Source organism: Scyliorhinus torazame, chromosome 22 (assembly GCF_047496885.1).
Source record: "Scyliorhinus torazame isolate Kashiwa2021f chromosome 22, sScyTor2.1, whole genome shotgun sequence".
Lineage (NCBI taxonomy): Eukaryota > Metazoa > Chordata > Chondrichthyes > Carcharhiniformes > Scyliorhinidae > Scyliorhinus > Scyliorhinus torazame.
In genome coordinates this window covers 13,119,912-13,191,192 of record NC_092728.1, presented here as the reverse complement: position 1 = coordinate 13,191,192, position 71,281 = coordinate 13,119,912, and the positions used below count along the sequence as shown (strand labels likewise).

The window sequence follows — 71,281 nt, the reverse complement described above, 5'->3', positions numbered from 1 at the left end:
CAGAGAAGGAAGGCCGGGATTACTGTTGGGTGACGTGCGCATGGCGGGGTGTGTTCCAGGGCCTCCCGCCTCAAGGATCCCCTCGTGCGAGCTGCGGTTTGGTTTGCTTGGTCCCACTTCCACACAGCGCTCCCCGAGACACAGCACCAAGTTCGGAGCACAGGCTCCCAGCAGACTTATCGCTCCATCAGCCCGGCTTCAAGGCTGCTGAAAACAGAAGAGATCAGAAGAGGTTTGTCACAGCTCGAAATGGGATGTTTCAGTAACAAATCCGAACCGCCTGCAGCTCCTACAGCCCTCCCATAACCTGCTCCAGCCCCGACTCCCCTCCCCATAACCTGCTCCAGCCCCGACTCCCCTCCCCATAACCTGCTCCAGCCCCTACTCCCCTCCCCATAAACTGCTCCAGCTCCTACAACCCTCCCCATAACCTGCTCCAGCCCCTACAACCCTCCCCATAACCTGCTCCAGCCCCTACTCCCCTCCCCATAACCTGCTCCAGCCCCTACTCCCCTCCCCATAACCTGCTCCAGCCCCTATTCCCCTCCCCAGAACCTGCTCCAGCCCCGACTCCCCTCCCCATAACCTGCTCCAGCCCCGACTCCCCTCCCCATAACCTGCTCCAGCCCCGACTCCCCTCCCCATAACCTGCTCCAGCCCCTATTCCCCTCCCCAGAACCTGCTCCAGCCCCTACTCCCCTCCCCAGAACCTGCTCCAGCCCCGACTCCCCTCCCCATAACCTGCTCCAGCCCCGACTCCCCTCCCCATAACCTGCTCCAGCCCCGACTCCCCTCCCCATAACCTGCTCCAGCCTACTCCCCTCCCCATAACCTGCTCCAGCCCCGACTCCCCTCCCCATAACCTGCTCCAACCCCGACTCCCCTCCCCATAACCTGCTCCAGCCCCTACTCCCCTCCCCATAACCTGCTCCAGCCCCTACTCCCCTCCGCATAACCTGCTCCAGCCTCGACTCCCCTCCCCATAACCTGCTCCAGCCCCGACTCCCCTCTCCATAACCTGCTCCAGCCCCGACTCCTCTCCCCATAACCTGCTCCAGCCCCGACTCCCCTCCCCATAACCTGCTCCAGCTCCTACAGCCCTCCCCATAACCTGCTCCAGCCCCTACAACCCTCCCCATAACGTGCTCCAGCCCCTACAACCCTCCCCATAACCTGCTCCAGCCCCTACTCCCCTCCCCACAACCTGCTCCAGCCCCGACTCCCTTCCCCATAACCTGCTCCAGCCCCTACTACCCTTCCTATCTCTGTAACCTCCTCCAGCCCCTACTCCCCTCCCTATCCCCATAACCTACTCCAGCCCCTACTACCCTCCCTATCTCTGTAACCTGCTCCAGCCCCTAAACCCCTCCCCATAACCCGCTCCAGCCCCACAACCCTCCCCATAACCTGCTCCAGCCCCTACAACCCTCCCTATCTCTGTAACCTCCTCCAGCCCCTACTCCCCTCCCTATCTCCATAACCTACTCCAGCCCCTACTACCCTCCCTATCTCTGTAACATGCTCCAGCCCCTAAACCCCTCCCCATATCCCGCTCCAGCCGAACAACCCTCCCCATAACCTCCTCCAGCCCCACAACCCTCCCCATAACCTGCTCCAGCCCCTACTCCCCTCCCCATAACCTGCTCCAGCCCCTACTCCCCTCCCCATAACCTGCTCCAGCCCCTACTCCCCTCCCCATAACCTGCTCCAGCCCCTACTCCCCTCCCCATAAGCTGCTCCAGCCCCTACTCACCCCCCCATAACCTGCTCCAGCCCCTACTCCCCTCCCCATAACCTGCTCCAGCCCCTACTCCCCTCCCCATAACCTGCTCCAGCCCCTACAACCCTCCCCATAACCTGCTCCAGCCCCTACTCCCCCCCATAACCTGCTCCAGCCCCACCATCTCCCCTCCCCATAACCTGCTCCAGCCCCACAACCCTCCCCATAACCTGCTCCAGCCCCTACAACCCTCCCCATAACCTGCTCCAGCTCCTACAACCCTCCCCATAACCTGCTCCAGCCCCTACTCCCCCCCACATAACCTGCTCCAGCCCCTACAACCCTCCCCATAACCTGCTCCAGCCACTACTCCCCTCCCCATAACGTGCTCCAGCCCCTACTCCCCTCCCCATAACCTGCTCCAGCCCCGACTCCCCTCCCCATAACCTGCTCCAGCCCCTACTCCCCTCCCCATAACCTGCTCCAGCCCCACCTCCCCTCCCCATAACCTGCTCCAGCCCCTACAACCCGCCCCATAACCTGCTCCAGCTCCTACAACCCTCCCCATAACCTGCCCCAGCCACTACTCCCCTCCCCATAACGTGCTCCTGCCCCTACTCCCCTCCCCATAACCTGCTCCAGCCCCACAACCCTCCCCATAACCTGCTCCAGCCCCGACTCCCCTCCCCATAACCTGCTCCAGCCCCACAACCCTCCCCATAACCTGCTCCAGCCCCTACCCTCCCCATAACCTGCTCCAGCCCCTACTCCCCTCCCCATAACCTGCTCCAGCCCCTACTCCCCTCCCCATAACCTGCTCCATCCCCTACTCCCCTCCCCATAACATCCTCCACCCGTACAACCCTCCCCATAACCTGCTCCAGCACCTACAACCCTCCCCATAACCTGCTCCAGCACCTACAACCCTCCCCATAACCTGCTCTAGCTCCTACAACCCTCCCCATAACCTACTCCAGCCCCGACTCCCCTCCCCATAACCTCCTCCACCCGTACAACCCTCCCCATAACCTGCTCCAGCACCTACAACCCTATCCATAACCTACTCCAGCTCCTACAACCCTCCCCATAACCTGCTCCAGCCCCTACAACCCTCCCCATAACCTGCTCCGGCCCCTACAACCCTCCCCATAACCTGCTCCAGCTCCTACAACCCTCCCCATAACCTCCTCCAGCCCCTACAACCCTCCCCATAACCTGCTCCAGCCCCTACAACCCTCCCCATAACCTGCTCCAGCCCCTACAACCCTCCCCATAACCTGCTCCAGCCCCTACAACCCTCCCCATAACCTGCTCCAGCTCCTACAACCCTCCCCATAACCTGCTCCAGTCCCTACAACCCTCCCCATAACCTGCTCCAGCCCCTACTCCCCTCCCCATAACCTGATCCAGCCCCTACAACCCTCCCCATAACCTGCTCCAGCCCCTACAACCCTCCCCATAACCTGCTCCAGCCCCTACAACCCTCCCCATAACCTGCTCCAGCTCCTACAACCCTCCCCATAACCTCCTCCAGCCCCTACAACCCTCCCCATAACCTGCTCCAGCCCCTACAACCCTCCCCATAACCTGCTCCAGCCCCTACTCCCCTCCCCATAACCTGCTCCAGCTCCTACAACCCTCCCCATAACCTGCTCCAGCCCCTACAACCCTCCCCATAACATGCTCCAGCTCCTACAACCCTCCCCATAACCTGCTCCAGCCGCTACAAACCTCCCCATAACCTGCTCCAGCCCCTACAGCCCTCCCCATAACCTGCTCCAGCCCCTACAACCCTCCCCATAACATGCTCCAGCTCCGACAACCCTCCCCATAACCTGCTCCAGCCCCTACAACCCTCCCCATAACATGCTCCAGCTCCTACAACCCTCCCCATAACCTGCTCCAGCCCCTACAACACTCCCCATAACATGCTCCAGCTCCTACAACCCTCCCCATAACCTGCTCCAGCCCCTACAACCCTCCCCATAACCTGCTCCAGCCCCTACAACCCTCCCCATAACCTGCACCAGCCCCTACAACCCTCCATATCTCTGTAACCTCCCCCATTCCCTACAACCCTCCCTATCTCTGCAACCTCCCCCATTCCCTACAACCCTCCCTATCTCTGTAACCTTCTCCAGCCCCTACTCTCCTCCCTATCTCTGTAACCTCCTCCAGCCTCTACACCCCTCCCTATCTCTGTAACATCCCCCAGTCCCTACTACCCTCCCTATCTCTGTAACCTCCCCCAGCCCCTACATCCCTCCCTATCTCTGTAACCTCCACCCAGTCCCTACACCCTCCCTATCTCTGCAACCTCCCCCAGTCGCTACAACCCTCCCTATCTCTATAACCTCCACCCAGTCCCTACACCCCTCCCTATCTCTGTAACCTCCTCCAGACCCTACAACCCTCCCTATCTCTGTAACCTCCTCCAGCCCCGACAACCCTCCCTATCTCTGTAACCTCCTCCAGCCCCTACTCCCCTCCCCATAACCTGCTCCAGCCCCTACAACCCTCCATATCTCTGGAACCTCCCCCATTCCCTACAACCCTCCCTATCTCTGTAACCTCCCCCATTCCCTACAACCCTCCCTATCTCTGTAACGTCCTCCAGCCACTACTCCCCTCCCTATCTCTGTAACCTCCTCCAGCCCCTACACCCCTCCCTATCTCTGTAACCTCCTCCAGCCCCTACACACCTCCCTATCTCTGTAACCTCCCCCAGTCCCTACTACCGTCCCTATCTCTGTAACCTCCCCCAGCCCCCACAACCCTCCCTATCTCTGTAACCTCCCCCAGTCCCTACTACCCTCCCTAGCTCTGTAACCTCCACCCAGTCCCTACACCCTCCCTATCTCTGTAACCTCCCCCAGTCCCTACAACCCTCCCTATCACTGTAACCTCCCCCAGCCCCTACACCACTCCCTATCTCTGTAACCTCCACCCAGTCCCTACACCCTCCCTATCTCTGTAACCTCCCCCAGTCCCTCCAACCCTCCCCATCTCTGTAACCTCCACCCAGTCCCTACACCGCTCCCTATCTCTGTAAACTCCCCCATTCCCTCCAACACTCCCTATCTCTGTAACGTCCTCCAGCCTCTCCAACCGTCCCTATCCCCATAACCTCCCCCCGCCCCTCCAACCCTCCCTATCTCTGCAACCTCCCCCATTCCCTCCAACCCTCCCTATCTCTGTAACCTCCTCCAGCCCGTACAACCCTCCCTATCTCTGTAACCTCCTCCATTCCCTACAACACTCCCTATCTCTGTAACCTCCTCCAGCCGCTACAACCCTCCCTATCTCTGTAACCCCCTCCAGCCCCTACAACCCTCCCTATCTCTGTAACCTCCCCCAGTCCCTACAACCCTCCCTATCTCTGTAACCTCCCCCATTCCCTACAACCCTCCCTATAACCTCCTCCAGCCCCTACTACCCTCCCTATCTCTGTAACCTCCCCCATTCCCTACAACCCTCCCTAGCTCTGTAACCTCCCCCATTCCCTACAACCCTCCCTATAACCTCCTCCAGTCCCTACTACCCTCCCTATCTCTGTAACCTCCCCATTCCCTACAACCCTCCCCATAACCTCCTCCAGCCCCTACTACCCTCCCTATCTCTGTAACCTCCCCGATTCCCTACAACTCTCCCTATCTCTGTAACCTCCCCCATTCCCTACAACCCTCCCTATAACCTCGAGCGCCTACAATCCTCCCTATCTCTGTAACCTCCCCCATTCCCTACTACCCTCCCTATCTCTGTAACCTCCCCATTCCCTACAACCCTCCCTATAACCTCCTCCAGTCCCTTCTACCCTTCCTATCTCTGTAACCTCCCCCATTCCCTACAACCCTCCCGATAACCTCCTCCAGCCCCTACTAACCTCCTATCTCTGTAACCTCCCCCATTCCCTCCAACCCTCCCTATAGCCTCCTCCAGCCCCGAAAACTCTCCCTATCTCTGTAACCTCCCCCATTCCCTACAACCCTCCCTATAACCTCCTCCAGTCCCAACAACCCTCCCTATCTCTGTAACCTCCCCCAGTCCCTACAACCCTCCCTATCTCTGTAACCTCCCCCATTCCCTACAACCCTCCCTATAACCTCCTCCAGCCCCCACAACCCTCCCTATCTCTGTAACCTTCCCCAGTCCCTACAACCCTCCCTATCTCTGTAACCTCCCCCATTCCCTACAGCCCTCCCCATAACCTGCTCCAGCCCCTACAACTCTCCCTATCTCTGTAACCTCCCCCATTCCCTACAACCCTCCCTATCACTGTAACCTCCCCCATTCCCTACAACCCTCCCCATAACCTCCTCCAGTCCCTACAGCCCTCCCTATCTCTGTAACCTCCCCCAGTCCCTACAACCCTCCCTATCTCTGTAACCTCCTCCAGCCCCGATAAACCATCCCCATCTCTCTAACCTTCTCCAGCCCTGACAACCCTCCCCACCTCTGTAACCTCCTCCAGCCCCTACAACTCTCCCTATCTCTGTAACCTCCACCCAGTCCCAACAACCCTCCCTATCTCTGTAACCTCCTCCAGACCCGACACCCCTCCATATCTCTGCAACCTCCTCCAGCCGCCACAACCCTCCCCATCTATGTACCTTCCTCCAGCCCCCACAACCCTCCCTATCTCTGTAACCTCCTCCAGCACCTACACCCCTCCCTATCTCTGTAACCTCCTGCAGCACCTACACCCCTCCCTATCTCTGCAACCTCCTAGAACTCTACGAAAACTCTGCTTTCGTGTTGCTGTCTTTCCCTGTTTCTCTGCCTGCCCGCGTGTCAGTCTCTCTGCTCCTCTCTCTGTCCCAGCCTCTCTCTCTGCGCCCCTCCCCCCCCAGGCACCCCTCCCCGCTCAATCGGCGCACCCCCCTCTCTCTCGGCGCCCCTCTCCCTCTCTCTGCGCCCCTCTCCCTCCCTCTGCGCCCCTCTCCCTCTCTCTCTGCGCCCCTCTCCCTCTCTCTCTGCGCCCCTCTCGCTCTCTCTCTGCGCCCCTCTCGCTCTCTCTCTGAGCCCCTCTCGCTCTCTCTCTGCGCCCCTCTCGCTCTCTCTCTGCGCCCCTCTCGCTCTCTCTGCGCCCCTCTCGCTCTCTCTGCGCCCCTCTCGCTCTCTCTGCGCCCCTCTCGCTCTCTCTGCGCCCCTCTCGCTCTCTCTGCGCCCCTCTCGCTCTCTCTGCGCCCCTCTCGCTCTCTCTGCGCCTCTCTCTCTCTCTCTGAGCCCCGCTCTCTCTCTGTCTCACCCACGCGCGCGCACATGCACGAGCGCACAGTGGTTAGCACAGTTGCTTCACAGCACCAGGGTCCCAGGTTCGATTCCCGGCTTGGGTCACTGTCTGTGCGGAGTCTGCACGTTCACCCCGTGTGTTTCCTCCGGGTGCTCCGGTTTCCTCCCACAGTCCAAAGATGTGCGGGTTAGGTGGATTGGCCATGATAAGTTGTCCCGTAGTGTCCCAATGTTAGGTGGGGTTGCTGGGAAACGGTGGAGGTGTGAGCTTATGTGGGGTGCTCTTCCAGGGGCCGGTGTGGACCCGAAGGGCCTCCTTCTGCACTGCAAATTCCAGGCACAGATGCTGTTTTCCCATGGTTTATTTGAGAACCGTGTTCTTGACAGAATAAACAAGGTCAGAGGCTGGACAAATAAGTCAGTGAATGTGCAACCTGGTCCCACTTCACCCAAGGTCCCTGTACAGCAGCTGCTTTTAGTCTCAGGGGACATGCTCCCAGGCACCCCCTGTCGCTCAGTATCAGGAGGAGGCCCATTCAGCTCCTCTCGAGCCTGTTACACAGGAACAGGAGGAGGCCTATTCAGCCCCTCTCGAGCCTGTTACACAGGAACAGGAGGAGGCCCATTCAGCCCCTCTCGAGCCTGTTACACAGGAACAGGAAGAGGCCCATTCAGCTCCTCTCGAGCCTGTTACAGAAGAACAGGAGGAAGCCCATTCAGCCCCTCTCGAGCCTGTTACATAGGAACAGGAGGAGGCCCATTCAGCCCCTCTCGATTCTGTTACATAGGAACAGGAGAAGGCCCATTCAGCCCCTCTCGAGCCTGTTACACAGGAACAGGAGGAGGCCCCATTCAGCCCCTCTCGAGCCTGTTACATAGGAACAGGAGGAGGCCCATTCAGCCCCTCTCGATTCTGTTACATAGGAACAGGAGGAGGCCCATTCAGCCCCTCTCGAGTCTGTTACACAGGAACAGGAGGAGGCCCATTCAGCCCCTCTCGAGTCTGTTACACAGGAACAGGAGGAGGCCCATTCAGCCCTTCTCGAGCCTGTTACATAGCAACAGGTGGGGGCCCATTCAGCCCCTCTCGAGCCTGTTACACAGGAACAGGAGGAGGCCCTTTCAGCCCCTCTCCAGCCTGTTACACAGGAACAGGTGGGGGCCCATTCAGCCCGTCTCGAGCCTGTTACACAGGAACAGGAGGAGGCCCATTCAGCCTGTCTCGAGCCTGTTACACAGGAACAGGAGGAGGCCCATTCAGCCCCTCTCCAGCCTGTTACACAGGAACAGGAGGAAGCCCATTCAGCCCCTCTCGAGTCTGTTACACAGGAACAGGAGGAGGCCCATTCAGCCCCTCTCGAGTCTGTTACACAGGAACAGGAGGAGGCCCATTCAGCCCTTCTCGAGCCTGTTACATAGCAACAGGTGGGGGCCCATTCAGCCCCTCTCGAGCCTGTTACACAGGAACAGGAGGAGGCCCTTTCAGCCCCTCTCCAGCCTGTTACACAGGAACAGGTGGGGGCCCATTCAGCCCGTCTCGAGCCTGTTACACAGGAACAGGAGGAGGCCCATTCAGCCCGTCTCGAGCCTGTTACACAGGAACAGGAGGAGGCCCATTCAGCCCCTCTCCAGCCTGTTACACAGGAACAGGAGGAAGCCCATTCAGCCCCTCTCTCGAGCCTGTTACACAGGAACAGGAGGAGGCCCATTCAGCCCCTCTCGAGCCTGTTACACAGGAACAGGAGGGGGCCATTCAGCCCCTCTCGAGTTTGTACCACCAGTCAGTCAGATCACGCCTGATCTGAATCTTGACTCCGTCTACCCGGCTTGGTTCCGGAGCCTTAATAGCTCCCCCACCATACCCAACAACAATCGATCAACCTCGGGATTGTTTTGACATCTTTCAGACTGCACCCTCCAGATCACAACTTGCCGCTAAAATAAAATTCTCCTCCTCCCCCTCCTCCCGCCCTCTGGTATTTACCGATTCCCTTCAATCGGTGTCTCTCCCCTCGCTGGTTACCAACCCCCGACTAGGAAATGGTTTCTCCTGGCTTACACGATCGAAACGCCTCCTCGCGACAAAGGGGGCGTGTCCGATGGGGAAAGGGTTGAGCAGGTCGGGGTCCTGTACCCATCGGGGTTTAGGAGAACGAGAGGTGATCGCATTGAAACATGTCAGATTCTGAGGGGGGTGGGGATGACGGAGAGGATGCATTTCCCCCTCGTGGGGAGAATGTAGAACTGGGGACGGGGGACACAGTTTAAGAATAAGGGGGGGGGGTCTCCTATTGAAGACGGAGATGAGGAGGAGTTTCTTCTCTCAGAGGGGGGTCAGTCTGTGGAATCCCCCCCCCCTCCCCCCAGACGCCAGTGGGAGCTGCGGCCCATTGAATATATTCAAGGCCGAGATAGAGAGGTTTTTGACCGACGAGGGGATCGTGGGCCATGGAAAGTGGTCACGGGCAGGAACATAGAACATACAGTGCAGAAGGAGGCCACTCGGCCCATCGAGTCTTCACCGACCTACTTAAGCCCTCACTCCCACCCTATCCCTGTAACCCAATAACCCCTCCCAACCTTTTTGGTCACTAAGGGCAATTTAGCGTGGCCAATCCACCTAACCTGCACGTCTTTGGACTGTGGGAGGAAACCGGAGCACCCGGAGGAAACCCACGCAGACACGGGGAGAACGTGCAGACTCCGCACAGACAGTGACCCAGCGGGAAATTGAACCTGGGACCCTGGCGCTGTGAAGCCACAGTGCTATCCACTTATGCTACCGTGCTGGAAAGTGGAGTTGAGGCGGCCATTGGCTCAGACACGATCTTGTCGAATGGGGAGCAGGTTTGAGGGGCTTAATGGCTGGCTCCTGGCATCTAACTCGTACGACGAACCCAGTACACTGCGCACCGCGGCACATTCCCTCTCCGAGAACATGGCGAGTGACTTTTTTTCTCTCGCTCCAACCATTCCATCCGCCTTCCCGCCTCGTTCCCCGGGTGACCTCCTACATCTCTTTCCAATCGGAGGCACCCTCTCTCTCTCGGAAGCCAATTGCCCCCGTACCATGGCGACAGGGTCAGTTATGCAGTGCACTGTTGTCCCGACATGGAAATGTGGTCTTACCTTCCCAGGATGTACAGGAGCCGCCCTGGTTCCTCCTCGGGGACCCTGGGAAGTAGGAGAGAATTGCGTCAGCATTGGAACACTGCGAACAGTGAATATTGTCAGCACACTGGCCGAACACTCATGATCATACTTGGTTCAGGCTCTATGACAATTCCAAGGATCCCGCTATATTCCGAGCCCAGCCCAACTTTCAATTGCGGCCTTGCTTCAGTGGGTCAGAGTTCTCTGAGATCAACCCAATCGCTGGAGATGCAACAGACAGTGCTGAGGGAGTGCCGCACTGTCCGAGGGTCGGTGCTGAGGGAGCGCCGCACTATCCGAGGGTCGCTGCAGAGGGAGCACTGCACTGTCCGAGGGTCGGTGCTGAGGGAGCGCTGCACTGTCCGAGGGTCAGTGCTGAGGGAGCACCGCACTGTCCGAGGGTCGGTGCTGAGGGAGCGCCGCACTGTCCGAGGGTCGCTGCTGAGGGAGCACTGCACTGTCCGAGGGTCGGTGCTGAGGGAGCGCTGCACTGTCCGAGGGTCAGTGCTGAGGGAGCGTTGCACTGTCCGAGGGTCGGTGCTGAGGGAGCGTTGCACTGTCCGAGGGTCGGTGCTGAGGGAGTGCCGCACTGTCCGAGGGTCGGTGCTGAGGGAGTGCCGCACTGTCCGAGAGTCGGTGCTGAGGGAGCGCTGCACTGTCGGAGGGTCAGTGCTGAGGGAGCGCCGCACTGTGGGAGGGTCAGTGCTGAGGGAGCGCCGCACTGTCGGAGGGTCGGTGCTGAGGGAGCGCCGCACTGTCCGAGGGTCGGTGCGGAGGGAGCGCTGCACTGTCCGAGGGTCGGTGCTGAGGGAGCGCTGCACTGTCCGAGGGTCGGTGCTGAGGGAACGATTCACTGTGGGAGGGTCAATACTGAGGGAGCGCCGCACTGTTGGAGGGTCAGTACTGACGGAGCGCCGCACTGTGGGAGGGTCAGTACTGACGGAGCGCTGCACTGTGGGAGGGTCAGTGCTGAGGGAGCGCCGCACTGTGGGAGGGTCAGTGCTAAGGGAGCGCCGCACTGTCGGAGGGTCAGTGCTGAGGGAGTGCCGCACTGTCGGAGGGTCAGTGCTGAGGGAGCGCCGCACTGTCGACCGGTCAGTGCTGAGGGACGATTCACTGTGGGAGGGTCAATACTAAGGGAGCGCCGCACTGTGGGAGGGTCAATACTGAGGGAGCGCCGCACTGTGGGAGGGTCAATACTGAGGGAGCGCCGCACTGTGGGAGGGTCAGTACTGACGGAGCGCCGTACTGTCGGAGGGTCAGTGCTGAGGGAGCTCCGCACTGTCGGATGATCAGTGCTGAGGGAGCCGCACTGTCGGAGGATCAGTGCTGAGGGAGAGTCGCACTGTGGGAGGGTCAGTGCTGAGGGAGCGCCGCACTGTGGGAGGGTCAGTGCTGACAGAGCGCCGCACTGTCGGAGGATCAGTGCTGAGGGAGCGCCGCACTGTCGGAGGGTCAGTGCTGAGAGAGCGCCGCACTGTCAGAGGGTCAGTGCTGAGGGAGCGCCGCACTGTCGGAGGGTCAGTGCTGAGGGAGCGCCGCACTGTCGGAGGGTCAGTGCTGAGGAAGTGCACCCTGTAGCCTACTATCTGGCAGGCCCAGTCATTCCCTGTGGCTCACTATCTGGCAGCCCCAGGCATTCCCTGTGGCCCACTATCCGACAGTCCCAGTCATTCCCCATCGTTCACTATCCAGCAACTCCTTTCATTCACTATAACCCACTATTTAGCAGCTCCAGACATTCTCTAGAACCCACTATCTGGCAGCCCCAATGTTCCTATTGCCCACTATCTGGCAGATCCAATTTCTCTGTGGCCCACTATCTGGCAGTCCCAGTCATTACCTGTGGCCCACTATCGGCAGCTGCCGCTATCCCATATAGCCTGACAGCCCCAGTCATTCTCTATGGCCCGCAATCTGGCAGCCCCAGTCATTCCCAATAGTTCACCATCTGGCAGCTCCTGTCATTCACTATAACCCACTATCTGGCAGGCCCAGTCATTATTATTATTCACTATGGCCCTCTGTCTGACAGCCCGTCATTCTCGATGTCCCACTATTTGACAGTCCGTCTTTCTCTATGGCCCACTATCTGGCAGTTCCAGTCATTCGCTATGGCCCACTATCTGGCAGTTCGTCATTCGCTATGGCCCACTATCTGGCAGTTCGTCATTCACTATGGCCCACTATCTGGCAGTTCCAGTCATTCACTATGACCCACTATCTGGCAGTTCCAGTCATTCGCTATGGCCCACTATCTGGCAGTTCCAGTCATTCGCTATGGCCCACTATCTGGCAGTTCCAGTCATTCGCTGTGGCCCACTATCTGGCAGTTCCAGTCATTCGCTATGGCCCACTATCTGGCAGTTCCAGTCATTCGCTATGGCCCACTATCTGGCAGTTCCAGTCATTCGCTATGGCCCACTATCTGGCAGTTCCAGTCATTCGCTATGGCTCACTATCTGGCAGTTCCAGTCATTCGCTATGGCTCACTATCTGGCAGTTCCAGTCATTCGCTATGGCTCACTATCTGGCAGTTCCAGTCATTCACTATGGCCCACTATCTGGCAGTTCCAGTCATTCACTATGGTCCACTATCTGGCAGTTCCAGTCATTCGCTATGGCTCACTATCTGGCAGTTCTAGTCATTCGCTATGGCTCACTATCTGGCAGTTCGTCATTCGCTATGGCCCACTATCTGGCAGTTCGTCATTCACTATGGCCCACTATCTGGCAGTTCGTCATTCACTATGGCCCACTATCTGGCAGTTCGTCATTCGCTATGGCCCACTATCTGGCAGTTCGTCATTCACTATGGCCCACTATCTGGCAGTTCGTCATTCGCTATGGCCCACTATCTGGCAGTTCGTCATTCGCTATGGCCCACTATCTGGCAGTTCCAGTCATTCGCTATGGCTCACTATCTGGCAGTTCGTCATTCGCTATGGCCCACTATCTGGCAGTTCCAGTCATTCGCTATGGCTCACTATCTGGCAGTTCATCATTCGCTATGGCCCACTATCTGGCAGTTCCAGTCATTCGCTATGGCCCACTATCTGGCAGTTCCAGTCATTCGCTATGGCCCACTATCTGGCAGTTCCAGTCATTCGCTATGGCCCACTATCTGGCAGTTCCAGTCATTCGCTATGGCCCACTATCTGGCAGTTCCAGTCATTCGCTATGGCCCACTATCTGGCAGTTCCAGTCATTCGCTATGGCCCACTATCTGGCAGTTCCAGTCATTCGCTATGGCCCACTATCTGGCAGTTCCAGTCATTCGCTATGGCCCACTATCTGGCAGTTCCAGTCATTCACTATGGCCCACTATCTGGCAGTTCCAGTCATTCGCTATGGCCCACTATCTGGCAGTTCCAGTCATTCACTATGGCCCACTATCTGGCAGTTCCAGTCATTCGCTATGGCCCACTATCTGGCAGTTCCAGTCATTCACTATGGCCCACTATCTGGCAGTTCCAGTCATTCGCTATGGCCCACTATCTGGCAGTTCCAGTCATTCACTATGGCCCACTATCTGGCAGTTCCAGTCATTCGCTATGGCCCACTATCTGGCAGCCACAGTACCCCGGATGTTGCCTTGCCGGAGTTGCTGACCTGGTGATGGCGGCTCCAGTCGCTCCGCCCTCGGGCCCCGCCGCTGCCCAGCTCCTCTGGGGGTATAAGCCGCCCCGGTCCTGGTAGAAGTCGCAGAGGAAGACCCAGACGCTCACCGTCTCCAGCCAGAAGGCGACGAAGAGGAACCAGACGGCCGACAGCAACAGCAGCTCGCACACCATAATGGCGAACGTCGTCTTCGCCCGGTCAGAAGGCCAGGAGCGCATGCGCCGCGCCGTGTTCGCAACTGCGCAAATGTCGGGGAGAGCAGCCGGCCGTCTGCGCCTGCGCGCTTGGCGGGCACACGACTGTCTGCTCGCTGGACCCGGCCGGCTGGGCATGCGTAGTCTCACCGCGCAGTCCTGCGCCAAACGCATGCGCACTATCGGCAGTTCAGATCCCCGTGTGTTCGGCGAGGGTACGCATGCGCAGTAGCTGAGGCAGCACATGTCTGAACTGGACACATGCTCCGAAGCAGGCGAATGGGTAATAGGCCTGGCCCTGCCCCCATCAACAGCAGTTACTGTGGGAAAAGGCGCCACTTAAACACCGGCGATGACCATCTCCTACAAGAGAGGATCTAACCACCGCCCCTTGACATTCACTGACATTACCATCGCTGAATCCCCCACACTCAACATCCTGGGGGTTACCATTGATCAGAAACTGAACTGGACCCAGCCGTATAAATACTGTGGCTACCGGAGCAGGTCAGAGGCTGGGAATCCTGCGGAGAGTAACTCACCTCCTGACCCCCCCCAAAGCCTGTCCACCATCTACACAACACAATAATAATGATAATCTTCATTAGCGTCACAAGTAGGTTGGTATTAACACTGCAGTGAAGTTACTGTGAAAATCTAAAAAGTCAGGGGTGTGCTGGACTGGATGAGCGCGGCTCCGACAACACTCGAGAAGCTCAACACCATCCAGGACAAAGCAGCCCCCCCCCTCCCCCCCCCCCGCTCGATCGACACACTAACCCCCACCTTCAACACCCACTCCCTCCAGCCACCGATGCACAGCAGCAGCCGTGTGTACCGTCAACAAGATGCACTGCGGCCACTTGACAAGCGCCGCCCAAACCCACCACATTATTACTGCCTCCATCAAACACTCCCAGGACAGGTACAGCACGGGGTTAGATACAGAGTAAAGCTCCCTCTGCACTGTCCCCATCAAACACTCCCAGGACAGGTACAGCACGGGGTTAGATACAGAGTAAAGCTCCCTCTACACTGTCCCCATTAAACACTCCCAGGACAGGTACAGCACGGGGTTAGATACAGAGCAAAGCTCCCTCTACACTGTCCCCATCAAACACTCCCAGGACAGGTACAGCACGGGGTTAGATACAGAGTAAAGCTCCCTCTACACTGACCCCATCAAACACTCCCAGGACAGGTACTGCACGGGGTTAGATACAGAGTAAAGCTCCCTCTACACTGTCCCCATCAAACACTCCCAGGACAGGTACAGCACGGGGTTAGATACAGAGTAAAGCTCCCTCTACACTGTACCCATCAAACACTGCCAGGACAGGTACAGCACGGGGTTAGATACAGAGTAAAGCTCCCTCTACACTGTCCCCATCAAACACTCCCAGGACAGGTACAGCACGGGGTTAGATACAGAGTAAAGCTCCCTCTACACTGTCCCCATCAAACACTCCCAGGACAGGTACAGCACGGGGTTAGATACAGAGTAAAGCTCCCTCTACACAGTCCCCATCAAACACTCCCAGGCAGGTACAGCACGGGGTTAGATACAGAGTAAAGCTCCCTCTACACTGTCCCCATCAAACACTCCCAGGACAGGTACAGCACGGGGTTAGATACAGAGTAAAGCTCCCTCTACACTGTCCCCATCAAACACTCCCAGGACAGGCACAGCACGGGGATAGATACAGAGTAAAGCTCCCTCTACACTGTCCCCATCAAACACTCCCAGGACAGGTACAGCACGGGGTTAGATACAGAGTAAAGCCCCCTCTACACTGTCCCCGTTGTGGGAGCTGAGCTATGTGGTTGCAGCCGGTCTCCTGACAACCTTGAAACCTGCTTCTTATCACCATCCATGAATCCAGGAGCAGCTGCTGCTTTGAATCAGTTCCCCGGCTGCAGATTGGTGAGTAGTGTGGGCCCTCAGCCAATCGGGTGATCCGCTGCGGCATCAATCACTTGATGATGGTTAAGCCGGCGAGCGGGTGACGGGTGGGAGCGATACGGCTCGGCTATATAAGTAGGATGGTTCCCAAACGCCTCAATCAGCTTCCCCGGCAGCCTGAAGCATGGGAGGATCCCGGGCATTGGTGGCGGCGCTCCTGTCGATGGTGCTGGTGTCGGGCGCCCTGGCCCTGTGCCCGGAGCCCGCCGTACTGCGCGATGTTAACGGGGTGAGGGTCTGCGCCCGCCTCTTCGAGGACAGCGACGTGCTCTACGACCGCTGCTGCGGTGGAGGCTTCGTGGACATCCTGAGTCCGGCTGACGTGCCCTCCATCGAGCGTTTCTGGAACGACCGTGCCTCGTCTCTTGTGGTGGGGCCCCGCTGCGAGCTCACCGTCTGGAACAAGATCAACAAGCGAGGGTACCGCCGTAAGTTCCGCACCGGCATCCAATACCGCCTGGAGGAACTCGGCAAGGGGCTCTTCGGAAACTGGGACAACTCCATCACCTCGTACTACTGCAGTTGCAGCTAAGAGCCAGGGGCAAGACACCCCGCGGCCCCCATTCACCGCTCATTTTGAGCAACATCGCTTCTACCTGACTGGGTGCCATGCAAAGGAGTGGCACGGTTACTTCGATCAACCCGCCTCTCCCCCCTTCCCTCTTCGGCGGCGACCTGTAGCCGCGCCCCCTCCCACCCCCGCATACGCCCTCCCCACCTCCGGCTACGCCTTGGCAGCGCCATCTGTGGCGCCGTGGCAGGGACGCCAACTAGACACCGCCATCGCCTCCCTCTTAGCTTCCTCCTACTTTGAACCTTCGCCCACGGATCCATCCCGCGAAGAGCGATCGTCTGCCCGCCAAACGTTCTGACCTCCCCATCCGGGGGTGGGGGGGGGGCCACTTGCTATCCACAGCAGCACGGGGTGGGGGGGGCTCCCCCTGCTCAGGATACGGTGAGCACAAGGGCCAGTGGAGGATGACGACCACCATCAGTGGCCCTGGCGTCGCCAACTCCCGGCGGTTGAGGAAGATCATGCCAGTCAACCCCCCCCCCCCCCCCGCTCCCCTTCCTCCGCTCACCCCGGGGTTGGGGGGGAATCGGGGTCCGTCAGGCGGAGGTCCCTTTCCCGCCCTGCCTCCCGAGTCTTCAAGGCCGGGTCCCCGTGGGAAGATGCTGCGGGAGGGAGTTTGTGCCCCCCCCCCCTTACCCGCCCAATCATCGAAAGCAAACTGCGAGTCAAGACGGGACTACCCTGCCCCCAGCCGACCGACCACGCCCATCCTGCGATCGAGGATCCCAGAGGCTCGTCAGTGAACCGTTCGAAGAACAACTTCCCCCACCCCCAAATATCCCCCGTTGGTGCGATCGCCCCCCCCCCCCCCCCCCCCCGCGGATGGTCGTTTGAAAGATTCCGACCCCTCTCTCTCACTCTATCTCACTGTACACCTGACAAAGGCTTTGAATAAAATATCCTACTGCTCCAGCTCCTGTGTGTGTTGTGATGGTGTGTTGTCCATTAATGTGGGGATTTCCGAGCTCGGACTGGGTGTTAGTAAATCCATCCCAAACATTCCCCTCCCCCTCCCGTACTTTTTCCAGAGCCCAGGCCTCCCCTCTCGAGCCGGTTACACAGGAACAGGAGGAGGCCCATTCAGCCCCTCTCGAGCCGGTTACACAGGAACAGGAGGAGGCCCCATTCAGCCCCTCTCGAGCCGGTTACACGGGAACAGGAGGAGTCCCATTCAGCCCCTCTCGAGCCGGTTACACAGGAACAGGAGGAGGCCCCATTCAGCCTCTCTCGAGCCGGTTACACAGGAACAGGAGGAGCCCCATTCAGCCCCTCTCGAGCCGGTCACACAGGAACAGGAGGAGGCCCCATTCAGCCCCTCTCGAGCGGTTACACAGGAACAGGAGGAGGCCCCATTCAGCCCCTCTCGAGCCGGTTACACAGGAACAGGAGGAGGCCCCATTCAGCCCCTCTCGAGCCGGTTACACAGGAACAGGAGGAGGCCCATTCAGCCCCTCTCGAGCCGGTTTCACAGGAACAGGAGGAGGCCCATTCAGCCCCTCTCGAGCCGGTTACACAGGAACAGGAGGAGACCCATTCAGCCCCTCTCTCGAGCCTGTTACACAGGAACAGGAGGAGGCCCCATTCAGCCCCTTTCAAACGTGTTCCCCATTCAATGAGATCATCCCTGATCTGTGACCGAACTCCACATCCCCCCACCCCCTTCTCCCAGACTCTCCCCAATCAGTGGAAAATAACTTTTCTCTCTCCACCTGATCTGACCATCTCAAAATCGTCCATTAAATATCCCCCCAAACCTTCTAAATTTCTGGGAGTGCAAACCCCACCTAGTGTTTAATCTCCTCGTCATTTAACCCTTGGAGTTCATGGCTAAATCGCTGGCTTTGAAAGCAGACCAAGGCAGGCCAGCAGCACGGTTCAATTCCCGTACCAGCCTCCCCGAACAGGCGCCGGAATGTGGCGACTAGGGGCTTTTCACAGTAACTTCATTTGAAGCCTACATCGCTTGACAATAAGCGATTTACATTTTTCATTTCAATCTACACTGAGCTCCTCTTTCCATCATCAGGATATTCCTTCCTGAGGTGTGAGGCCCGGAACATTCTACACTGAGCTCCTCTCTCCCCGAGGTCAATATCCCCCTTCCTGAGGTGATAGGCCCGGAACATTCTACACTGAGCTCCTCTCTCTCCGAGACCAATATCTCCCTTCCTGAGGTGTGGGGCCCGGAACATTCTACACTGAGCTCCTCTCTCCGAGTCAATATCTCCCTTCCTGAGGTGATGGGCCCGGAACATTCTACACTGAGCTCCTCTCTATCCCAGGTGAATCTAACTTTTTTTTTTAAATATGTTTTATTGAAATTTTTTTCCCAAACAACAATTTCCCCTCTTACAAAGCAAACGCAACAATAACAATACAGAAATTTTTAACAATACACAAGTAACAAAACCCCTTTATCTTTGACCTAAACTAAACTAAACCCCCTCCCCCCCCACTTCCCCCTGGGTTGCTGCTGCTGGTCATCTGTCTTCCCTCTAACGTTCCCCTAGGTAGTCCCCGGGGCAACTTATACTTTTCCTCCAATGCTCCCAAGCTCGCAAAAGTCCCGTCTATAAATAAATCTCCCACCCTCCTAATTCCCAACTGGTACCAGCTCTGAAATCCTCCATCCATTCTTCCTGGGGCAAACCTATGGTTGTTCCTGATAGGGGACCCCACCAGGGCTCCCCGCACCCCTCTCTGTCGCCTCCACTGTCCCCAGATATTCAATGTTGCCGCCACCACCGGGTTCGTGGTAAACTTTTTAGGTGAGATCGGTAGCGGTGCCGTCACCAGCGCCTCTAAACTCGTCCCTTTACAGGACTTTCTCTCCAGTCTTTTCCACGCCGCTCCCTCACCCTCCATCATCCATTTACGTATCATTGCCACATTGGCGGCCCAATAGTAATCGCCCAAGTTCGGTAGTGCCAATCCTCCTCTGTCCCTACTACGCTGAAGGAACCCCCTCCTTACTCTCGGAACTTTCCCTGCCCACACGAAGCTCGTGATGCTCCTGTCTATTTTATTAAAAAAGGTCTTGGTGATTAGTATAGGGAGACATTGAAATACAAATAAGAACCTCGGGAGGACCATCATCTTAATTGCTTGCACCCTGCCCGCCAGCGATAGAGGCTGCATGTCCCACCTCTTGAAGTCCTCCTCCATTTGTTCTACCAACCGTGTCAGATTAAGTCTGTGCAAGGTTCCCCAGCTCCTAGTGATCTGAATCCCCAGATATCGGAAGTTTCTTTCCACTTTCCTTAGAGGCAAGCCTTCTATCTCTCTACTCTGGTCCCCTGGATGTATCACAAATAATTCACTCTTCCCCATGTTTAGCCTATACCCCGAGAATTCCCCGAACCTCCTCAAAATTCGCATAACCTCTATCATCCCCCCCCCCGCTGGGTCCGACACGTATAACAATAGGTCATCCGCGTATAACGAGACTCGGTGTTCTTCTCCCCCTCTAATCACCCCTCTCCATTTCCTGGAGTCTCAACGCCATGGCCAGAGGTTCAATTGCCAACGCGAACAACAATGGAGACAGCGGGCATCCCTGTCTTGTTCCCCTATATAGTCGGAAATACTCCGATCTATGTCGACCTGTAACTACGCTTGCCGTTGGAGCCCCATAAAGAAGTCTAACCCAGCTAATAAACCCGTTCCCAAACCCAAACCTCCTTAACACTTCCCATAAATACTCCCACTCCACCCTATCAAATGCCTTCTCTGCGTCCATTGCCGCCACTATCTCTGCCTCCCCCTCCACTGGGGGCATCATTATCACCCCTAATAGCCGTCGCACGTTGACATTCAGTTGTCTCCCCTTTACGAACCCTGTCTGGTCTTCGTGCACCACCCCCGGGACACAGTCCTCTATCCTCGATGCCAGTACCTTTGCCAACAATTTGGCGTCCACGTTCAATAATGAAATGGGTCTATAGGACCCGCACTGCAACGGATCTTTATCCCTCTTCAAAATTAACGATATCGTCGCCTCCGACATCGTCGGGGGTAGAGTCCCCCCTTTCCTGGCCTCATTGAACGTCCTCACCATCAACGGGGCCAACAAATCCACATATTTTCTGTAATACTCCACCGGGAACCCGTCTGGTCCTGGGGCCTTCCCTGCTTGCATGCTTCCCAGTCCCTTAATAACCTCGTCCACCCCAATCGGTGCCCCCAGGCCTACCACCCCCCGCTCCTCCACTTTCGGGAACCTCAATTGGTCCAGGAACTGCCGCATCCCCTCCTCTCCCTCTGGGGGTTGAGACCTATACAGTTCCTCATAGAAGGTCTTGAACACCTCATTTATCTTTCCTGCCCTTCGCACCGTGTCTCCCCTTTCGTCTCTAATTCCTCCTATCTCCCTCGCTGCTGCCCTCTTTCGCAATTGATGAGCCAACAGGCGACTAGCCTTTTCCCCATATTCATACCGCCTCCCCTGTGCCTTCCTCCACAGTACCTCCGCCTTTCTGGTGGTCAGAAGGTCAAATTCCGTCTGGAGTCGTCTCCTCTCCCTGTACAATTCCTCCTCCGGGGTCTCTGCAAATTTCCTATCCACCCTTAAAATCTCCCCCAGTAACCTTTCCCTTTCCTTGGCCTCTGTTTGTGAATCTAACTTTTTGAGTGTCATTTTGATTACAGAGTGTTCTTCTCAACCTTTCTCCTATGGAAGGTTTTATTGGTATCTGTTGAGGGTTCTGAGCATGTGCGAGTTTGGGGTGGGCTTTGAGCGAGACCTGTTTTACTGGAGATCCTCTTTATATCGTAATTACAGTTACTCGTGTTCTGCAGAATTACAGTTATTGTTGAACTTCGCTATTTCTTTATACAAAGAAGTTTCTTCTTTTAAACAATGCATACTTTGTGGTCTGAAGTTACCACAATATCCCTTCCTGAGGTGTGGGGCCCGGAACATTCTACACTGAGCTCCTCTCTCCCCGAGGTCAATATATTCCTTCCTGAGGTGTGGGGCCCGGAACATTCTACACTGAGCTCCTCTCTCTCCGAGGCCAATATCTCCCTTCCTGAGGTGTGGGGCCCGGAACATTCTACACTGAGCTCCTCTCTCTCCGAGTCAATATCTCCCTTCCTGAGGTGTGGGGCCCGGAACATTCTACACTGAGCTCCTCTCCCCCAGAGACCAATATCCCCCTTCCTGAGGTGTGGGGCCCGGAACATTCTACACTGAGCTCCTCTCTCCCCGAGGTCAATGTCTCCCTTCCTGAGATGTGGGGCCCGGAACATTCTACACTGAGCTCCTCTCCCCCCGAGGTCAGTATCTCCCTTCCTGAGGTGTAGGGCCCGGAACATTCTACACTGAGCTCCTCTCTCTCCGAGTCAATATCTCCCTTCCTGAGGTGTGGGGCCCGGAACATTCTACACTGAGCTCCTCTCTCTCCGAGGTCAGTACCCCCCTTCCTGAGGTGTGGGGCCCGGAACATTCTACACTGAGCTCCTCTCTCTCCGAGTCAATATCTCCCTTCCTGAGGGGTGGGGCCCGGAACATTCTACACTGAGCTCCTCTCTCTCCGAGTCAATATCTCCCTTCCTGAGGTGTGGGGCCCGGAACATTCTACACTGAGCTCCTCTCCGAGTCAATATCTCCCTTCCTGAGGTGTGGGGCCCGGAACATTCTACACTGAGCTCCTCTCTCTCCGAGGTCAATATCTCCCTTCCTGAGGTGTAGGGCCCGGAACATTCTACACTGAGCTCCTCTCCCCGAGGTCAATATCTCCCTTCCTGAGGTGTGGGGCCCGGAACATTCTACACTGAGCTCCTCTCTCCCCGAGTCAATATCTCCCTTCCTGAGGTGTGGGGCCCGGAACATTCTACACTGAGCTCCTCTCTCTCCGAGGCCAATATCTCCCTTCCTGAGGTGTGGGGCCCGGAACATTCTACACTGAGCTCCTCTCTCTCCGAGTCAATATCTCCCTTCCTGAGGTGTGGGGCCCGGAACATTCTACACTGAGCTCCTCTCTCTCCGAGTCAATATCTCCCTTCCTGAGGTGTGGGGCCCGGAACATTCTACACTGAGCTCCTCTCCCCCCGAGGTCAATATCTACCTTCCTGAGGTGTGGGGCCCGGAACATTCTACACTGAGCTCCTCTCTCCCCGAGACCAATATCTCCCTTCCTGAGGTGTGGGGCCCGGAACATTCTACACTGAGCTCCTCTCTCCCCGAGACCAATATCTCCCTTCCTGAGGTGTGGGGCCCGGAACATTCTACACTGAGCTCCTCTCTCCCCGAGGTCAATATCCCCCTTCCTGAGGTGTGGGGCCCGGAACATTGTACACTGAGCTCCTCTCTCTCCGAGTCAATATCTCCCTTCCTGAGGTGTGGGGCCCGGAACATTCTACACTGAGCTCCTCTCTCTCCGAGTCAATATCTCCCTTCCTGAGGTGTGGGGCCCGGAACATTCTACACTGAGCTCCTCTCTCCCCGAGACCAATATCTCCCTTCCTGAGGTGTGGGGCCCGGAACATTCTACACTGAGCTCCTCTCTCTCCGAGGTCAGTATCACCCTTCCTGAGATGTGGGGCCCGGAACATTCTACACTGAGCTCCTCTCTCTCCGAGTCAATATCTCCCTTCCTGAGGTGTGGGGCCCGGAACATTCTACACTGAGCTCCTCTCTCCCCGAGACCAATATCTCCCTTCCTGAGGTGTGGGGCCCGGAACATTCTACACTGAGCTCCTCTCTCTCCGAGGTCAGTATCACCCTTCCTGAGATGTGGGGCCCGGAACATTCTACACTGAGCTCCTGTTCCTTCCTCCCCCACTCCCCATCCCCACCTGCGTAACCCCCGGAGTTTAATTCCCCGAGTTCCCCATCCAATTTCTTTGGGAATCGTCCATTGTCTCCCCTCACCCCCCACCCCCTCTCTCGCTCCCCAGCCCTTGTACCATCAGCCAATGGGAACATCTTTTTTGGTCCGTCTTACCTCAACGTGTCCTAATCTTGGCCCCCCTCGATCGAAGCTCCCCTCGATCTCCCTTCGCTCCAAGGAGAAACTAACCTGCTTCTCCTCCAGCCGATCTCCCCCTTATCCCTCATGCATTCTGGTGACGCTCCAACAACACGGTTTCACAGTGGTTAGCACAGTTGCTTCACAGCTCCAGGGTCCCGGGTTCGATTCCCGGCTTGGGTCACTGTCTGTGCGGAGTCTGCACGTCCTCCCCGTGTGTGCGTGGGTTTCCTCCGGGTGCTCCGGTTTCCTCCCACAGTCCAAAGATGTGCAGGTTAGGTGGATGGCCATGATAAATTGCCCTTTGTGTCCAAAAAAAAGGTTAGGTGGGGTTACTGGGTTATGGGGATAGGGTGGAAGTGTGGACTTAAATGGGGTGCTCTTTCCAAGAGACTTGGTGGGCAGAATGGCCTCCTTCTGCACTGTAAATTCTATGAACACTCGAGGAACTTCGATACCATCCAGGACAAAACAGCCCCCACTGCTCGAGCGTCACGCCAGCCATCGCCTTCGACACCCACTCCCCCCACCCCCCGACGCACAGCGGCAGCCGTGTGCACCGTCTACAAGATGCACGGCGGCCACTCGCCAAGGCTCCTTCGACAAGCCCAAACCCGCCACCTCTATCCCCATGAAAGATAAGGGCAGCAGACGCCGTGGCAAACACCCACCGCCTGCAAGTTCCCCCTTCGAGCCGCCCCCCCCCCCCGACACACACACCACCCCCCCCCCCCCGACACACACACCACCACGATTTGGAAATATCTCGGCTGTTCCTTCACTGTCGCCGGGTCAGAATCCTGGAACTCCCTAACAGCACTGTGGGTGTACCTACACCACACGTGAACCACATGTGGTCCACGGTGCCGGCTCACCCACCACCTTCTCGAGGGGCAATTAAGGATGGAGAATTAATCCTGGGTCCGGCCAAAGATTCCCACTTCCCGGATATGATTTTAAAAAAATCTCCCTCTGTGCCAGCTCAAGGACGCTCCCACCCTGCCAACCAATCGGGACAGGACCCGATACTCATGTTGTGGAGTTGGTGTGTCGCTGTTCACTCAGGGAGTGCGGGGTTGCTGTGGCAACGGGCAGTCCGGAGAAATTGAGAGTGACAGCGGAGGCCGCCGGGGTCCTCGGGCGGGGGGGGGGGGGGGGATCTGGACCCGGGCGGTGCCCCCACGGTGGCCTGGCCCGCGATCGGGGCCCGCCGATCCGCGGGCGGGCCTGTGCCGTAGGGGGCACTCCATTCCTCCGCGTCGGCTGCTGTGGTCCTCCGCCATGGCCGGCACGGAGAAGATCCCCCCCCCCCCCCCCCTGCGCATGCACTGGGATGATGCCAGCACACGCTGGCGCTCCCGCACATGCGCCAACTCGCGCCGGCCGGCGGAGGCCCTCCTGCGCCGGTTGGCGTGGCGCCAGGCCCCTTCCTCGCCGGCAGGCGCGGGGCAAACCACTCCGGTAGGCCGCCTAGCCCCTGAAGGTGCGGAGGATTCTGCACCTATGGGGCGGCCCAACGCCAGAGTGCTTCATGCCACTCCTCGGCACCGGGACCCCCCGCCCCGCCGGGTAGAGGAGAATCCCGCCCCAGATTTCTGAATTTAATACACAAATAACCTTTTATCATTTGACAGTAGTAACTTACTAAACTAATACTCCTTTCCTAACATCCACTTTCCTACTCGTCCCACTCTACGCACACACACACACACACACGCTGAGGGAAAGGGAAGTGAATAATGTCAAAATAAAAAGGATAAACGATCTCCGATGCATGATAATGATTTTCAGTTCAAGTCTTTCAGGGGTTCAAGGTCTCATTTCGGTACTTCTTCATTTTAGACTTGAGGTGGTTTTCTCTGGTTGTCCGCTTTCCCTGCAGATTATCCTTTTTCCAATGAAGGGACGATTTAGCGCGGCCAATCTACCTCCCCTGCACATCTTTGGGTTGTGGGGGTGAGACCCACACAAACACGGGAAGAATGTACAAACTCCGCACGGACAGTGACCCAGGGCCGGAATCAAACCCGGGTGTTCGGCGCTGTGAGGCAGCAGTGCTAACCACAGCGACACAGTGCGCCCCCTTTCTCTGTAGATTCAAGATCATTTCACCGACAGAGTGAAGACGTGCCAGGCACTCTGGTTTTCGAACAATAAATAAGTACTTTACTTCAAGGTCTGATCACCTCTGCCCATCTCTCTCAGAAGCATCCTGCAGGAACTAGTCACTGGCTGTTGTCAGGTAGAACACTGTCCCTGGCCAACCCACAAGTTGACAGCTAACCAGCCAATCAAACTGACTTCTTCCAAAGATGGGGCGCGATTCTCCGACCCCCCACCGGGCAATTTTGGACACTGAGGGCAATTTAGCGCGGCCAATCCACCTAACCTGCACATCTTTGGACTGTGGGGCACCCGGAGGAAACCCACGCAGACACGGGGAGGACGTGCAGACTCCGCACAGACAGTGACCCAAGCCGGAATCGAACCCGGGACCCTGGAGCTGCGAAGCAACTGTGCTATCCACAATGCTGGTTTCCTGAATGTCCCCCCTCGTTCTGGTTGGGTCTTTGATGTGGAGGCAGCATTCCCATCTCTAATGGGGCAGCACTGTCCTGCCCGCCAGTATCCCTCGTGCGAGGGGCTACAGTGCTAATGGTGGGTTCCCTCGGGCATTCCTCCTTTGGGAGTTGGGTGTGCGGCGGCGGGGGAGTGGGTTCTTCTCTTCAGCCAGGTGAGCAGCATGCTGTTATCAGCCCTGTTCCGGTCAGTGAGGTTGGTGCGCTTGGGGGGTGGGGGGCCTAGTGTCTCCTTTGCCTCCTCAGGGTGTGCTGGACTAGGCCAAGCCCGGTGCTGTGAAAAATATTCGAATATACGAGAGAACGGTCGAGAGGAAACGCACAGTTTAAAACATAGCAAAAACGGGAGAACGAAATGACCCCCCCCCCCCGATCCTCTATCTATCTGGGTAACATTTGTACCGATTTGAGGCCTGTTGGCCATAAGCCCCCAGCAGTTGGCTATCCCTGCCACTTTACATGTGGCCCCATGGTACTAGAATATAGGGGCTTGTTCGGGGTCACCTAGGCGCGCCCTCTTGTTGCTGTGGCACCCCTCCTGGGGACTCTCTCCCCCCCCCCCCCTCCGCTTTGGGCCCTTTGTACCCTCTGTCCTGTTTCCCCTGTGCTCTCGGTGGTGTTTCTCCACCTCCCTTCTCTTGGTCTCCCCCCACCCCCACATCATCCCTCTCCCTTCTCTTCCCTCTCCCCACTCCCTAATTGATCGCCCAGGTCACGAACAGGTCCTCGAACAGTTTGGCGATTTGCCTCCCACGTTGTCGCGGAAACCCTCCCCCCCCCCCCCCCCCCCCGCCCCCCCCCCCCCCCCCCCCCCCCCCCCGATCCTCTGCTGGCGAATTTGATCGTTTGCCGATTTGGGGAGTCCCGCCAGGCCCAGACGGCCGCTCCGCTGCCTTGGGGGGGCGGGGGGGGGGGGGGGCACAGCCGATCGCCAGCCGAGCAGGTGGAGGCTGGGGCGTCGGCCCCGCTCCCCGTGAAGAGCTCTGGCTGTTCCGCTACCCCGAAGACCGCCAACTTGTGGGCGAGGCGCCACCCTCGCCACCCACAACCCTGGGCATGGCCTCGGAAAAAGGCTGTCTGGGACAAGTCTGGGATAGGACCAGAACATGTGGGTGTGGTTGGCCAGGCCTCCCTGGCACCATACACGTTTGCAGTTTTTCCTTCATTCTTGAGGGGGATGGCCCGGCGCTGGAGGGATGCGGACGTACAGTTGTACCTCGGTCCTCTTTCACCTTGAGAACATTTGTGTAAAAGTGTGGATTGACTATCGTTGGGACGCTGTGGCGTTGTAGAATCATAGAATCCCAACAGTGCAGAAGGAGGCCATTCGGCCCATTGAGTCTGCATCAACCCCCTTAAAGAGCATCCTACCTATGCACTCACCCCGCCCTAGCTCTGTAACCCCACCTAACCATTTGGACACTAAGGGCAATTTAGCACGGCCAATCCACCTAACCCACTCACCTTTGGACTGTGGGAGGAAACCGGAGCACCCGGAGGAAACCCAGGCACACACGGGGGGGGGAACGTGCAGACTCCGCACAGACAGTGACCCAGCGGGGAATCGAACCCGGGACCCTGGTACCGTGAGGCCGCGGTGCTAACCACTGTGCCACCCTGCCGGCCATGTTTGATGGATGTCAAACATCCTTCCAGAACGCATTATTATACTTGGTATTTTCCAGTTTTTGGTATGGTCTGGCTTAAGAATCCGTGAACGGCTCCTGCAGGGGGTACAGGTGAGGCCGGCATCCGGGTTTGTCGTATGAAGAGAGATTGAGCACTAGGCCGATACTCAAGAGTTTAGAAGAATGATGGGAGATCAAATTGAGGTATACGAGATGATAAAAGGTCCGGATAAAGTAGACATGGAACAGATGCTTCCTCTTGTGAGGCTTTCTAAAACGAGAGGTCATAGTCTCTGTTGTGTTACGTACTCTGGGGTAACCCAGGCTGCAAATCGATGCAGCTTTGACCAAAAGGTACTCCAGACTTTGAAGTAAGTTCAATGTGATTTATTGAACCATTAGCGCAGTTCTCTATGAGTTCGACTCTCCTGCTAATCTTGCTACAGTAACTCAGTCTAACTAACCAGTCTGCTCTAAGCCACGTGCTGGGTGTGATGCTTCCTGATCTGCCCCTGTCCTTCTCTCGAAGTGTCGCCTGTGGAAAGAGACAGATCATGTGTGCCCTGTCCTTATATATGGGTTGTGTAATGCCCCCTTGTGGTAGTGGGGGGGGGTTACGGCGCGTCATCAGTGTCGCTGGAGTTGAGGGAGATGTTCTGCTGGCACGCGGGCCCGAAGATGGCGGGAAAACTATATCCTGAACGCTGGTGTTGCGAGCAATGGCTGCATTGCAGGGTGTGCGCCACTTCACCCTGTTTTCATAGCCTTATCCTTCTCTCCCTTGTTCTCTCGCGGTGCATACGGGGCCACCAAGTTAAGCCGAATGATTGTACTGAGCCAATTGTATCACTGTTCTCCAATTCCCCACGTTTGCTGCAGTTCGTTGAAGGGGCGAAATTCTCAAGAAACGGCGCGATGTCCGCCGACCGGCGCCCAAAACGGCGCAAATCAGTCGGGCATCGCGCCGCCCCAAAGGTGCGGAATGCTCCGCATCTTTGGGGGCTGAGCCCCCAACCTTAAAGGGCTAGGCCGGCGGCGGACAAAGTTCCGCCCCGCCAGCTGGCGCGGAAATGACATCTCCGGGCGGCACACGCGCGGGAGCGTTAGCGGCTGCTCACGGCATCCCCGCGCATGCGCTGTGGAGGGGGTCTCTTCCGCCTCCGCCATGGTGGAGACCGTGGCGGAGGCGGAAGGGAAAGAGTGCCCCCAGGCCCGCCCGCGGATCGGTGGGCCCCGATCGCGGGCCAGGCCACCGTGGGGGCACCCCCCGGGGCCAGATCGCCCCCCCCCCCGCCCAGGACCCCGGAGCCCGCCCGCGCTGCCTTGTCCCGCTGGTAAGGTAGGTGGTTTAATCTACGCCTGCGGGACAGGCATTTTAGCGGCGGGTCTTCGGCCCATCCGGGCCGGAGAATCGCGGAGGGGGGGGGGGCCGCCAACCGGCGCGCCGCGATTCCCGCCCCCGCTGAATATCCGGTGGTGGAGAATTCGGCAACCGGCGGGGGCGGGATTCACGCCAGCCCCCGGCGATTCTCCGACCCGGCGGGTGGTCGCTGAATCTCGCCCCTGATGTAACAGGCCAAGTGGATAATGGGGGTCTTGTCGATGTAGTGTATCTGGACTTCCGGAAGGTGTTTGATGAGGTGCCACCCAGGAGGTGAATACACAAGGTTAGAGCAATTGGGATTTAGGATAATTTAATGGGGACTGCACGGTGGCGCAGTGGTTAGCACTGCTGCCTCGCGGCACTGAGGACCCGGGTTCAATCCCGGCTCTGGGTCACTGTCTGTGTGGAGTTTGCACATTCTCCTTGTGTCTGCGTGGGTCTCGCCCCCACAACCCAAAGATGTACAGGGTAGGATGCTTGGCCACGCTAAATTGCCCCTTAACTGGAAAAGAGATGAATTGGGTTCTTTAAATTTATTTTAAATAAAGAATTGGTCATTTATTAACTTGGCTGACGGACAGAAGGCAGAGAGTCGGGGTGGGTCTTTTTCTGGATGGCGAGATGTAACTAGTGGGGTGCCACAGGGTCCTTGGGCCCCAACTATTTACAATCTATATTAACGACTTGGATACAGGGATAGAAGGGTCGACAGCCAAATTTGCTGATGGCGCAAAAATAGGTGGGACAGTAAGTTGCAATGAGGAAATAAGACAGTGACCCAAGCCGGGAATCAAACCTGGGACCCTGGAGCTGTGAAGCAACTGTGCTAACCACTGTGCTACCGTGTTGCCCACTGCTGTAGTATTGTTTTTAAGGGGGGGGGTAATGATTGTAGGAATTTCAGATATATTGGGCTGGATTCTCCGTTTCGGAGATTAAGTGCATTGTATATGTTGTGTTGCCCTATTATGTATTTTCTTTTATTCCCTTTTCTTCTCATGTACTTAATGATCTGTTGAGCTGCTCGCAGAAAAATACTTTTCACTGTACCTCGGTACACGTGACAATAAACAAATCCAATCCGATCCAAGCCAGGTCCCCATGCCGGTGTGAAAACGGCCACCGGTTCACCATTTTGCTGGGGGCTAGCAGGGAGGCAGCCTAGAGCTCGCAGCCCGAGCTGCCGATACGGCCCTGAGCACGTCCGGTTCCGTGGCCGCGCATTCACGGGCCGATCCTCATGCAATGGCCTGAGGCCGTGGATAATCGGCACAACGCCGCATTTGAGGGTGCGGAGAATACAAAAACCGCCGCCGCTCCCGATATTGGCGTCAAAACGGATTCTCCGCTCTGTCGCCGAATGCAATCTTGGCTTCGGGGAGCAGAGAATCCAGCCCACTGTCTTATATGTATTTGGTGCAGTATTGGTTAAAAGCTTGGACTAGTGTGTGTGTGTGTGTGTGACTGCTGTGTTTCTAAATATCCTACTTTGCAAGACAGCTAGGCTTTATGGGAGCCAGGGTGCAATTAAAGCATCATAAAAGTTGGGCGAATGGATCTTTGTGTGGATTAAGAGGATTACCTGTGGAGTAGGTCATTAGAGACATGGGACTGGATTCGCCGCTGCCGGAATTCTCCATTTCGCCGGCAGCCTTGGGATTTCCCGACAGCCTGGGGCTGCCCCACAATGGGAAACCCCATTGGCCAGCTGGCGAGACGGAGAATCCCGCCCACTGTGTTTCAGCTTGGTAACATGATGTAACTAATGGGAGGAGCTAGAGGACCAGGCATTTTATCAGAGAAGCATAGATTGTCCGGGTGGATCTTGGCAATCAAACCATGAAGACAGTCTCTGCTAGAGATCCTGCATGGTTCTGGCAGGATTCAGATCTATCTCTTAAAACAGTGTCAAAGAACATCTCTTAAACAAGTTTGCCTGGGTCTGCTGACTGCATTTAAAAGTGGATTGAGATCGGAGATGGTTCTGTTGTTTGAGTGGAAGTAAAGATAGCAGTTAAGGGTTGTAGTGTCACTGTATTGATTAGCATTGTTTAAGGGGTAATTGTGAGATATTCTCTGGTGTAATCTTAAAGATATTTTAATACTGTGGGCGAGATTCTCCGACCCCCGCCGGGTCGGAGAATCGCCGGGGGCTGGCGTGAATCCCGCCCCCGCCGGTTGCGTAATTCTCCGGCACCGGATATTCGGCGGGGGCCGGAATCGCGCCGCGCCGGTTGGCGGGCCTTCCCGCGCGATTCTCCGGCCCGGATGGGTTGAAGTCCCGCTGCTAGAATGCCTGTCCCGCCAGCGTGGATTAAACCACCTACCTTACCGGCGGGACAAGGCAGTGTGGGCGGGCTCCGGGGTCCTGGGGGGGGGCGCGGGGCGATCTGGCCCCGGGGGGTGCCCCCACGGTGGCCTGGCCCGCGATCGGGGCCCACCGATCCACGGGCGGGCCTGTGCCATGGGGGCATTCTTTTCCTTCCGCCTTCGCCACGGTCTCCACTATGGCGGAGGCGGCAGAGACTCCCTCCACTGCGCATGCGCGGGAATGCCGTGAGCGGGCGCTAACGCTCCCGCGCATGCGCGCCCGGCAATGTCATTTCCGCGCCAGCTGGCGGGGCGGAAATCAGTCCGGCGCGGGCCTAGCCCCTCAAGGTTAGGGCTCGGCCCCCCGAGATGTGGAGGATTCCGCACCTTTGGGGCGGCGCGATGCCCGACTGATTTGCGCCGTTTTTGGCGCCAGTCGGCGGACATCGCGCCGATACCGGAGAATTTCACCCCGTGTTAGTAATAAAGGGCGCGATTCTCCGACCTCCCACCAGGCCGGAGAATCGCCGGGGGGGCAGCGTGAATCCTGCCCCCGCCGGCTGCCGAATTCTCTGGCGCCAGGGTTTTGGCGGGGGGCGGGTATCGCGCCGGTCGGCGGCCGCTAGCAGCCCCCCCCCCCCGGCGATTCTCCAGCCTGCAATGGGCCGAGCGGCCACCCGTTTTATGTCGGTCCCTCCGGCGTAAATTAGACCAGGTATTAGACCTGGCTCTGCAGGCGGCCTCTGGGGTCCTCTGAGGGGGGTGGGGGGGGGGGGGGGGCGCGGAGGGATCTGCCCCCATGGCGGCCTGGCCCGCGATCGGGGCCCAGCGGGCGGGCCTGTGCCGTGGGGGCGCTCTTTCCCTCCGCACCGGCTGCTGTGGACCCCCCCCCGCGCATGCGCTGGGATGACGCCAGCACACACGCTGGCGCTCCCGCGCTTGCGCCAACTCGCATCGGCCGCGGAGGCCCTTTGACGCCGGCTGGCACGGCGCCAACCCCACCCCCGCCGGCCTAGCCCCTGAAGGGGCGGAGGGTCCCGCTCCTTCCGGGCGGCCCCACGCCGGAGTGGTTGACGCCGCTCCTCGGCGCCGGGACCGCCCACCCCGCCGGGTAGGGGAGAACCCCGCCCAATGTTTGTTTTAATTTTTCAGATCTGTATTTCGGGATCACTCCTGGGCGAGGAGTCCTTTCCGCACAGTCCCACTGGTGGGGTCTGGTCCGGGATCGTAATGGTAAATCGGGTTTGCGCTCTCTCGAGTTTGGAAGATTGAGGGATGATCCCGTCACACCGTACAGGACCGCGAGGGGGGGTTTGACAGGGTGGCCTCTTAGATGTTATCTCTGCTGGGCAGGGAATCAAATCCGGAGGGGATGGGAGTGGGGGCACAGTCCCAGGGTAAGGTGTCGGGGGGGGGGGGTGGCTTGAGATGAGGGGTCATTAACACAAGGAAGGGGAGCGATCATTTAGGACTGAGGAAACGGGGAGCGGGCAGGGAAGATGGATCCTTGGCCAGAACCCAAAATGTGCAGGAGGCACGGGAAGGGGGATTATGAAATAAAACCAACAAGAAAACCACAAGTTTTGACCACACTATTATAAACTTTACTGTACAACTTCAGAAAGATAAAGCGATTTACAGTATGTATCGTATATTCGAAGGCACGCGGGAATTAATGGACGGACAAGCTGTAGTCACACGACATAGGAGAGTAATTGACAGAGGCGGCCGAGACTGAGTCCCTGGATCTCTGAAGGGCCCATCCAGATGTTAGCCCCACCCTGTGCATCCACCAATCTCATTGGAACTTTGCCTATCCCATGAGAGCTTCCAATCACCGCCTTTGACGATCCTTCCCCCTACCGATGCTCCCGCTCGGACGGCTGGTACAGTGGACCACCTCGCGGGGTTCCAGTCCCACCTTCCGAGATCCCTTCTCCCTGGATTCCAGGCACACGTTTGCAAGCGCACTGCTGGATCTCTGGCTACGCCAAGTGCCAACGGCACTGGGCCAGAGGGCTGGTACCCTTGCTCCTGCAGATCTTTCTTGAACTTAACCGGGAGGGTTGTCTGTCCCTTCGTTCCTCGACGATACCTCCAGGCTGCTGCAAAGGGGGAAGCATCCTCTCAGCATCCACCCTGTCAACCCCCCTCCCCCCACCCCCCCCGATCCTCCTGCCAAGGGGGACAGTTTCTCCCTCTCTGCTCTGTCCCAGACCCTCCCACAAGCCTCGATCAAATCTCTTCTCGACCTTCTCTTCTCCCAAGTGAATAGTCCCAATCTGTCCACGGTGTAGAAGCCCTTTCATCTCTGGAACTGACCTCGTCAATCTTTTCCACGCTCGCGCTCTCTCTCTCTCTCATACTCTCTCCCCACCTCTCTCTCTCTCCGCCTCTCTCTCTCCGCCTCTCTCTCTGCACTTCTCTCTCTGTTTCTCTCACTGTTTCTCTCCCTCTGGCTCCCTCACTCCACCTCTCTGTCACTCTCCCTCCACCTCTCTCTCTCTCTGCCTCTCTCCCTCTGCTCCCTGTTTCTCTCTGTCTCTGCCTTTCTCCACCTCACTCTGTCTCTCTCTCAGCCTCTGTCTCTCTCTCTCTGCCCCACTCTCTCTGCCTCTCTCTCTCCGCCTCTCTGTCCCTCCCTCCACCCCTCTCTCTCTCTGCCTCTCTCCCTCTCTCCCTCTGCTCCCTGTTTCTCTCTGTCTCTGCCTTTCTCCACCTCACTCTGTCTCTCTCTCTGCCTCTGTCTCTCTCTCTCTGCCCCACTCTCTCTGCCTCTCTCTCTCCGCCTCTCTGTCCCTCCCTCCACCTCTCTCTCTCTCTGCCTCTCTCCCTCTGCTCCCTGTTTCTCTCTGTCTCTGCCTTTCTCCACCTCACTCTGTCTCTCTCTCTGCCTCTGTCTCTCTCTCTCTGCCCCACTCTCTCTGCCTCTCTCTCTCCGCCTCTCTATCCCTCCCTGTGCCTCTCTCTCTGTGCCTCTCTCTCTCTCTGCCTCTCTTTCTGCCTTTCTCTCTCCCCGCCTCTCTCTCTCTCTCTCTCTGCCCCTCCCTGTGCCTCTCTCTCTGTGCCTCTCTCTCTCTCCCCCCCCGGCTCTCTCCCTCTCTCTCTCTGTGCCTCTCTCTCTCTCTCTCTCTGCCTCTCTCTCTCTCTCTCTCCCCAGCTCTCTCTCTCGCTCTCTCTCTGCCCCTCTCTCTCTGCCTCTCTCTCTCTCCCCAGCTCTCTCTCTCGCTCTCTCTCTGCCTCTCTCTCTCTCTCTCTGCCTCTCTCTCTCTCTCCCCAGCTCTCTCTCTCGCTCTCTCTGCCTCTCTCTCTCTCTCTGCCTCTCTTTCTGCCTTTCTCTCTCCCCGCCTCTCTCTCTCGCTCTCTCTCTGCCTCTCTCTCTCTCTCTCTCTGCCTCTCTCTCTCCGCCTCTCTGTCCCTCCCTGTGCCTCTCTCTCTGTGCCTCTCTCTCTCTCCCCCCGGCTCTCTCCCTCTCTCTCTCTCTGTGCCTCTCTCTCTCTCTCTCTCTGCCTCTCTCTCTCTCTCTCTCCCCAGCTCTCTCTCTGCCTCTCTCTCTCTCTCTCTCTCTCCCCAGCTCTCTCTCTCGCTCTCTCTCTGCCTCTCTCTCTCTCTCTGCCTCTCTTTCTGCCTTTCTCTCTCCCCGCCTCTCTCTCGCTCTCTCTCTGCCTCTCTCTCTCTCTCTCTCTCTGCCTCTCTCTCTCTCTCTCCCCAGCTCTCTCTCTCTCTCTCTCTCTGCCTCTCTCTCTCTCTCTCTCTCCCCAGCTCTCTCTCTCGCTCTCTCTCTGCCTCTCTCTCTCTCTCTGCCTCTCTTTCTGCCTTTCTCTCTCCCCGCCTCTCTCTCTCTCTGCCTCTCTCTCTCTCTCTCGCTCTCTCTCTGCATCTGTCTCTCTGATTCTCTCTCTGCCCCACTTGTGGGCCACCACCGCTATTGGTGCCACCTCCACCACCGCCATCAGTGCCACCTCCACCACCGCCAGCACCGACTTCGCCGCCACCGTTACGCCGCTCCCAACGAAGCACCAAAGCACTGGACCGGCTGAACCTTTGACGGACTCCGGACCGTCAACATGAACTTTTCTTTCCCGACCACTGTACATAATTGCACTAATTGTATATAGTTTCACGTCACTCACGCAGGACTCATTTTTAACAGGGGGTGAATGTGGTGAACCGCTGTAATAGGAGATGTAAGGTAGGACCTGCACTACAGGTTCGCCGGTAGCTCCTGCCGGCTGGCTCCGCCCACGGAGAACTGTATAAATATGCATGACCTCCAGTGCCCTGCCATTTCGCCAGCTGCAGCAGGAGGCCTCGCATCTGACTGTAATAAAGCCACAGTTGTACCCAACTTTAGTCTTTGTGCAATCGATCGTGCATCACCTCTCTCGCTCCGCCTCTCTGTGTCTCCCTGTGCCTCTCTCTCGGCCTCTCTCTCTCTGCCTCTCTCTCTTTATGCCTCTCTCTCCCCGGCTCTCTCTCTGTCTCTCTTTCTGCCGTTCTCTCTCCCCACCTCTCTCTCTGCCTCTCTCTCTCCCTCTCTGACTCTGCCTCTCTCTCTTTCTGCCTCTCTCTCTGTAAAGCCTTCACACAATTCCTAAAGTGTGGGCCCCCAACTGGACGTGTGGGGCTGAGCTGGTGTTTTATACAAGTTCAGCATAACACTGCGTCCCTGTTAATAAAGCCCAGAATACTGTGTCTTTATTGATTACTCTCTCAGCCTGTCCTGCTGTACTTGTTAACCGATATCCTACCCTACCCCGTGGACACCACTGGGCCTGCAAACTCATCATCGCCACCGATAATTACATTTCAGTCTAATTATCTACAAGTTTGCTGACGACACGACCATAGTGGGCCGGATCTCGAATAACGATGAGTCAGAATACAGGCGGGAGATAGAGAACCTAGTGGAGTGGTGCAGCGACGACAATCTCTCCCTCAATGCCAGCAAAACTAAAGAGCTGGTCATTGACTTCAGGAAGCAAAGTACTGTCCACACCCCTGTCAGCATCAACGGGGCCGAGGTGGCGATGGTTAGCAGTTTCAAATTCCTAGGGGTGCACATCTCCAAAAATCTGTCCTGGTCCACCCACGTCGTCGATACCACCAAGAAAGCACAGGAGCGCCTATACTTCCTCAGGAAACTAAGGAAATTCGGCATGTCCACATTAACCCTTACCAACTTTTACAGATGCACCATAGAAAGCATCCTATCGGGCTGCATCACAGCCTGGTACGGCAACTGCTCGGCCCAGGACCGCAAGAAACTTCAGAGAGCCGTGAACACCGCCCAGTCCATCACACGAACCCGCCTCCCATCCATTGACTCCATCTACACCTCCCGCTGCCTGGGGAAAATGGGCAGCATCATCAAAGACCCCTCCCACCCGGCTTACTCACTCTTCCAACTTCTTCCATCGGGCAGGAGATACAGAAGTCTGAGAACACGCACGAACAGACTCAAAAACAGCTTCTTCCCCGCTGTCACCAGGCTCCTAAATGACCCTCTTATGGACTGACCTCATTATCACTACACCCTGTATGCTTCACCCGATGCCAGTGCTTATGTAGTTACATTGCATATATTGTGTTGCCCTATTATGTATTTTCTTTTATTCCCTTTTCTTCCCATGTACTTAATGATCTGTTGAGCTGCTCGCAGAAAAATACTTTTCACTGTCCCTCGGTACACGTGACAATAAGCAAATCCAATCCAATTAGTTATGCTGCCTTTGAAATTTAGCTTTTTGTAACAGTCACCCCCCTCTCATTAGTTTAATTTTATTTATTGCTATGTATTATAAGAGGTCTCCCCCGCCCTGCACGTCTTCAGAATCGTACCCTTCATTTTACATTGTCTCTCTTTTCGGGTTCTTCCTCAATAATGAATCTATTGCGTATTAACAGGAGCGTTCAGCTTACTGTGTTGTTGAGTGAGGTCAGAATAATAATGGTGATGCAACATCAGTGTGGTCGGTTAAATAATTCACTCACAGGTTAATAATACACCATTAAAGGCAGCGCAGCAGCAAGCTTGAATTAACACAATCAAACATTATTCTCAATGCTGGTTCGGGACTTTAACCGGGAGCTGGTGACCGACTGTGTCAGGTCCTCGCTGAAGGCGAAGCGGAGGGAGCTGGCCAGCGAGCGCCTGAAGCGCTGGCGAAAGTCGCGGCCCATGAAGACGTAGAGGATGGGGTTGAGGGCGCTGTTGATGGAGGCCAGGCCCACCGCCGCGGAATCCCAGGACAGGGCCACGGAGTGGGAGCTGAAGGCCTGCAGCAGGCCGAAGACGTGGTAGGGCAGCCAGCAGACGAAGAAGGCGACCACCACCACCACGATCAGGTGGATGGGCTTGTGGGACTTGGCGAAACGGGCGCGCCGCACCTTGAGGCCGATCAGGAGGTAGCAGGCCGCCATCAGCAGGAAGGGGAGGGCGAAAACTACCAGGACCCGGCTGACCTCCACCACCTGCTTGGTCCTCTGGCCGAAGGGGGCCTGACTGTAGTTGTGCGAGCAGTAGGACAGGCCCCAACCCGGGTACTTCAGGATGCTGCGGTGCAGCAGGGTGGGCAGGCACATGAGGAGGGCCAGGAGCCAGGCCCCGGCACAGGCCACACGCGCCGCCTGCACCGTCCGCCAGCGCTGAGACCAGATGGGCCGGGTGATGGCCAGGCATCGGTCGACGCTGACGGCACTCAGTAGGAAGACGCTGGCCGCCATGTTGAGGACGATGGCCGAGGGGATGAGCTTGCAGAGCAGGACGTCGGTGGGCCAGCGGTTGCGCGTGACGATGTTGGCGATCTGGAAGGGTAGCGAGCAGCAATAGGCCAGGTCGGCCACCGCCAGGTTGAGGAACCACACAGAGTTGACCGTCCGCTTCATCTTGCAGCCTGTCACCCAAATGACGGCAGCGTTGCCAGGGGTGCCCACGAGGAAGGTGATGACGTAGATCGCGATGGCCAAGATGGCTGGCGGAGTCAATTGTGATTCATCTTTCCACTCGTCATCAAAGTCGGAGTAAGAATAATTCCAGCTCCCATTGTAGGTCCAATTGTCAAACTCAAAATAAAACGATTCAAGTTCGAAATCCAACGTAGCCTGAAAGAACAACAGTTGACCAAATATGAGAGCGGCCATCTTAGGTTAGAGAGGGGAGAGTGTCTCACAATTCCCTTCCCCCTGCCTTTTTGGTTGGGGATAGAAATTGACCCCAGGACAATGTGGGGGAGGGAGGGTGGGCATGGGGTGGTGAAGGTGAGGGAGTGGAAGGTGGAGCTCACTCCTCCCCGTTGCTCACCCCAGCCCCCGCCACCTCTCCAGCACTCTGCATCCGATATTGGATGTGGAATACCTTCCATCGCCTGAGAGGGCACGGGGACGGGGGGGCAGGGGGGTGGGGGGACCTAGACTTCATGACTCATCCCGAAAGATGACCATCCGACAGCGCGGCGCCCCCTCAGTACTGACCCTCTGATAGTGCGGCGCTCCTTCAGCACTGACCCTCCGACAGTGCGGTGCTCCCTCAGTACTGACCCTCTGACAGTGCGGTGCTCCCTCAGTACTGACCCTCTGACAGTGCAGCGCTCCCTCAGCACTGACCCTCTGACAGTGCGGTGCTCCCTCAGTACTGACCCTCTGACAGTGCAGCGCTCCCTCAGCACTGACCCTCCGACAGTGCGGCGCTCCCTCAGTACTGACCCTCCCACAGTGCGGCGCCCCCTCAGTACTGACCCTCTGACAGTTCGGCGCCCCCTCAGTACTGACCCTCTGATAGTGCGGCGCTCCTTCAGCACTGACCCTCTGACAGTGCAGTACTCCCTCAGTACTGACCCTCCGACAGTGCGGTGCTCCCTCAGTACTGACCCTCCGACAGCGCGGCGCTCCCTCAGTACTGACCCTCAGACAGTGCGGCACTCCCTCAGCACTGACCCTCCGACAGTGCGGCACTCCCTCAGCATTGACCCTCCGACAGTGCGCCACTCCCTCAGCACTGACCCTCCGACAGTGCGGCACCCCCTCAGCACTGACCCTCCGACAGTGCGGCGCTCCCTCAACACTGACTCTCTGACAGCGCGGCGCTCCCTGAGTACTGACCCTCCGACAGTGCACCGCTCCCTCAGTACTGCCCATCCGACAGTACTGTCCTCCCTCAGCACTGACCCTCCGACAGTGCAGCGCTCCCTCAGCACTGACCCTCCGACAGTGCGGCGCTACCTCAGCACTGACCCTCCGACAGTGCGGCTCTCCCTCAGTACTGACCCTGCGACAGTGCGGCGCTCCCTCAGTACTGACCCTCTGACAGCGCGGCGCTCCCTCAGTACTGACCCTCCGACAGTGCGGTGCTCCCTCACTACTGACCCTCTGACAGTGCGGTGCTCCCTCAACACTGACCCTCCGACAGTGCGGCGCTCCCTCAGCACTGACCCTCTGAAAGTGCAGTGCTCCCTCAGCACTGACCCTCTGAACATGCGGTGCTCCCTCAGCACTGACCCTCCGACAGTGCGGCGCTCCCTCAGTACTGACCCTCCGACAGTGCGGCGCTCCCTCAGTACTGACCGTCCAACAGTGTGGTGCTCCCTCAGCACTGACACTCCGACAGTGCGGCGCTCCCTCAGCACTGACCCTCCCACAGTGCGGCGCTCCCTCAGCACTGACCCTCCTACAGTGCGGCGCTCCCTCAGAACTGACCCTCCGACATTGTGGCGCTCCCGCAGCACTGACCCTCCGACAGTGCGGCGCTCCCTCAGCACTGACCCTCCGATAGTGCGGTGCTCCCTCAGCACTGACCCTCCGACAGTGCGGCGCTCCCTCAGCACTGACCCTCCGACAGTGCGGCGCTCCCTCAGCACTGACCCTCCGATAGTGCGGTGCTCCCTCAGCACTGACCCTCCGACAGTGCGGCGCTCCCTCAGCACTGACTGTCCGACAGTGCGGCGCTCCCTCAGCACTGACCCTCTGACAGTGCGGCGCTCCCTCAGCACTGACTGTCCGACAGTGCGGCGCTCCCTCAGCACTGACCCACCGACAGTGCGGCACTCCCTCAGTACTGACCCTCCGACAGTGCGGCGCTCCCTCAGCACTGACCCTCCGACAGTGCGGCGCTTCCTCAGCACTGACCCTCCGGCAGTGCGGCACTCCCTCAGCACTGACTCTCCGACAGTGCGGCGCTCCCTCAGTACTGACCCTCCGACAGTGCGGCGCTCCCTCAGCACTGACCCTCCGACAGTGCGGCGCTCCCTCAGCACTGATCCTCCGACAGTGCGGCGCTCCCTCAGCACTGACCCTCCGACAGTGCGGCGCTCCCTCAGCACTGACCCTCCGACAGTGCGGCGCTCCCTCAGCACTGACCCTCCGACAGTGCGGCGCTCCCTCAGCACTGACCCTCCGACAGTGCGGCGCTCCCTCAGTACTGACCCTCCGACAGTGCGGCGCTCCCTCAGCACTGACCCTCCGACAGTGCGGCGCTCCCTCAGCACTGACCCTCCGACAGTGCGGCGCTCCCTCAGTACTGACCCTCCGACAGTGCGGCGCTCCCACAGCACCCAGGCCGGGCGGAGAGTCTGCGCAGTGGGGCTCAATCTGAAGCCTTCCGAGCGAGGTTGGCCGCACAAGATCTTGGGACCAAAATGGATTCCCATTTGAACTCGGGTCGTGTGGACGTGGGGGTGGGCTCTGGCGAATGGGAGAATTCCTGCAAACGGGATTTTAACCCAGTACCCCGCGGGGTTAGGTGGGGCGGGGGGCGGGGGGGGGGGGGGGAAATAACATCTTGGCGTGATGCCATGAATGTTGTTTGACGGTTTCACCACAAAGGAAGGCTCAGCTCGATGGGGATCGCTCAGCAAACATCCGTTCCCTGGCCTGTTAACTTTTATTTTCAGAGGGAGGGCCACAAAAAGAAGCCTCAAATGATGAACACCTGGAGTGCGGGGGATATCCGAGACGTCTGGTAAAAATCAGGAAGTCTGAAGTGAACCACCTCGAACTTCCCTCTCGCAGATTTGGAAGGAATGTGAGATCTGAATGAACCAACATCAGGCCGGTCGGCCCCACCAATCCTGCTGCCCCCCTGCTATTTGCCCTGATCGGGTGTCGAGTTCACCTTCCTGCTGGCATGTCCACCCCCCCGCCCGCCAGGCCCCCCACCCCCGCCATACCCCCCGACACCCCTCGTCGATCAGAAATCTGTAACTCGGCCTTGAATATATTCAACGAGCCGCAGACCCCCGCTGCTGTCTGGAGGGGGGGGGGGGTGAATTCCACAGACTGACCCCCTCCCCCCTTTGAGAGATGAAATTTCTCCTCATTTCCGTCTTCAACGGGAGACCCCCCTTATTTTCACACTGTGCCCCCTGCCCCCCCCACCCCCACCCCCGTCCTGGATTACCCCCACGAGGGGGAAACATCCTCTCAGCATTAAACCCCCCCCATAGAATCTGATGATTCAAGTAGATCACCTCGCGTTCTTCAACCCTCCCTACCCCTGTACCTCCCCCAGCCCCTACAACGCTCCCTATCTCTGTAACCTCCCCCAGCCCCTATAACCCTCCCTATCTCTGTAACCTCCTCCAGCCCCTACAACCCTCCCTATCTCTGTAACCTCCCCCAGCCCCTATAACCCTCCCTATCTCTGTAACGTCCCCCAGCCCCTACAACCCTCCCTACCCCTGTACCTCCCCAGTCCCTACAACCCTCCCTATCGCTGTAACCTCCTCCAGCCCCTACAACCCTCCCTACCCCTGTACCTCCCCCAGCCCCTACAACCCTCCCTAGCCCTGTACCTCCTCCAGAACCTACAACCCTCCCTATCTCTGTAACCTGCTCGAGCCCTGCAATCCTCCCTATCTCTGTAACCTCCCCCAGCCCCTACAACCCTCCCTATCTCTGTAACCTCCTCCAGCCCTACAACCCTTCCTATCTCTGTAACCTCCTCCAACCCCTACAACCATCCCTATCTCTGTACCTACTCCAGAACCTACAACCCTTCCTATCTCTGTACCTTCTCCAGCCCTACAACCCTCCCTATCTCTGTAACCTCTCCCAGCCCTACAACCCTCCCTATCTCTGTACCTCCCCTAGCCCCTACAACCCACCCTACCCCTGTAACCTCCTCCAGCCCCTACAACCCTACCTACCCCTGTACCTCCCCCAGCCCCTACAACCCTCCCTACCCCTACACCTCCTCCACCCCTACAACCCTCCCTACCCTTATACCTCCCGCAGTCCCTACAACCCTCCCTATCCCTATACTTCCCCCAGCCCCTAGAACCTTCCCTACCCCTATAACTCCCCCAGCCCCTACAACCCTCCCTACCCCTGTACCTCCCCCAGCCCCTACAACCCTCCCTACCCGTGTAACCTCCTCCAGATCCTACAACCCTCCCTATCCCTGTACGTCCTCCAGCCCCTACAACCCTACCTACGCCTGTACCTCCCCCAGCCCCTAAAACCCTCCCTATCTCTGTACCTCCCCAGCTCCTACAACCCTCCCTATCTCTGTAACCTCCTCCAGCCCCTACAACCCTCCCTACCCCAAAACCTCGCCCAGCCCCTACAGTCCTCCCTACCCCTAAACCTCCCCCAGCCTCGACAAACCTCCCTACCCCTGTAACCTCCTCCAGATCCTACAACCCTCCCTATTCCTGTATGTGCTCCAGCCCCTACAATCCTCCTACCCCTGTACCTCCTCCAGATCTTACAACCCTCCCTACCCCTGTACCTCCCCCAGCCCCTACAGCCCTCCCTACCCCTGTACCTCCCCCAGCCCCTACAACCCTCCCTACCCCTGTACCTCTCCCAGCCCCTAAAACCCTCCCTACACTGTAACCTCCAGATCCTACAACCCTCCCTATCTCTGTACGTCCTCCAGCCCCTACAACCCTCCCTATCGCTGTACCTCCTCCAGAACCTACAACCCTCCCTACCCCTGTACCTCCCCCAGCCCCTACAACCCTCACTACCCTGTACTTCCTCCAGATTCTACAACCCTTCCTATCCCTGTACCTCCCCCAGCCCCTACAACCCTCCCTATCTCTGTACCTCCTCCAGATCCTGCAACCCTCCCTACCCCTGTACCTCCCCCAGCCCCTGCAACTCTCCCTATCTCTGTAACCTCCTCCAGCCCCTACAACCCTCCCTATCTCTGTAACCTCCTCCAGCCCCAACAACCCTCCCTATCTCTGTAACCTCCTCCAGCCCCTACAACCCTCCCTATCTCTGTAACCGTCTCCACCACTACAAACCTCCCTATCTCTGTAATGTCCTAAACCCTCCCAATCTCTGTAACTCCTCCAGCCCCGACAACCCTCCCTGTCTCTGTAACCGTCTCCTCCACTACAAACCTCCCTATCTCTGCAACCTCCTCCAGCCCCTATAACCCTCCCTATCGCTGTAACCTCCTCCAGCCCCTACAACCATCCCTATCTCTGTAATCTCATCTAGCCCCTACAACCCTCCCTACCTCTGTAACCGTCTCCACCACTACAAACCTCCCTATCTCTGTAATGTCCTAAACCCTCCCAATCTCTGTAACCTCCTCCAGCCCCTACAACCCTCCCTATCTCTGTAATCTCCTCCAGCCCCGACAACCCTCTCTATCTCAATCATCTCCGACAACCTTCCGAGATCTCTGCGTTCCTCCAATTCCGGCCTCTCGAGTATCCCCTAATTCCTGTCGCTCCACCCGACGTGCCTTCAGCAACCGGGAGGGGGGGGGGGCGCAGTTTGTAGAATTCCTCTCTTCCATAAACCTCTCTTCCGCCTTTTCTGTCTCACTGTCTGTCTCTCTCTCTCTCTGTCTCTGGCTTTCCCTTTCTGTGTCTCTTTCTGTGTATCTCTGTGTGTGTGTCTCTCTGTCTCTCTCCCCATCTGTCTCTGTGTTTCTCTGTCTCTCTCTCTGTCTCTGTCTGTCTCTCTCCGTCTGTCTCTCTCTCTCTGTCTCTCTGTCTCTGTCTTTCTCTCTCTCTGTCTCTGTCTGTGTCTCTCTCTGTCTGTCTCTCTCCGTCTGTCTGTCTCTCTCTGTCTCTCTGTCTCTGTCTCTGTCTTTCTCTCTCTCTGTCTGTCTCTCTCTCTGTCTCTGTCTGTCTGTCTCTCTCTGTTTCTCTCTCTCTGTCTGTCTCTCTCTCTCTGTCTGTCTCTCTCTCTCTCTGTGTATCTCTCTGTCTCTGTCTGTCTCTCTCTGTCTGTCTCTCTCCGTCTGTCTCTCTGTCACTCTCTGTCTCTGTGTCTCTGTCTCTGTCTTTCTCTCTCTCTCGCTGTCTATCCGTCTCTCTCTCTGTTTCTCAATCTCTGTCTCTCTCTCTGTTTCTCTCTGTCTCTCTCTCTGTCTCTCTCTGTTTCTATCTGTCTCTCTCTCTGTTTCTCTCTGTCTCTGTCTCTCTCTCTCTCTGTATCTCTCTCTGTTTCTCTCTGTCTCTGTCTCTCTCTCTGTATCTCTCTCTCTGTTTCTCTCTGTCTCTGTCTCTCTCTCTGTCTCTCTCTCTGTTTCTCTCTGTCTCTGTCTCTCTCTCTGTCTCTCTCTCTGTTTCTCTCTGTCTCTGTCTCTCTCTCTCTCTCGCTGTCTGTTTCACCAACCGGTTTAACCGATTTGGTCACTGCCACCCATATCCCCGATGTGACTCCAGGATGTGGGGGTGTTGAGGATGGGGCTGAGCTGATCCGAGGAAAATTAAGGCACACTCTGACTCACACCGAAATGCAGACAAAAGTTCACAGGGTGAAGTAGATGAGGTCCTGGCGTTGCAGTGTCCAGATTGCTGAGATCTAAATACCCCACCCACCAACCCTGACAAAATCATTCGGCCCGCATAAAACAGAAAATGTGGCAATGGCTTACCATAATATTAAACAATTCCACAAACAATCCCAGGAAATCTGGGTTGCACGTGAGGACCAACAGCAGATTCCACAGCCGGACTCACACTGTCAAGAATGACGAGCACGAAACTCACTGCGCAGAGCAGATTGTGAGAGAATAAAAAAGATTCACACATCCACAGAAACCAACACCTTCCTCTTTTAATTTCAGCTCCGACATTGGCCGCAAAAATGACCAAACCTCCCTCTACACTGTCCCCATCAATCACTCCCAGGACAGGTACAGCATGGGTTAGATACAGAGTAAAGCTCCGTCTACACTGTCCCCATCAAACACTCCCAGGACAGGTACAGCACGGGGTTAGACACAGAGTAAAGCTCCCTCAACACTGTCCCCATCAAACACTCCCAGGACAGGTACAGCACGGGGTTAGATACAGAGTAAAGCTCCCTCTACACTGTCCCCATCAAACACCCCCAGGACAGGAACAGCACGGGGTTAGATACAGAGTAAAGCTCCCTCTACACTGTCCCCATCAATCACTCCCAGGACAGGTACAGCATGGGTTAGATACAGAGTAAAGCTCCGTCTACACTGTCCCGAACAAACACTCCCAGGACAGGTACAGCACGGGGTTAGATACAGAGTAAAGCTCCCTCTACACTGTCCCCATCAAACACTCCCAGGACAGGTACAGCACGGGGTTAGATACAGAGTAAAGCTCCCTCTACACTGACCCCATCAAACACTCCCAGGACAGGTACAGCACGGGGTTAGATACAGAGTAAAGCTCCCTATTCACTGTCCCCATCAAACACTCCCAGGACAGGTACAGCATGGGGTTAGACACAGAGTAAAGCTCCCTCTACACTGTCCCCATCAAACTCTCCCAGGGCAGGTACAGCACGGGGTTAGATACAGAGTAAAGCTCCCTCTACACTGTCCCCATCAAACACTCCCAGGACAGGTACAGCACGGGGTTAGATCCAGAGTAAAGCTCCCTCTGCACTGTCCCCATCAAACACTCCCAGGGCAGGTACAGCACGTCGTTAGATACAGAGTAACGCTCCCCCTGCACTGTCCCCAACAAACACTCCCAGGACAGGTACAGCACGGGGTTAGATACAGAGTAAAGCTCCCTCTACACTGTCCCCATCAAACACTCCCAGGACAGGTACAGCACGGGGTTAGATACAGAGTAAAGCTCCCTCTACACTGTCCCCATCAAACACTCCCAGGACAGGTACAGCACGGGGTTAGATACAGAGTAAAGCTCCCTCTACACTGTCCCCATCAAACACTCCCAGGACAGGTACAGCACGGGGTTAGATACACAGTAAAGCTCCCTCTACACTGTCCCCATCAAACACTCCCAGGACAGGTACAGCACGGGGTTAGATACAGAGTAATGCTCCCTCCACACTGTCCCCATCAAACGCTCCCAGGACAGGTACAGCACGGGGTTAGATACAGAGTAAAGCTCCTCTACACTGTCCCCATCAAACACACCCAGGACAGGTACAGCATGGGGTTAGATACAGAGTAAAGCTCCCTCTACACTGTCCCCATCAAACACTCCCAGGATAGGTACAGCACGGGGTTAGATACAGAGTAAAGCTCCCTCCACACTGTCCCCATCAAACACTCCCAGGACAGGTACAGCACGGGGTTAGATACAGAGTAAAGCTCCCTCCACACTGTCCCCATCAAACACTCCCAGGACAGGTACAGCACGGGGTGTGATACAGAGTAAAGCTCCCTCTACACTGTCCCCATCAAATACTCCCAGGACAGGTACAGCACGGGGTTAGATACAGAGTAAAGCTCCCTCTACACTGTCCCCACCAAACACTCCCAGGGCAGGTACAGCACAGGGTTAGATACAGAGTAAAGCTCCCTCTACACTGTCCCCATCAAACACTCCCAGGACAGGTACAGCACGGGGATAGATACAGAGTAAAGCTCCCTCTACACTGTCCACATCAAACACGCCCAGGACAGGTACAGCACGGGGATAGATGCAGAGTAAAGCTCCCTCTACACTGTCCCCATCAAACACTCCCAGGACAGGTACAGCACGGGGTTAGATACAGAGTAAAGCTCTCTCTACACTGTCCCCATCAAACAATCCCAGGACAGGTACAGCACGAAGTTAGATACAGAGTAAAGCTCCCTCTACAGTGTCCCCATCAAACACTCCCAGGACAGGTACAGCACAGGGTGAGATACAGAGTAATGCTCCCTCTACACTGTCCCCATCAAACACTCCCAGGACAGGAACAGCACGGGGTTAGATACAGAGTAAAGCTCCCTCTACACTGTCCTCATCAAACACTCCCAGGACAGGTACAGCACGGGGTGAGATACAGAGTAATGCTCCCTCTACACTGTCCCCATCAAACACTCCCAGGACAGGTACAGCACGGGGTTAGATACAGAGTAAAGCTGCCTCTACACTGTCCTCATCAAACACTCCCAGGACAGGTACAGCACGGGGTTAGATACAGAGTAAAGCTCCCTCTACACTGTCCCCACCAAACACTCACTGGACAGGTACAGCACGGGGTTAAATACCGAGTAAAGCTCCCTCTACACTGTCCCCATCAAACACTCCCAGGGAAGGTACAGCACTGGGTTAGAAACAGTGTAAAGCTCCCTCTACACTGTCCCCATCAAACACTCCCAGGACAGGTACAGCACCGGGTTAGATACAGAGTAAAGCTCCCTCTACACCGTTCCCATCAAACACTCCCAGGACAGGTACAGCACGGGGTTAGGTACAGAGTAAAGCAACCTCTACACCGTCCCCATCAAACACTCCCAGGACAGGTACAGCACGGGGTTAGATACAGAGTAAAGCTCCCTCGACACTGTGCCCATCAAACACGCCCAGGACAGGTACAGCACGGGGTTAGATACAGAGTAAAGCTCCCTCTACACTGTCCCCATCAAACACTCCCAGGACAGGTACAGCACGGGGTTAGATACAGAGTAAAGCTCCCTCTACACTGTCCCCATCAAACACTCCCAGGACAGGTACAGCACGGGGTTAGATACAGAGTAAAGCTCCCTCTACACTGTCCCCATCAAACACTCCCAGAACAGGTACAGCACGGGATTAGATACAGAGTATAGCTCCCTCGACACTGTCCGAATCAAACACTCCCAGAACAGGTACAGCACGGGGTTAGATACAGAGTAAAGCTCCCTCTACACTGTCCCCATCAAACACTCCCAGGACAGGTACAGCACGGGGTTAGATACAGAGTAAAGCTCCCTCTACACTGTCCCCATCAAACACTCCCAGGACAGGTACAGCACAGGGTTAGATACAGGATAAACCTCCCTCCACAGTGTCCCCATCAAACACTCCCAGGACAGGTACAGCATGGGGTTAGATACAGAGTAAAGCTCCCTCTACACTGTCCCCATCAAACACTCCAGGATAGGTACAGCACAGGATTTGATTCAGAAATAAGCTCCCTCTACACTGTCCCCATCAAACACACCCAGGACAAGCACAGCATGGGGTTAGATACAGAATAAAGCTCCCTCTACACTGTCCCCATCAAACACTCCCAGGACAGGTACAGCACGGGGTTAGATACAGAGTAAAGCTCCCTCTACACTGTCCCCACCAAACACTCCCAGGGCAGGTACAGCACAGGGTTAGATACAGAGTAAAGCTCCCTCTACACTGTCCCCATCAAACACTCCCAGGACAGGTACAGCACGGGGATAGATACAGAGTAAAGCTCCCTCTACACTGTCCACATCAAACACGCCCAGGACAGGTACAGCACGGGGATAGATGCAGAGTAAAGCTCCCTCTACACTGTCCCCATCAAACACTCCCAGGACAGGTACAGCACGGGGTTAGATACAGAGTAAAGCTCTCTCTACACTGTCCCCATCAAACAATCCCAGGACAGGTACAGCACGAAGTTAGATACAGAGTAAAGCTCCCTCTACAGTGTCCCCATCAAACACTCCCAGGACAGGTACAGCACAGGGTGAGATACAGAGTAATGCTCCCTCTACACTGTCCCCATCAAACACTCCCAGGACAGGAACAGCACGGGGTTAGATACAGAGTAAAGCTCCCTCTACACTGTCCTCATCAAACACTCCCAGGACAGGTACAGCACGGGGTGAGATACAGAGTAATGCTCCCTCTACACTGTCCCCATCAAACACTCCCAGGACAGGTACAGCACGGGGTTAGATACAGAGTAAAGCTGCCTCTACACTGTCCTCATCAAACACTCCCAGGACAGGTACAGCACGGGGTTAGATACAGAGTAAAGCTCCCTCTACACTGTCCCCACCAAACACTCACTGGACAGGTACAGCACGGGGTTAAATACCGAGTAAAGCTCCCTCTACACTGTCCCCATCAAACACTCCCAGGGAAGGTACAGCACTGGGTTAGAAACAGTGTAAAGCTCCCTCTACACTGTCCCCATCAAACACTCCCAGGACAGGTACAGCACCGGGTTAGATACAGAGTAAAGCTCCCTCTACACCGTTCCCATCAAACACTCCCAGGACAGGTACAGCACGGGGTTAGGTACAGAGTAAAGCAACCTCTACACCGTCCCCATCAAACACTCCCAGGACAGGTACAGCACGGGGTTAGATACAGAGTAAAGCTCCCTCGACACTGTGCCCATCAAACACGCCCAGGACAGGTACAGCACGGGGTTAGATACAGAGTAAAGCTCCCTCTACACTGTCCCCATCAAACACTCCCAGGACAGGTACAGCACGGGGTTAGATACAGAGTAAAGCTCCCTCTACACTGTCCCCATCAAACACTCCCAGGACAGGTACAGCACGGGGTTAGATACAGAGTAAAGCTCCCTCTACACTGTCCCCATCAAACACTCCCAGAACAGGTACAGCACGGGATTAGATACAGAGTATAGCTCCCTCGACACTGTCCGAATCAAACACTCCCAGAACAGGTACAGCACGGGGTTAGATACAGAGTAAAGCTCCCTCTACACTGTCCCCATCAAACACTCCCAGGACAGGTACAGCACGGGGTTAGATACAGAGTAAAGCTCCCTCTACACTGTCCCCATCAAACACTCCCAGGACAGGTACAGCACGGGGTTAGATACAGGATAAACCTCCCTCCACAGTGTCCCCATCAAACACTCCCAGGACAGGTACAGCATGGGGTTAGATACAGAGTAAAGCTCCCTCTACACTGTCCCCATCAAACACTCCAGGATAGGTACAGCACAGGATTTGATTCAGAAATAAGCTCCCTCTACACTGTCCCCATCAAACACACCCAGGACAAGCACAGCATGGGGTTAGATACAGAATAAAGCTCCCTCTACACTGTCCCCATCAAACACTCCCAGGACAGGTACAGCACGGGGTTAGATACAGAGTAAAGCTCCCTCTACACTGTCCCCATCAAACACTGGAGGTGTTTACTGAGGTAGGGAGGGCTGTTGGGGCTGGAGGAGGTTACAGAGATAGGAAGGGCTGTAGGGGCTGGAGGAGGTTACAGAGATAGGGAGGGTTGTAGGGGCTGGAGGAGGTTACAGAGATAGGGAGGGTAGTCGGGGCTGGAGGAGGTTACAGAGATAGGACGGGCTGTAGGGGCTGGAAGAGGTTACAGAGATAGGGAGGGCTGTAGGGGATGGAAGAGGTTACAGAGACGTGGAGCGCCAGGAGACTTGTCTACCTTTAACCCCATTAGCTTGCCCATCACTACATCCTTAGTGATAACAATCGTCTCAATGTCCTCACCTGTCATAGCCTCATTTCTATCAGTCACTACATGTTATTTGTGTCTTCCACTGTGAAGACCGACCCAAAAAACCTGTTCAGTTCCTCAGCCATTTCTTCATCTCCCATATTAAATCTCCCTTCTCATCCTCTAAAGGACCAATATTTTTTGTTTGATATATTTGTAGAAACCTTTATATCTATTCTGAGCAAGTTTACCCTCATACTCTATCCTACTCTTCTTTATAGCTTTTTAATAGTTTTCTGTTGCCCCCTAAAGATTTCTCAGTCCTCTAGTCTCCCACTAACCTTTGTCACTTTGTACGCTTTTTCCTTCAATTTGATACTCTCCCTTATTTCCTTAGATATCCATGGTTGATTTTTCTTCTTTCTGCCGTCTTTCCGTTTTGTTGGTATGATCTTTTGCTGAGCACTGTGAAAAATCGCTTGGAAGGTTCTCCACTGTTCCTCAACTATTTCACCATAAAGTCTTTGCTCCCAGTCTGCCTCAGACAGCTCTTCTCTCATCCGATTGTAATCTCCTTTGTTTAAGCACAAAACACTAGTGTTTGATTTTACCTTCTCACCCTCCATCTGTATTTTAAATTCCACCATATTGTGATCGCTCCTTCCGAGAGGATCCCTAACTATGAGATCATTAATCAATCCTGTCTCATTACACAGGATCAGATCTAGGACCGCTCGTTCCCTCGTAGGTTCCATTACATACTGTTCTAGGAAACTATCGCGGATACATTCTATAAATTCCTCCACAAGGCTGCCTTGACCGACCTGGTTAAACCAATTGACATGGAGATTAAAATCCCCCATTATAACTGCTGTACCATTTCTACATGCATCAGTTATTTATTTGTTTATTGCCTGCCCCACCATAATAAGAACATAAGAACATAAGAACTAGGAGCAGGAGTAGGCCATCTGGCCCCTCGAGCCTGCTCCACCATTCAATGAGATCATGGCTGATCTTTTGTGGACTCAGCTCCACTTTCCAGCCCGAACACCATAACCCTTAATCCCTTTATTCTTCAAAAAACTATCTATCTTTATCTTAAAAACATTTAATAAGGAGCCTCTACTGCTTCACTGGGCAAGGAATTCCATAGATTCACAACCCTTTGGGTGAAGAATAATGTTACTACTTGGTGGCCTATAGACTACTCCTATCAGTGACTTTTTCGTCTTACTATACCTGATTTCCACCCAAATGGATTTAACCTTACTCTCCATAGCACTGATGTCATCCCTTACTATTGCCCGGATGTCATCCTTAAATAACAGAGCTACACCACCTCCCTTACCATCCACTCTGTCCTTCCGAATAGTTTGATACCCTCGGATATTTAACTCCCAGTCGTGACAATCCTTTAACCATGTTTCAGTAATGGCCACTAAATCATAGTCATTCACCATGATTTGCACCATCAACTCATTTACCTTATTCCGAATACTACGAGCATTCAGGTAAAGTACCCTTATGTTGGCTTTTATACTTCTGTTTTGAATCTTAACACCTCTATCAGTAACCTCTCCTAAGTTATTTTTCCTTTTAACTTTTCTCCAAATTTTCCTTATCGTTGAACCATATCTTCATGTAATAACCTACTGCCTCGCTTACCATTTATGTTTTTACTTCCCGTTTTATTCCTTTTTGGATTACTGGGCCTATTCACTGAGTTCTCCTCAGTCACTATACCCTGTACTGTGGCCCATTTTTGATTTTTGACTATGGCATCTCTGCCTTACACTTTCCCCCTTACTGCCTTTTGTTTCTGTCCCCGTTTTACTTCCCTCCGACTTCCTGCATCGGTTCCCATCCCCCTGCCACATTAGTTTAAACCCTCCACAACAGCCCCCTCGGACATCGGTTCCAGTCCTGCCAAAGGTGCAGACCGTCCGGTTTATACTGGTCCCACCTCCCCCAGAACCGGTTCCAGGGACCCGGGTTCGATTCCCTGCTGGGTCACTGTCTGTGCGGAGTCTGCACGTTCTCCCCATGTCTGCGTGGGTTTCCTCTGGGTGCTCTGGTTTCCTCCCACAGTCAAAAGATGTGCGGGTTAGGTGGATTGGCCACGCTAAATTGCCTTGAGTGTCCAAAAGGGTTAGCAGGGTTTATTTGGGTTAGGGTGGAAGTGAGGGCTTAAATGGGTCTTGTTGCTGATTTTCTCCTTGGTTCAATTGCTCTGTTTTATTACCTTTGCTCTCGAGTCGCCAGGTATCTTTCTGATACCGCCACGAGGTTCAAGTCCGAGTAATGATCAATAACCCAATACACCGATTAGTAAGATTCAAATCAAAGCACATTTATTATATACAGTAATCGCTACTCATGCACAAATTCTACGTCTAAGCTACTTCTACAACTAACAGGCCGATACTTTAACTTTGGACTGGCCCACCAGGTCAGGGAAACAAATGGCCTTTCGTTCGGGTTCTGAGCTTGCGGGATTCGAAGTTGGTACGGATTGGTAGCTAGGAGTGCCTATCTCGTAGCGAGCATTGAATTAAGACTTACGATTGTTGGTCTTCACTGCACCGGTCACGGTCAGTGTTGGTTCGTGTTGCTGGGTGACCCGGGCAGGAAGAAGAGAGAGCGATTTGAACTTGGGGCTCAACTCTTATAGTCCCCAGGGGCTTCCCGCCTTTCGGGGCGGACCCTGTACCTGGTCCCAAGTGATTGGACTTTGTCCCAATCGCTTGGTTCGATTTTCTCCAATACTGGAGCAGTTCCCTGATCGATGGACAGTCTTGAGGTGCTCGTTCACATCCTTTGTTTTGGCTCCTGCTGGCGCCGAGGAGTCTGGCTTTGCTTTGAGTGTCCAAAATGTTACTTATTGTTCCTGGAGATTGCTCATCAGTATGCAGATGGCTGTTACTTTGTTATGCTGATGGTCGCTGGTATCTATGTTGTCTGGTTTTTGCACAGGTAAATACACAGCAAACCTGCAGCTGCTGGTTTTTGTCTTGTTGGCTGAATTTCCCGTTCGCCATTTTGAATCGGGAGTTGGCCAATTTAGGTGGCTACATTCCCTCCTTGTGATCCTAACACGAAGCGTGAAGGATCACATAACTATGTTGCTTTCCATTCCCTGACCTGGGGGGGGGGGGGGGGGCACTTCCTTCATGGCCTCTACACTGACCATAACTATGCAAAAAATTTTCACTGACAATTCTAAGGGGCGCTATGTCAAACAGGGACATGCATTACAAAAGAAAAAAAGGGAACCTCTAACTATTCTTAATACACTACACTCACTTAAACATTTCCTTATTCTAACTTCCTCAACCATACAAACAAAATCATAGCAGTTTATACACAGCTTTCCTGGCTTGCCAGTCAAGCTCAGGATCGTACAATTTGCTCATGAACAGTTCTTTACATTTCTTTATTTACAATAAAACGCAAGTGAATGCTCTTTATTATAGATCGCGGGGGTCGGGGGTCTGGTCGTATCCGAACATAGGGGATCTGATCCTATATACCGGGGTTCGAGCGAGGTAGGCTCTCCTTCTCCATTTCCTCAGACGCATAGTCTGCACGATGCAGCAGAGTATCACCAATACCAGTGAGGTTTCTATTACATATGACAGAGAGTCCCAGGTTATAAACCTGACACACCAAGGTGGTGTGGTGTTGCTGGTGACTGGGCTCTGGGTACTGCGGGGAAGTGAAACATTAACGGCTGGGGGGCTTGAAGTCATGGGGTTCGTGTTCACTCACAACCAAATGTCCATTAGTATGATGCAGATCCATGTGGAGGAAGTCCTCATGGCTCTGCTCTTTTCTTTTCTTCTCCGGTCCTGGAGCTTCTGGGGTTCTGTGGAAACAAGCATAGTGTCTGTAACTATCTTTGTTTAACATCTCGTATGATAGTCTGTCTGTCCTTTAGTGCCAATTACTCCCTTTATAATTGGTCACTATGTGTGACTCCCTCATTTTTTTTTTCAAAACCAAATTTTAGGACAAGACACATTTACAAACAATGAACCAGTGCGAGCCGTCTCGCAGACTGCGCAGTTTACCATCCAAATGTTTCAGGATGTAAATAGCATGTGGTTGGCAACCTAAGGGTTACCTGAAAACAAAATAAAACTTTTTGAACTGAAATTGCCAAAATGAGGTGCGTGTGGGCCGCGACGGGTAAGGGTTGGATGGAGTCCCCGGGTAGGACGGCGACCAATGCCGTGTCTCTCCTACCCGAGCGTAGTTGACCAGAGGTGGGTTCTCAGGCAGGGCAGGTCTCAAGCCGTTTCTCCACTGCCTGAGCAACCGACAAGAACGGGCAAGAAATGTAGTCATCGTGGTGGGGCTGCCGTACTGGTTCTTCCCTCGAACCAGAAGGGCAGTTACGAACGGGCGTCTGGTACCTGAACAAGTCTCTGCAGACAAGCTAGTTCCGCTGAACTAGTGTCTGGCAATAGTGAGTCTCTGTGGGCAAGTCCTCAGAGGTTTCGGCCGAAAAGGCGTGGGGCCGTGAATTTTTTTTTCGGTCTGACAAACAACATTTAACAAACTTACAAACAACATAAAACATGCTGCAGGTTCCATCAGAAAGGACATCGTAAATCACATTTGGGCTGGGGTGTAATTAGCATATGGAGGGAGTGCAGCGTGACCGAAGAAGAGAGGAAGGAGGAGTGAAACAAAAATGAAGTGGCCTTGCTGAGGTGTCCCTGCCATGAGAAGTGGTGGGTAAGCGCTCCCAGTTTGCATGGGGCAGCTGGGACCTTGTAGCTGCTGTGGGTGGTCTCTTTCATATCTGGGGGCGAGTCTAGCTGGTGGGGGTCTCCTGCAATCTCGGGCGAAGTGTCCTGGCTGCCCACAGTTGTAACATGACCCCTGGGGCACATAAGGTGGAGCAGACTCTCTGGTGCATTGTTCCCTTGGGTATGGCTCCCTGGGTGGGGGGTTGGGGCTGTTGGTGTCTTCGCTGGTTCGGGGGGCATGTGTGGGCTTATCCCGTTGCTGTTTCAGGGGGGCTTGACATTCTCGTGCGTAATGTCCTAATTGTCTGCAATTGTAACATTCCGGTGGTTTCTGTGGGGGGCTGTTGCTTCCTTCGTTTACCCATGTGGGGTTCTGGTGCGTTTTAACTGGATGCATGTCTGCCTGCTCTTCCTCGGGTTCCCTAACTGCGGGTTTGTCTGCTTCTGCCTGCTGTTCTTCAGGAGTTTTAACTGCGGGTTTGTTTTGTACAGACTGCTCCCAGGCGCGGGACAATCTTTTTAAAACCCATTTCTCATTGTGGGATTCCTCTGAGCGGTCATAATTGGTACAGGCTTTTTGTCCTGCCTCTGTGGCAGGGGAGATAAGGGTGCCGGTCCATTTGGCCACACCGTCTTGGGACAAATGGGCGCGTTCTAAATTACCGAAAACTGCTGTGAAATGAATCCACAGGCGTCCAGCAAACGCTGTGGGGTGTTCTGTCTTTTCCTGCCTGCACTTATTGAGGCCACCTACGGGGTCACCCCGGTTATACCCGATCGCATCCAGGATCGCGGTATGCATTTCTGCAAGGGTGCCTCCTCCTACATTCTGTGGGTCAGGAAGGGCTGCTGCTACTGACGGGTCTAAACTTAAAACGGTGAGCTTTACATGCTGTCTCTCATCCAGGCCGCACATGGTCGCCTGATGCTTGACTGTGGCAAAGAAACTATGGGGGTCTGAGGTGGGGAGGAACGGTGTGATTTTCTCGCACGCGTCCCGTAATTGGGTCACTGTTAAGGGGGTGGAGTATAGAAATTCTGCATCGTCCGATGTGGCTGTGCGGTGGGTGGTTACTGGGTTCATTGGAGCCTGAACTATCTGCTGTGTGGGGGGTTGGGGCGCTTTCCTCTTTTGTGGCTTTCCCTGCGCACATGTTCCCTGAATATATCTCTGCGCTGTTTCATTCAATTCTTACCAATCAGGGCCGTCTTCCTGATCTAATTTTGTTCCAAAGGTTTTCTGGAAGCCTTTCTGAACTGAAAGCAGCGATTGCAGCTCTGCAATCTGCTTCCGTCACTTTGCGTGGTCTAATGTGCTTTGTCTTTGTTCTGTGGTGGCAGCATGGAGTGCTCTTAATGCTGCCTTTAGGTCGCTGCACTGTCTCTGTAACGCTTCTACCTGCTTTTCTGTTTCTTCTCGTACCAGGACTGCACGTTGCGTGTCCTGATAGGCCTTTTCATATTGAGACTGGAAGCTGCTTAAGTGCGCCAGACAAGACTGGTGTGCCCTTTTGGCATCCTCCACCTCTCCGTCTTTTGCTGCCAACTTCCTCCTTAACTCTAAGTTCTCTCTTTCTACCTCACTAACATCGACCTTACTCATTCGATGTATGCCCTCAACTTCTTTCCGGAGCGTCCTAACGACCTCCACTGTGCCTCACAATTGTGCCAAGCAGGACACGATTGCCATCGGCTTGCGAGCTTTCCCTAAGCTCTTTTTATGGATCTCGCTCAGGTTCTCCCACCAAGTATGTCCTATACTCCCGGGGCCTGATTCCTCGTTGTCACAGAATTCATTCCAAAGGGGCCATCCTTTCCCTTTGAGATATTTCCTGATCTCTTCCTCCCAAATGGGACATTGTCCCACTCTACTGCTGCTGGTCGCTGCGACCGCAAATTGCTCTGGGTTCATGAGGCGTTGCATTGCCTGCATTGTCATCTTCCCTATCCAAATGCATACTCTTCAAATTTGGGACAGGGGTATTAAGGCAGTGCTGTAAATACGGGTACGGCTTTCGCTACTTTCCGAAATACAAACTTCCGGCAGTTTTGTCGCAACAAAAATCTATCAGTTTTACCTTATCGCTCTGTTAGTTACGCATGCATACACACACTTCCGAATTTATGAGTATTGATCAGAACTGCTTGAACACTTGTGGTTTTCTGTTTCCAATTGGATCTCTAATTCAAATTCTGGGTTCTCCCACAGTGGTTTTCCACTTCTAGATCGGGTCCCGTCAGGTGTCGCCAAATAATGTTGCTGATTTTCTCCTTGGTTCAATTGCTCTGTTTTATTACCTTTGCTCTCGAGTCGCCAGGTATCTTTCTGATACCGCCACGAGGTTCAAGTCCAAGTAATGATCAATAACCCAATACACCGATTCGTAAGATTCAAATCAAAGCACATTTATTATATACAGTAATCGCTACTCATGCACAAATTCTACGTCTAAGCTACTTCTACAACTAACAGGCCGATACTTAACTTCGGACTGTCCCACCAGGTCAGGGAAACGAATGGCCTTTCGTTCGGGTTCTGAGCCTGCGGGATTCGAAGTTGGTACAGATTGATAGCTAGGAGCGCCTATCTCGTAGCGAGCATTGAATTAAGACTTACGATTGTCGGTCTTCACTGCACCGGTCACGGTCAATGTTGGTTCGTGTTGCTGGGTGACCCGGGCAGGAAGAAGAGAGAGCGATTTGAACTTGGGGCTCAATTCTTATAGTCCCCAGGGGCTTCCCGCCTTTCGGGGCGGACCCTGTACCTGGTCCCAAGTGATTGGACTTTGTCCCAATCGCTTGGTTCGATTTTCTCCAATGCTGGAGCGGTTCCCTGATCGATGGGCGGTCTTGAGGTGCTCAGTCACCTCCTTTGTGTAGGCTCCTGCTGGCGCCGAGGAGTCTGGCTTTGCTTTGTGTGTCCAAAATGTTACTTATTGTTCCCGGGGATTGCTCATCAGTATGCAGATGGCTGCTACATTGTTATGCTGATGGCCGCTGGTATCGATGTTGTCTGGTTTTTGCACAGGTAAATACACAGCAAACCTGCAGCTGCTGGTTTTTGTCTTGTTGGCTGACTTTCCCGTTCGCCATTTTGAATCGGGAGTTGGCCAATTTAGGTGGCTACATTCTGTGCAGGCTCGATGGGCCGAATGGCCTCCTTCTGCACTGTATGTTCTATGTTCAATGCCCCAGGAATTTGAATCCCTCCCTCTTGCACCATCTCTCGAGCCACGCATTCATCCTATCTATCCTGACATTCCTACTCTGACTAGCTCGTGGCACTGGTAGCAATCCTGAGATTACTACCTTTGAGGTCCTACTTTTTAGTTTAACTAACTCACTGAATTCAGCTTGTAGGACCTCATCCCATTTTTTATCTATATCGTTGGTGCCTATGTGCACCACAACAGCTGGCTGTTCACCCCCCCCCCCCCCCCCCAGAATGTCCTGCAGCCGCTCCGAGACATCCTTGACCCTTGTACCAGGGAGGCAACATACCATCCTGGAGTCTCGATTGCGTCCGCAGAACCGCCTGCCTATTCCCCTTACGATTGAGTCCCTTATCACTATAGCCCTGCCATTCTTCTTCCTGCCCAGCTACGCAGCAGAGCCAGCCACGGTGCCATGAACCTGGCTGCTGCTGCCTTCCCCTGGTGAGCCATCTCCCTCAACAGTATCCAAAGCGGTATATCTGTTTTGCAGGGAGATGACCGCAGGGGACACCTGCACTGCCTTCCTACTCTTGCTCTGTCTTTTGGTCACCCATTTTCTATCTCCCTCAGTACAACTCGCAAAATGTGCTATCCACGACGTCCTCAGCATCGCGGATGCTCCAAAGTGAGTCCATCCGCAGCTCCAGAGCCATCAAGCGGTCTAACAGGAGCTGCAGCTGGACACACTTCTTGCACGTGAAGGAGCCAGGGTCAGTGGACGTGTCCCTGAGCTCCCACATCGCACAGGAGGAGCATGACACGGGTCTGGGATCTCCTGCCATGTCTTAAACCTTCGGTTAACTTCAACAACTACAATTCCAAAAAACGAAAGAAAAAAATAAATAATAAATAGACTAATGAAAAGGAAAACTACTTACCAGTCGCTTACCAGGGATAAAAAGCGCCTCCTCCCCACCCAGCTTCGAATTCCCACCTAGCTTCAAATTCCCAAACTCACTCTTCGCTGTGTCTCACTCTGGCTGTGTCTTCTCTGGCTCACTGGGAGGGTTGTCGGGCTGGAGGAGGTTACAGAGATAGGGAGGGTTGTAGGGGCTGGAGGAGGTTACAGAGATAGGGAGGGTTGTCGGAGCTGGAGGAGGTTACAGAGATAGGGAGGGTTGTCGGAGCTGGAGGAGTTCCAGAGATTGAGGGTTGTCGGGGCTGGAGGAGGTTACAGATATTGAGGGTTGTCGGGGCTGGAGGAGGTTACAGAGATAGGGAGGGGGAGGTACCATGAGAGATTTGATTACCAGGTTGAGAATTTTCAGATGTTGCTGGGCTGTGTAGGTTCCTGTCGAGATTGGTGCGTTAAGGGAATTTTTTTGCAGGTAAACCGCTGAACAGGGCAGTGAAGTTAATCAAGACTTGCCTGCCCACATCCTCTGGAAAGGTGGTAATTTTGACAAGATTGTGCAGGACAAACATTTGTGGTGCGGGGTGTGAGAGACTTTCAGAGATTGGTCATTCCTAATTCCTCCTTGAGAAGTACCGTGGAATGAATCCCAGAGATCTGAATCCCGGAGATCCGATCCTTGGAGTGAATCACGGAGAGCCAAACTCCAGAGTGAATCCCGGAGAGCCAAACTCCAGAGTGAATCCCAGAGAGCCAAACTCCGGAGTGAATCCCAGAGAGCCAAACTCCGGAGTGAATCCCAGAGAGCCAAACTCCGGAGTGAATCCTCGAGGGCCAAACTCCGGAGTGAATCCCGGAGAGCCAAACTCCGGACTGAATCCCGGAGAGCCAAACTCCAGAGTGAATCCCGGAGAGCCAAACTCCGGAGTGAAACCCGAGAGCCAAACTCTGGAGTGAATCCCAGAGAGCCAATCTCTGGAGTGAATCCCGGAGAGCCAAACTCTGGAGTGAATCCCAGAGAGCCAATCTCCGGAGTGAATCCCAGTGAGCCAAACTCCGGAGTGAATCCCGGAGAGCCAAACTCTGGAGTGAATCCCAGAGAGCCAAACTCCGGAGTGAATCCCGAAGAGCCAAACTCCGGAGTGAATCCCAGAGAGCCAATCTCCGGAATGAATCCCAGAGAGCCAAACTCCGGAGTGAATCCCAGAGAGCCAAACTCCGGAGAGAATCCCAGAGAGCCAAACTCCGAAGTGAATCCCGGAGAGCCAGACTCCGGTGTGAATCCCGGAGAGCCAAACTCCGGAGTGAATCCCAGAGAACCAAACTCAGCAGTGAATCCCAGAGAGCCAAACTCCGGAGTGAATCCCGGACAGCCAAACTCCGGAGTGAATCCAAGAGAGCCAAACTCCGGAGTGAATCCCAGAGAGCCAAATTCCGGAGTGAATCCCAGAGAGCCAAACTCCGGAGTGAATCACAGAGAGGCAAACTCCGGAGTGAATCCCGGATAGCCAAACTCCGGAGTGAATCCAAGAGAGCCAAACTCCGGAGTGAATCCCAGAGAGCCAAATTCCGGAGTGAATCCCAGAGAGCCAAACTCCGGAGTGAATCACAGAGAGGCAAACTCCGGAGTGAATCCCGGGAATCCAAACCTCGGAGTGAATTCCGGAGAGCCAAACTCCGGAGTGAATCCCGGAGATCCAAACTCCGGAGTGAATCCCGGAGATCCAAACTCCAGAGTGAATCCCGGAGGTAATTCTTTTAAAAAATAATTTAGAGTACCCAATAATTTTTTTTCCAATTATGGGGCAATTTAGCCTGGCCAATCCACCAGCCCTCCACATCTTTGGGTTGTGGGGCTGATGCACGATCAATTACACAAAGACGAGAGTTGAATGCAACTGAGGCTTTATTACACTAAGATGTGCGGCCTCCTACAGCAGCTGGCAAAATGGCTGCTGTATGGGGAGCACACATATTGATACTCCGACTACTGGGCGGAGCCAGCAAGCAGAGAACTACCACCGTACCTGTAGTACAGGGCCTTACCACAAATCACCTAACATATACATCAGTGGTGACTACCACATTCACCCCTTGTTAAAATTGAGTCCGGCGGGGGTGGTGAAGAACTATTTACAAGTACATGTTTTAACTGCAGAGAAAAAATGGAGTCCCGATCAAGTTACAGGTTCAGTCGGTCCTGAGCCTTGATCTGCCGTTGGGAGGGCCGCAGTGGTGGCGGCGATTCCGGTGTCGGTCTGGTCCTCGATGACTCCTGGAGCGTGCCGAAATCCTCATCATCCTCGGGCGTGGGCACGGGGAGGATGGATTGTCCTGGGGCGGGGGCTGCGGTGGGATGCGCCGGGGAAGGGGAGGGTGACGCTGGGTCGGAGGGGTGTGTGGGGAACCAGCTGGTGCCAGGTCCCTGAGGGAGACAGTATCTTGGCGGCCGTCGGGGTACACCCCGTAGGCGTACTGCGGGTTGGTGTGGAGTAGCTGCACCCTTTCAACCAACGGGTCCGCCTTGTGGAGTCGTACGTGCTTACGGAGGAGTACGGGTCTGTCATGATATTCAAACACACACATCATGATGGACACACCAACAGACAAATCAGAACACACAACACCACAACCAATCACACACAAAGACAGGAACCATATAAAAGCACGAACACGACGCCTGGTGGACAGTAGGTCTGGGACAAGGACACGGACACGACCTGTTTGAACATCACAAACAGGGAATCCCCACGTGCAGAGTATCAAGACAAAACTGTACATAGAAAGTTTAAATAAAATAGCGTTGTACCATATACAACTGTGTTGGCTCATCTGTGTGTCAGAACGCCCAACACCACATGGTACAGGAGTGGATCGATACCTGCCAACTAACCTGCCATTCTGGACATGGACCGCACCGACAAACCGCAGCCGTTGCAAGTCGCGGGGAACCTTGGCACCAATTGGAAGCTCTTCAGGCAGCGATTTGATCTGTACATCCGAGCCAACGAGAAACAGAGTGCCTCGGATGAAACAAAGATTGCAATGCTCCTCTTCTACGCAGGGCAGCACGCCCTCGACGTCTTCAACTCACTGGTGTTCGAAGAAGGGGAAAACCAATCCAAGTATGACACGGTCATCCTCAAACTGGACCAGCACTTTAATGTTGAAGTGAATGAAAGTTTTGAAAGATTCCTCTTTCAGCAACGCCTGCAAGGGAAGGAGGAGCTTTTTCAACCCTTTTTGACGCACCTCCGAATTCTAGCGCAGTCCTGCGGTTACGGCAGCACCACAGAGTTGGCACGGACGGGGTCCCCAGCCGTCGAATCGGCAAGCCAGGCCGCCCACGACGCCGAACGCATCCAGGCCGTCGATTACTTCCCGACCCGCGGCCCCGACGAGAGCGGCCGCTTCCCGCGCTTTTCGCGGTCTCCCGCGCTGGTGCGCGCCAAAAATAACGGCCACATCGAGGGACGCACTGTGCAGGCGCGCCCACCGCAAGATCGCACTGCGCATGCGCAGTGGCGCAACGAACGCCAGGGTCACGGAGCCCACGCCATGGGTCAGCTCCATGGTCTGTGTAAAGAAGCCCTCTGGTGAGCTCCGCATATGTATAGATCCTAAAGATCTAAATAACAACATCATGCAGGAACACTATCCCATCCCCAAACGAGAGGAACTCACCAGCGAGATGGCGCAAGCCAAAATATTTACCAAATTGGATGCGTCCAAAGGATTTTGGCAGATCCAATTGGACCCGGCCAGCCGAAGGCTATGCACGTTCAACACCCCTTTTGGCAGATTCTGCTACAACCGGATGCCATTCGGCATCATTTCAGCATCTGAAGTTTTCCACCGCATTATGGAGCAGATGATGGAAGGCATCGAAGGGGTACATGTATATGTGGACGATATCATCATTTGGTCCACCACTCCGCAGGAACACATGCATCGTCTACGACGCGTCTTCACCTGCATACGACAAAATGGCCTGCGTCTCAACCGCGCCAAGTGATCACCGCCCCCTGGTCAACATCATTAACAAAGACCTGAACGACATGACCCCTCGCCTCCAGCGCATCTTACTTAAACTCAGGAGGTATGATTTCGAACTGATCTACACTCCGGGGAAGGATCTCATCGTGGCCGACACGCTCTCCCGAGCAGTGAGCACACCACCAGATGCGGAGGGGTTCGTGCGTCAAATTGAGGCACACGTGACTCTGACAGCAGCAAATCTGCCAGCTGATGACCTAAGTCTGGCCCGCATATGCGCAGAGACGGCGACTGACCCCCTTCTACAGCGAGTGATGCGCCACATGACGGAAGGGTGGCTCAAAGGGCAGTGCCCCCAGTTTTATAATGTGCGAGATGACCTTACCAACATTGACGGGGTCCTTATGAAATTAGACAGGATTGTTATTCCGCACAGCATGCGCCAGATGATTCTTAATCAACTACACGAAGGCCACTTGGGTGTCGAAAAATGCAGACGGAGGGCCCGAGAGGCGGTATATTGGCCGGGTATTAATGAAGACATAGCCAACATGGTGCTCAATTGCACAACCTGTCAGAGGTTTCAGCCGGCGCAACCTCCGGAGACGCTTCTACCACACGAGTTGGTGACGTCCCCCTGGGCGAAGGTGGGTGTTGACCTATTTCATGCGCTCGGCAGAGATTACATCATTATTATAGATTACTTCTCAAACTACCCGGAAGTCATACCTCTACACGATCTGACGTCGTCCGCAGTCATTGGGGCCTGCAAGGAATCATTTGCTCGCCATGGCATTCCAAGGACTGTCATGTCAGACAATGGACCTTGTTTTGCCAGCCGTGAATGGTCGTCCTTTGCCGCAGCATATGGTTTCACTCATGTGACATCCAGCCCTCTACATCCACAGTCGAATGGGAAGGCTGAAAAGGGTGTCCACATCGCCAAGCGGCTCCTGTGCAAGGCGGCTGCTGCCGGATCGGACTTTAACCTTGCCTTGCTGGCCTATCGATCGGCCCCGCTTTCCACGGGTCTCTCGCCAGCACAGCTACTAATGGGTCGCTCCCTCAGGGTGACGGTACCGTCCATCCTGGCACCAACAACGGACCATGAGACGGTTCTTCATAACATGCAAATGCAGCGTGATCGCCAGAAAAGTCAGTACGACACACGAGCGACGGACCTGCCCCCCCTGTCCTCCGGAGACAAAGTACGCGTCCAGCAACCGTATGGTGGCTGGTCAGCACCGGCCGAAGTCCTCCGACGTGTGGCTCCCCGCTCGTTCCTGGTTCGCATGCCGGATGGTTCAGTGCGTCGCCGCAATCGGCGCGCCCTTCGCCGACTTCCACGCTCGCAGCCACACTGTACACACACGCCGGATCCTCAACAGTCTTCCGAGGATGACTTTGTGGAGCTGCCGCAGGTCACGCCCTCTCCATCGCCACCCATGGCCATGCCTGCACAGCAGCCGGTGGTTCTTGACCCACCCTTGAGGCGGTCAACCCGAACTCGTCGCAAGCCCATTAGACTGGACTTATAACACCGTTCATATGTTTAACAAGTTGCACAATTTTACATGATAACCTGTTGTTGTTTATCGTTCCAGATATCGTCTGACTGGACCACTGTTCAAGTTTTTTTCTCTCGTTCGCATTCATGTTTTGTTATGGTACAACCTTGTTGATGTGACGCACCCGACATCGCCCCATGTAAATAGTTACGTCATATGCACATGCTGTACACAACACACACACACTCTTAGATGCACTCACAACACAATTATATTTATTACCACGTTGGCACATATCTTTGTAAAAAGGGGGGATGTCATGATATTCAAACACACACATCATGATGGACATACCAACAGACAAATCAGAACACACAACACCACAACCAATCACACACAAAGACAGGAACCATATAAAAGCACGAACACGACACCTGGTGGACAGTAGGTCTGGGGACAAGGACACGGACACGACCTGTTTGAACATCACAAACAGGGAATCCCCACGTGCAGAGTATCAAGACTAAACTGTACATAGAAAGTTTAAATAAAATAGCGTTGTACCATATACAACCGTGTTGGCTCATCTGTGTGTCAGAACACCCAACACCACAGGGTCCTGGGGCTACGAGCCAAGTCGGGAGCGACACCCCGGAGGTGGACTTCCTGGGGAAGGCAAAGAGACATTCATGGGGTGTGTCATTAGTCGCGGTGCATAGGAGCGACCGAATGGAGTGCAGTGCATCGGGGAGGACCTCCTGCCAGCGGGAGGCCGGGGAATTTCTGGACCGTAGGGCCAACTGGATGGCCCTCCAGACCGTCCCATTCTCCCTCTCCACCTGCCCGTTCCCCGGGGGTTATAGCTGGTCGTCCTGCTCGAGGCGATACCCTTGTTGAGCAGGAACTGACGTAGCTCATCGCTCATGAATGAGGATCCCCTGTCGCTATGGACGTAGGAGGGGAAGCCGAACAGAGCGAAGATGGTGCTGAGGGCTTTGATGACGGTGGCAGACGGCATATCAGGGCATGGGATGGCGAAGGGGAATCTGGAGTACTCATCGACCACACTGAGAATGTACGTGTTACGGTCGGTGGAGTGAAGGGGCCCTTTGAAGTCCACGCTGAGGCGTTCAAAGGGGCGTTAGGCCTTCACCAGGCGCACACGGTCTGGCTGGTAGAAGTGCGGGTTTGCACCCCGCACAGACCTGGCGGTCTCTGGTGATTGCTCTGACCTCCTCGGCGGAGTAGGGCCTTGTTGAAGTGGTACAAAGAGAGCTCGATCCTTCACCTCAAGATTTTAGAGTTTTTGATCTTGCCCCGCTGCGTGTTGTTAAACATGAAGGCTACCGACCGTTGGTCAGTGAGGAGAGTGAATCTCCTGCCGGCCAGGTAATGCCTCCAATGTCGAACAGCTTCCACGATGGCGTGGGCCTCCTTCTCGACGGAGGAGTGTCGAATTTCGGAGGCATGAAAGGTTCGTGAAAAGAATGCCACGGGCCTGCCTGCCTGGTTGAGGGTGGCGGCCAGAGCGACGTCTGATGCATCGTTCTCGACTTGGAAGGAGAGCGTCTCGTCGACTGCGTGCTTCGCGGCCTTGGCGATGTCGGCCTTGATACGGTTGAAGGCCTGGTGAGCCTCGGCCGTTAGGGGAAAAAGAGTGGAGTGGATGAGTGGGCGGGCCTTGTCCGCATAGTTTGGGACCCACTGGGCATAATAAGGAAAGAGCCCCAGGCAACGTTTGAGGGCCTTGGGGCAGTGGGGGAGGGGGAGCTCCATGAGGGGGCGCATGCGGTCGGGACCGGGCCCCAGAACTCCGTTCTGGACCACATAGCCGAGGATGGCTAAGCGGTTCGTGCTGAACACACGCTTCTCCTTGTTGTAGGTGAGGTTGAGGAGAGTGGCGGTGCGGAGAAATTTGGCAAGTTTGGCATCGTGGTCCTGCTGATCGTGGCTGCAGATGGTGACATTGTCTAGGTACGGGAAAGTGGCCCGCAAGCCGTACCGGCCAACCATTCGGTCCATCTCCCGTTGGAAAACCGAGACCTCGTTGGTGACGCCGAAAGGAACCCTGAGAAAGTGATAGAGGCGGCCGTCTGCCTCGAAGGCAGTGTATAGACGGTCCGCCTTGCGGATGGGGAGCTGGTGGTAGGCGGATTTGAGGTCTACAGTTGAGAAGACCCGGTACTGTGCAATCTGATTGACCATATCAGATATGCGTGGGAGGGGGTACGCGTCGAGCTGCGTGAACCTGTTGATGGTCTGGCTGTAGTCCACGGCCATTCGGTGTTTCTCCCCAGTTTTCACCACTACCACTTGGGCTCTCCAGGGGCTGTTGCCGGCCTCGATGATGCCTTCCCGAAGCACCCGCTGGACCTCGGACCTGATGAAGGTCCTGTCCTGGGCGCTGTACCGTCTGCTCCTGGTGGCGACGGGTTTGCAATCCGGGGTTAGGTTTGCAAATAGGGAAGGTGGGTCGACCTTGAGGGTCGCGAGGTCGCACACAGTGAGGGGTGGTAGGGGCCCGCCAAATTTCAGGGTTAGGCTCTGGAGGTTACACTGGAAGTCCAGGCCGAGTCGCAAGGCAGCGCAGAGGTTGGGGAGGACGTAGAGGCGGAAGCCGGCAAACTCCACACCCTGGACAGCGAGAGTGGCTATGCAGTCCCCCGGATCGTCACGGAGTGGGGCCCGGAGGCCAAGGAGATTCTCTGATTGGCGGGGTGTACCGCGAGGGAGCAGCGCCTTACCGTATCGGGGTGAATGACGCTCTCGGTGCTCCCGGAGTCCAGCAGGCAGGAGATCTCGTGCCCGTCGATTTTCACGTTTGTAGAGGTGGTTGCTAGGTTGTGTGGGCGAGACTGGCCAATCGTGACCGAGACGAGACGCGGCTGATCGTCGATGGTGGCAGACGATGGGGTGCCCAGGGGGCATGGGTCCTGGTAAGATGGCGGCGCCCACGGGCCGCACTTGGTCCGAGGAGGGGAAGATGGCAGCACCCACTGGCGGGGGTGGGGGGGGGGGGGGTTGGAACAATAACGGCGACTGAACGGGCCTGGCACACTGCCACAAAGCGCCCCTTCTTGCCGCAGGCCTTGCAAAGGACGCTCCGGGCCGGGCAGCGCTGTCGGGGGTGTTTTGGCTGCCCACAGAAGTAACATTTGGGGCCCCCGGGGTTGGTTGGCTGCCGCGCGGCACAGGCGTGGGGTTGGCTGAGTGGGGTCCCCAATGGGGCGGCCGTCTGCGGAGTCCACGATGCGTCGGAGGGGTGGGCCGCCCGGCAGTGGGTGTAGGCCTGGATGTTGCGCGAGGCGATCGTCAGCGAGAGCGCTAGCTTTTTGGTTGCCGCGAGGTCGAGCGAGGCCCCTTCTAAAAGGCGCTGGCGGATATAATCTGACCCTACCCCCGTAACAAAAGCGCCTCTCATAAGCAAGTTCGAGTGTTCTGTTGCCGTGACGGCCTGACAGTCACAGTCTCTGACTAGGGGAATTAGAGCACGCCAGACTCACCAGAGAGTTGACTGCGCGTGGAGAGGATGTGCCTGGCGTAAAGCGTGTTAGTCCGCTGAGCATAGTTTTCTTTCAGTAGCGCCATGGCTTCGTTGTAGTTCGGCACGTCCTGGATAAGCGGAAAGACGTTGGAGCTCAGCCGCGTGTAGAGGATCTGAATCTTTGAGCTTCCGGGATTGGGCCTGGCGCAGACCCGATGTACGCTTCAAAGCAAGCTAGCCAATGTTGGAAGTCCTTTTTGGCGTTGCCTGATTGCGGATCGAGCTGCAGGCGATCCGGCTTGATGCGGAGGTCCATCTCTGAAAACTTTAGTGTAATAAATTGATGCACAATCAATTACACAAAGACGAGAGTTGAATGCAACTGAGGCTTTATTACACTGAGATGTGTGGCCTCCCACAGCAGCTGGCGAAATGGCTGCTGTATGGGGAGCAGACATATTTATACTCCGCCGACTGGGCGGAGCCAGCAGGCAGGGACTACCCCCGTACCTGTAGTACAGGGCCTTACCACAAATCACCGAATATATACATCAGTGGTGACTACTACAACGGCGAAACCCACGCAAACACGGGGAGAATGTGCAAACTCCACACGGACAGTGACCCAGAGCCGAGATCGAACCCGGGTCCTCAGCACCGTAGGCAGCAGTGCTAACCACTGCGCCACCATGCTGCCCACTGGAGTGAATTCCGTGTTGAGTCGATGGTGGATTGGCTTTGGGGGCAGTCAGGGTTCCCTCTGACCTGACCTGCGAGAGCAGGAAAGGTTCTGTCACGATGTCCCGGAAGTTTATCATGATGGTGAAGGAAAGATCGATGATTGGAACTCTGATATGGAAGAAGAGGGCCCCACGGGTCGTCAAGTTATGAAACACTTGATGGATGCTCACTTGGCATTTTTGGTAGAAACCAAAGTTGTGGCGTCAGGAGAGATGAAGCAATATGTAAATTGCTGGGGCTGCAGGTTTAACTAACTCACCCTCCCGGCACATGACCTGGCCATTGAGAAACTCCCGTCCACAGTGACAGCACCTGCTGAATTTTCATGCGCTCGTCTGAGGATTTTCCTCATCACAGCACATCCCGAAGCACCTCATGGAAAAATGAAGGAATGAAGTATGACGCTCCCTCAGCACTGACCCTCCGACGGTGCGGCGTTCCCTCAGCACTGACCCTCCGACAGTGCGGCACTCCCTCAGCACTGACCCTCCGACAGTGCGGTGCTCCCTCAGCACTGACCCTCCGACAGTGCGGCGCTCCCTCAGCACTGACCCTCCGACAGTGCGGCGCTCCCTCAGCACTGACCCTCCGACAGTGCGGCGCTCCCTCAGCACTGACCCTCCGACAGTGCGGCGCTCCCTCAGCACTGACCCTCCGACAGTGCGGTGCTCCCTCAGCACTGACCCTCCGACAGTGCGGCGCTCCTTCAGCACTGACCCTCCAACAGTGCGGCGTTCCCTCAGCACTGACCCTCCGACAGTGCGGCGCTCCCTCAGCACTGACCCTCCGACAGTGCGGCACTCCCACACAACTGACCCTCCAACACTGCGGCTCTCCCTCAGCACTGACCCGCCGATAGTGCGGCACTCGCTCAGCACTGACCCTCCAAGAGTGCGGCACTCCCTCAGCACTGACCCTCCGACAGTGCAGCACTCCCTCAGCACTGACCCTCCGACAGTGCGGCGCTCCCTCAGCACTGACCCTCCGACAGTGCAACGCTCCCTCAGCACTGACCCTCTGACACTGCGGCGCTCCCTCAGCACTGACCATCCGACAGTGCGGCGCTCCCTCAGCACTGACCCTCCCACAGAGCGGCACTCCCTCAGCACTGACCCTCTGACACTGCGGCGCTCCCTCAACACTGACCCTCCGACAGTGCGGCGCTCCCTCAGCACTAACCCTCCGACAGTGCGGCGTTCCCTCAGAACTGTAGGGGGGTTTGGATGAGGTTACAGAGATAGGGACGGTTGTAGGGGCTGGAGGAAGTTAAAGAGATAGGGAGGATTGTAGGGGCTGGAGGAGGATACAGATATAGGGAGGATTGTAGGGGCTGGAGGAGGTTACAGAGATAGGGAGGGTTGTAGGGCTGGAGGGGGTTGCAGAGATAGGGAGGGTTGTAGGGGCTGGAGGAGGTTACAGAGGCAGGGAGAATTGTAGGGGCAGGAGCAGGTTACAGAGATGCGGAGGTTTGTAGGGGCTGGAGGAGGTTACAGAGATAGGGAGGGTTCTCGGGGGTTGGAGGAGGTTACAGAGATAGGGAGGGTTGTAGGGGCTGGAGGAGGTTACAGAGGTAGGGAGAGTTGTAGAGGCTGGAGGAGGTTACAGAGATAGGGTGGGTTGTAGGGGCTGGAGGAGGTTACAGAGATAGGGAGGGTTGTAGGGGCTGGAGGAGGTTACAGCGATAGGGAGGGTGTCGGGGCTGGAGGAGGTTACAGAGATAGGGAGGGTTGTAGGGGCTGGAGGAGGTTAAGAGATAGGGAGGGATGTAGTGGTTGGAGGTGGTTGCAGAGATAGGGAGGGTTGTAGGGGTTTGCGGAGGTTACAGAGATAGGGAGGGTTGTCGGGGTTGGAGGAGGTTAC

The 71,281-nt window shown here is 55.5% G+C and overlaps 2 protein-coding genes across 2 annotated transcripts; one reads left to right on the top strand and one right to left on the bottom strand.

Annotated features, from left to right (window-relative positions):
* Positions 1-15,992: 15,992 nt before the first annotated feature.
* LOC140398919 (syncollin-like) lies at positions 15,993-17,369 on the top strand. The gene has a single exon (XM_072487907.1). It carries the CDS (start codon positions 16,008-16,010, stop codon positions 16,413-16,415), a length of 408 nt encoding a protein of 135 aa, XP_072344008.1. The 5' UTR covers positions 15,993-16,007; the 3' UTR covers positions 16,416-17,369.
* Positions 17,370-37,260: 19,891 nt separating this feature from the next.
* LOC140398918 (C3a anaphylatoxin chemotactic receptor-like) lies at positions 37,261-45,242 on the bottom strand. Its single transcript, XM_072487906.1, has 2 exons — positions 45,170-45,242; positions 37,261-38,433 (listed from the first exon to the last, which is right to left on the bottom strand). Exons 1-2 carry the CDS (start codon positions 45,170-45,172, stop codon positions 37,378-37,380), a joined length of 1,059 nt encoding a protein of 352 aa, XP_072344007.1. The 5' UTR covers positions 45,173-45,242; the 3' UTR covers positions 37,261-37,377.
* Between the last annotated feature and the right edge of the window lie 26,039 nt (positions 45,243-71,281).

What these genes read in the sequence shown, in the direction of transcription:
- LOC140398919 (XM_072487907.1), top strand. Translation starts at nt 16,008, where the DNA reads ATGGGAGGATCCCGGGCATTGGTGGCGGCGCTCCTGTCGATGGTGCTG.